Raw genomic sequence first — 72,089 nt, forward strand, 5'->3', positions numbered from 1 at the left:
AGTATACACATAAATCAGTCGATATCAAAAGTTTCTATTTGCATTACAGAACAAGTCGCAATATTTTTTTAATCTCAGATATATAAGGTATTATTATTTGTTGTCAACTATGTAACTTACTTCAGGAACATAGTTTTTTAGGCGGCTAAACTTAAAACTTCTCTATCGTAAAGTTGCTCATTTCACAACATTATTTTCAAAAAATCATATCTCTGTAACTACGCAACCTAGTAGGTTGATCTTTTGTGTTATCGATAGCTTATTTATTGTAGATTACTGGGGTATGCATAACTCCATACCCGCCATAAGGTACCTTTGACCGTGGGACGTCACATATGAATATGAATAATAATAGTGCATAAGTACGTAGGCCTTATTGGGATATGTCCGGTTCTCTTATCTCACGATATTTTACTTCGCCGTAAAGTCACTGCTAAATATGAAATATAATTTCGTAACTAACAGAACCTAGTAAACGAACTTACAAATAAAGAAATATTTTATTAGAAAAAGTTTTATTCAGAACCTAGTAAACGAACTTACAAATAAATAAATATTTTATAAGAAAAAGTTTTATTCTTTGTAATCGAAGTCTGAATTAAAATATTCAATGTCACTTATGTTTGAGCTAGCTTCAGAACAAGCAGGGACACTCATAGAACTATCTTCATCTGAACTGGATTTGCTTGAATCCGGCACGTAGATTACGAATTCTTGCATATCACCTACTTAGCGGTCTTTTATCGTAGGTAGGTAGGTAGGATTACACAATCCTGAAAAAAAAATTTACATATAAATATGCATAAAATGGCAAGTATCAAGACTATTTGTCAGTTATTTTAAAGATCATGAATGACCTGTATATTTATGAAAATTAATATATTTTGAATGAATATACTTACCGATTATGTACTGGAGACAAGTTACTTAGAGGGCTTATTAAATAGGTAATTATTTAATATTAAATACAACATCAATACCCGTGAATAGCGGAAACACGTTCCGCGACTTTTTGCAGGTAGGTAGGTGTAGGTAGTTGGCTTTTAGCAGTTTTCTTCCCGCTGACAAAACCGATCAATGTTAAATATAATTTTCCTTGTGGTTTTATGTACGGTTTTATCGTGTTTTGATAATATTTTATACGTAAAACTTGCGGTTTTTTTAAATCTAAATATACAATGACAGAAGTTTGTTTACTTTTTACAAGACAGGTGTCAAAGGTTTGATTGCCATATATTATAAAATTTAAAATGTTAGTTCCCGTTTCTGCTACGACTCTTCTCTTTCCGCACAGACTCTATGACGTGGTAGCACGCGATCTTGCCAACCAGAGACAAGCAACTAATAAGGACAAATAGTGTCCTATAGTTTTATTTAAACTCTTTGGCTGTATTTTGTTGTAGATTTTTTTTCTTTAAAGTTCTATAAAATTTGGTGCATAGATAGAGTTCCCCATTATGTACAATATAAGCTCAATTTCACTGTAGTATGCCGTAAAAGATCTTCCACAACGGAAAATTACATTAGGTACATTTTTTCGGGACATGTTGTAATTTCGTATTACCTATTCCACCCAGAATAAAGAAGCTCTTCAAGCCAGCCAAATTTTATTGCAATCTAACGGACAGGGTACTATTAAATCAGAGTTTATTAGCCTTTCCAGGTCTGTTTTATCGGTGTCAAACTGACATATAGTCTGTATTAACTTACTTTCTATACAATCTCGTTCGCAGCTCGCACTAATATGCCAGTACGAGCGAGATCGAGATGCATAGGAAGTAAATTACGCTCACGCTAGCGATGTCAGTGTTTAAAGTCGTGGTAGCCGTAAAGTAGTTGCATGTTCAATATAAGTTACGCACATTGTGTATCGATTGCCAGTCTACCCTTTTTGGGGTCTCTGTCCAATGACAATAGATGATATAATGTGATACAATGATATTCAAAATGACGTGAAATCGCATGACAATGCTAATTTAATCATACGAGTCAACTGTCAAGGCTCTTTGATGTTATTTGCAGTACATTGGCGGCATTTTCAAGCTAATAAAGATGGCGACTAAGCGTTATTAGGGTTCCATATTTCGAAAGTAAAAAAACGGGAGCCTTATAATCAATAAAAAACTGTACCTATAGGCATTATTATTTATTATTTGTCTGTCTTTCCATATCTCGGGACCATGGGGTCCCGGACCTTTGGGAGGCGTGCGTGGGGCCGAAGCCAACAGCGCAGAGGCCCTTTAAGACAAATTAATCTAAAGGCAAGGGATACACGTGGCGGATACCATCCCCGAACGCACAATATGATACATCCGGAGATGGTCCCCGCCAGGTGCAAAGACTATTGCAGTGCAGCACTTTTGTGCTGCGATGGGAACTAAGGTCATAGGCTATAGATTTGAATGTTGGATGGACTGGATATCGGGCTATGGGAGGAGACTAGCGGACACCTGCCGTGACAATCAGTCTCAAAATTGTATGAGACAGGTGGTGACTTGCCAACTCATAGAGTGGGCCCCGCAATGGCCGCACGCACAGTGCGACAACAGGGCAACACTTTGGAGTGGCTGTAAGGTTGTCGAGAGGTGAGTCTGCGGTAGCCAGATCCCGGTAATCCGTTCAGCAACCCGCCGGCGTTATGACATTTTACACTTCCAACCTGGAGCATAGGTCCCGCTCTTGCGACTCCACTCTGGCCGGCCAGTCAAGGCAAGCACAGAGGCGAGGGCCAGATGAAAGTGCCCTCTGGAATAGGGGTCCGCGGTGTCGCCACTCACCGTCAGCTCGCCACAAGCTGCCCCCGCGGGTTTATTTATTATTATTATTGGGGTGTTGCGGGCCTTTGAGTGCCACTTCGACCAAGCTGTGATCTATTGTGACGGCCCTTTAAAATTCACTACTAAATGCCCGTTGAATCCAGGAAATTCCAGATTCTTTGGGCCGTAATGCTCTGTACTTCATAGGGTTCCAGTATGTGTCGCCCTAGGTAGGTACTTCTTTTGGACATTAAGTGGTCCGCGGGAACAGAGAATGTGCAAAGCAGTCTCCTCTGACTTCTGGCAGAACCTGCATGTCATGTCGCATCTTGTATTTTCCCTATTTGGAACATGTGTTTGTTCAACTTACCTAGGTATAACCTGCCCACAACATTTCACTTAAGGCGACGGTAGCGGTGGGTAAAATTTCAGATTCTGTCAATTTACCCCATTTCACACACAAGCGCACTTCACGCACACTACCTCACTTTACTGGGACAGGTCAGTGACCCATCATGTTTTTTTTTAGATTGGACTTTTAGTTTAGTATTGACCACTAGCCTCCTTTGAGGGTAAAAGCGTTCCATTGAAAGATGAAAGAGAAACAATGCATTTAATCTTGCTTTCCTTGTCTGTTCATGTCACACGTGACGTACTTACCTATTTAATTAATTTGATTGTTGACTGTTTTACTACCTAATATTGCTTTGTCGAGATACGCGTTTTGTACAATTAAAGCGAATAAAACAAGATGTCAGTCAGATGTAAAATGTTATTTACTGCTCTATACGGTTTTTCATAAGGTGCAAAATCCATTCAATAGGAATTTAAATAAATAAAGTTTCAGCAGGGTGGCAATTCCATTTTGGCGGATAAAGCGAAACAGAATAGTTCTATCGAACCTGCTTACAAATTTTCACGAGAATCAGTTGAGAAATGTGATCTGCAAAGGAGAACATACAAAAGCAGTTTTGCCCAAGCTGAAACGGAGACCTTTGCTAATGCTCGGCCAATGATGGTTTAGGTACACCTATAAAAAATGGTTGTCCCTGCTGTAATTTTAATATCTTTATATTTCAACGGTATAGTTTTGCCTTCAAAAATAATCGGTATCGCTAAACAATAGCGGTACCTTACTACTTATACGTTCACGAAATCGGTATCTGCATAACTTGATTGTTAGTAAACTAACCTGAAAAATAATCTCAAAATCACCGAAACATTTATGTACAGTCACCTGCAATAATATGTTACGTCATTAGCGCCAACTTTGCCTCCAGGGAAACTTTGCCCAAAACGACAATTTTAAACAAATTCGTTAATGTAGAAAAAATTATAATAGTTATGGTCACCCTGCTATTTTTAGTAGAAAATAGGTTATATTTCTGACAAAACTATATACCAAACTTGTGCATAACTTGACTTGGGAATTTAGAGTTTGAGCGAGTTGTCTAATATAGGGTATATTTCGGCGGGCAAAAAATTGATAAATAATGAATGCAAGTAGAAAAAATTGAGAACCCTTTGACAAATATTTCCGGGTTTGAGTTATAACACATGAAGCATAGATTATGTCTATTGAGATTTAAACTAAAAAGGCCTAAATACACAAAAGTTTTAGCGGTGGGCAAAGTAATCCGGTAATTTGGCATCTATACCAACATTGCCCACCACCAAAAACGGATTAGGGTTGTCACTTTCATCTAATTTACCCAACTTCGCAAGTAAAAGAAGGTTATGTTTGTACACTAAAATAAGTTTATAAATATATACTGTATTTAATTTGTCTTACTATCCTTTATTTAGATGTTTTATCCCGTTAACGAATGAAAAACACAACAAAAATCATATTTTTGGCCATTAAACTATTGTAACAGATTTTCTCAAAAGTGACAACCCTAGCCTTTGTAAAATGCTTACGCGAGCCTTATTTGGAAATGGGCAAAAACGGGTAGGCAACATTGCCCAGCAAATTTATTTTAAAGTTTTTACACTTATCGCTAAGTTATTAACAGGGAATAAAAGTTAATAACATGCCCAAAACCTTTAAGTGATCCTTAGACATCATCATCATACGAGCTGTATTTGAATACCAAATTGACGTGGGCAATGTTGGCGAAAACCCCGGATATCTTTGCCCGCCCTCTAAAACGCAAAAAAATGAGTAAAAACACGATAAAAAATATTTTTTCTTTCAAATAAACTGATGCGTTTGATCACAATGGACGTGCTGAGCAAAAAAAGTCATATGATGTGATGTTTTTTGAGAAATTCGTTTTAAAAAATAAGCGGGCAAAGTTGGTGATAATGACGGTACCTACTCTTCGAAGGCCGCAAAAATATGTGACATGGTCTTATGGTTCTACAACATAACACACACACGTTGTGTAACATAAATTGCAGGCGACTGTACATTTGGAATAATTATTTTATTTAGTTTCAACAAAAGTTTCAAGTTTAGTACGAAAATACTTCAGATATGCAATATGCACAAAATGTAGACCTAATCGAAATAAAACATTGCTTTTTATAGGTAATTTATAAAACATTCGATACATAGGTATACATAACAATAACTAGAGCGCTATTGGCCTGTAAGCTTCATCTCGGTCTCCAAAGCCGCAAAAACTCGCTAGTACTTAGTGCTGGTCTAGCCGTTATTTTTTCTTGAAGATTTTCAGAGAACAGCACGTACACGCATTATACATATAGACGGAACGAACCGCATAATCATTATCATTTATTCGTCGCAATCCATGGTATTACAGATCTAGGTACAAGACTTTCAGGTATTACTTATACGAATTACATAACTCTTTCTGTTAATAGGCATTATTTTAAGATAAAAGTTCTATAATATAATACAAGATTACAATTGTCATCAAAATTCATTGACGTACAGAAGTCAAATACGTTTTTAAACTGACGCAAAATGATACCAGCATAATAAAAATTGATCCCAATCAGTAAAGATGAGTCTTTAAACTTTTTTCATTTTAAGCGAGTTTTGAAGGAACATAATACTTAAATTCGACTGTAATCGTATTGTTTTAAGATAGTTTACTGCGGTTTTCAACCATTATAACAGCAAATCAAATTTAAATGAGACGCGAGCTGATATTTATGTACCCTATTTTTTGAAATACAATTTATCTACTGGTATACTTTCTCGTGTGCGTATATGATTTAATGTCAATATAATTGTCAAAAGCAAGAAAATCAAGCTGTCATTTTCATTTGAAGAAGTACACGTGTGCTCCGGTGTAGCCCCAACGGGCATCTGACTTGAAGAAGAATTTTGAGTGATGTCGTCAATGTATGGAAATTGTTCGAAAGTTCACATTTGAGATTGAATTTCTGTGTTGTCTTTGTGAGTAAAAATATAAATCGATAATAAATTGGTAGCTGAATTATCTAGCTTTCAGAATCATATAATAATTCAATTACTGTCAAAGACAAAATTGTTTTGCTTCTGTCTCAAACGGAACTCCATATTTTGATTTTTTGATACTTTTAGTGTCGATTTGTAGAGAATAACAGCAAATTAAAAATACAATGGCATGAAGAGTCGGTACACGGTTTCTTCGTGAACAAATTTACGTGTAATTTAATGCAATTATTAAACATTTATTGAACAAATTATGGTTACAAAGTGAGGTCTAAATCGAAAACGTCATATACCGGCCCCTTAAATCGGTTGAGAAATAAATGGTCGAACAGTCGAATATACCTACGAAAGCATTTTGCCCACCTGAATTGGAGACACTTCGCGCTCTTTCGGTCCACAATAAAAACGGTTAACTTTCCATGGAAATTTCCAGACAAAGTGACCCGTTATAATTGTTCTTGAGAGTCTTGAGTTACGTGAGACTTTAGGTCTGTTTAGCTACAATAAGGTACTGTTAAAGAGAAAACGACAACTGATAATGCGATAACATATTTAACATAATGACTTTGCCTGTACATCACAATCAATCATTGTCTAGGTAAAGTGGTATCCAGACGGGACTGATCCAATCGGTCGATTTGATCAGAAATGAAATTGGCGCCAATCTCCAATTTTAGATTTATGGTGATATTAGAGCTTTCTAAATTGAAAAAAATGCCCCATATAACGAAAATACTGGCCTCGCAAATTGGTATTCATTGCGTCCGCACCTCATTTTATCGGAATATCGGTCATTATCGGCGGTTGAATTCGGCGAGCTAAATTGGTATTTGCGTCCGCACCTCCTGATTCGATCGGGCAATTGAATCAGATTGGGAAAAAATTGACTAATCTGGATACGCCTTATTTGCGCACTAATTTTCTGGTCCACTTCGTAGTTCGTAGTAACGAAGTAATATTATAAGCAGACATCGTAAATTTTATAGCATTTTCGGTGCAGCGGAGTGGTGTTAACGGAATTGGTATAAACCATTTCAACCCTAATGGTCAATTAGCGTTAAATACGTTAATATTAACCCTAATTTGCCATTTCAGTTGGAATTATCTATACCAATTTCGTTAACACCACTCCGCTGCACGCTGCACCAAAAATGCTATAAAATTTACGATGTCTGATTATAATTTAATTTTAATGATTCGGGCAAGATTCGGGAACAATTTTACTATAATGAACATTTAGCCAAGGGCTTGAAAGCCATGAAAAGCGTCTGAAACGGTACAAAAGTAGGGCGAATACATAACTAACTGAAGAACTGGCCATTAAGAACTTTATTTACTGGGTATATGATTCAAATTGTCGTGTACAAACGTATTCGTGTTGAATTCGGTTATTTTTGGATTTCTTTAGTTGGCGCGGTGGCTTCTTTCCGGTTTACTTTTTTCCCTTGACTGTTTTTTCACCTGATGATTTTACAATATTTTTTTATCTGGCTAATATAATAACTATCTGACTGGTTTTGTTTTTGTCACCATCTTATACATACTATTAGGCATTAAACAGTGTTTTGACAAGTTTTCACAATGACATAAATGCAGGCGGTTTGTTTACAGGTGGCCTACCGCGAAACGCGAAAATCGAAAGTTCGGTTTCTGCCTCTCTATCACTCTTACCTTGTCGAAAGACAGAGACGCAGATAACGAAATTTGATCTTTGATTGAGCTTGTGACGCCCTCTACGCAGAGTTTTGCGTAATATTCCCTATTAAACACAGCATCTAATTATGGCCCCAAAGTCAATTTGCAATAAGGTATTATTGTACTCAAATAATTCTTAGCTGCCGAGATCACCTGTTTATCTTGTTAGGGTTATATATAAATTGTGTAAACACTAAACAGTAAACATTGGCCTGAATGTGTCTTTTCAATCTTCTTTGTTTACATACTGATATAGCTACCGTATAGCATAATATTATGACACAGTCTATAAAACAATACAGTCATTCGACGAAGCCGTCTAGACATGGTACGGGGTGCGAGGGGCGAGGTGTGGGTCGCGCGCACCCGAGCTGCATACATCGCCATTGTTAGTAGCTCGGTACTACTTACAGGGCCAACGTGTCTTATAGTAAATCAAGTGTAAGTCTTTGGGCAGTTGTGTAAAAGACTGTGACAACCCTACTGTGTTCTTGTGCGGAGTCGGCATTTACGAAAACATCATAAGGCGTCGGTCCACTGTTACTTTTTACACTGTGAATAATCACAGTGTAAACTGATCATAAGATCAGTATTTTGGCAAAGTCACACCGCCAGTATCCTCGTCGAGAGTAATACATATACCTGTCGGGGCTTAATGTAGGTTTAGGTATTCAGGAATGGCTAGATGCACTAGGTGGTACATCCGTAGGGAGTAGATATTTAACGCGAGTACAAGTACGCGAGGCGTAATGCAGTCTCTATTGCTACTGTCCGACCAGATTGAGATTCAATCCCAGAGTGACGCCAGCCTGCAGCCTGGCGATCCCACTTACTCTAGTCCACAAAAACCATAAGCTAATTAATTATCAAACAGAGCAATTTCCGACAACACATTCAGACGTTACAAAAACCCCTGACGCCTCTAATACGCTCCCATAGCCTCTTGAACAGACATCTTTATTACCCACGTCGCTTACAAGTGTTTTTGATAAATCGTAAGTATGTCATGTAAGCGCCCATTATTTTCAATTTACCAATTACATCACCTGAGCGTCGACACGGCGATCCTGACTGTCACACGTCCTCGTGTGCAATAAGACATTTAATAGTCATTATGACAACTCAGCAAATTTTAATTCAACTTTACCGTTCGGCTATTCTGCCACTAATATCACTACAGATCACTAAGATCCATTCGGCTATTAACATCACTACAGATCACTAAGATCCATTCGGCTATTAATATCACTACAGATCACTAAGATCCATTCGGCTATTAACATCACTACAGGTCACTAAGATCCATTAGGCAATTAATATCGCTACAGATCCGACCTAACTTTCGACGAACGATCGGCGAAGATTCGACCTAACTAACGAAGGTTATTCTGCCACGAATATCGTTAAGAGTACAAACATAAATAATCAATAAAATGCTCGAATCGAATGAACTCTTTTACAAATACAAGCTTCTTCTTCTTTCTCTTTGCCTTATTCCCATTATTTGGGGTCGGCTCTCCTCGTTCTCATGCGCCAGGACCGTCTGTCCTGAGTTGTCTTTGGGGTAAGTTGGGCTCGTTCCAAGTCGCGGGTCATTGTAGACCACCACGTGGCTTTAGGTCTTCCTTGTCTGCTCGCTTCCCTGTTCGGCAATGCCAAGGCTTGCCGAACTACGTGGTCTTCGGGGCGTCTCATCACGTGACCGTACCAGCGAAGCCTGCTTTCCATGACTTTGTTTGTGATGGGTGCAACTTTGTAACTACCTCTGATGTATTCATTTTTCACTTTATCGAGTCTTGTTACTCCTGCCGCCCACCTCAGCATCTTCATCTCTGCCACATGTAATTTTTGTTCATGCGCCTTTTTGATTGCCCAGCATTCAGCACCGTACATCATTGCCGGTCTCACGGCTGTCTTGTACACTTTGCCCTTGACTTTGATAGGCATTCTTGTATCGCAAAGAACACCAGAGAGGGCTCTCCATCTTAGCCAGCCAGCGTTGACTCTGTGAGTGACGTCGGATTCAATGGCACCATCGGCCGTGAGCATCGTTCCGAGATATTTGAATTGGGATACCTTTGGAAGTTGATCTCCTTCGATATAGATCCTGTTGGAGATGGTGGTATCGCTACTAAACTTGCATTCTAAATGCTCGGTCTTACTTCTGCTGATGCGAAGTCCATTTCTTTCCAGGGCCTGCCTCCATTGTTCTAGGGTCGTTTGCAGTTGTTGTGCACTTTTGTCAATGAGTACGATGTCGTCCGCGTATAAGATACACCATGGCAAGGGAGTTTGGATATCTTTGGTGAGATAGTCCATTACTAAGTTGAACAGTAATGGGCTTAACGCTGAACCTTGATGTACGCCAACATTTACTTCAAACGTCTTGCTCACTCCGGCCAGACTTCTCACGTTCGCGCTACATCTATGGTACATGTCCTGGACTAAAGCAACATATGTTTCTTGTATACCTTGCGCTCTCATCGCTTGCCATACCAGATTTCGTGGTACCCGGTCAAACGCCTTCTCAAGGTCTATGAAGACGAGGTGCAAGTCTTCCCGGCTAGACCGATGCTTTTCCATGACGATTCGTACTGCTTGTATAGCATCGATAGTGGATTTGGACGGGGTGAAACCGTACTGGTTTTCAGAGATGACAACGTGATCTAAGAAACGGTTGTGTAATATCTTTTCCCATATTTTGAGGGTGTGAGAAGTGAGTTTTATACCCCTATAATTCCCACAGACGCTGACGTCGCCCTTGTTCTTAAAAAAGGGAACGATAGAACTTTGTCGCCATTGATTTGGGATCTTATTTGAGTTCAGGACCGCGTTGAATAGTTTGGTGAGCCATTCAAGCCCTATGGGTCCTGTTTGTTTCCATATATCAGAGGGTATTTCGTCTGGGCCAGCAGCTCTGTGGTTCTTCATTTTCGAGACAGCAAGTTTAACTTCTGAAATACTTATTTCTAATATTGGTCCCGCCGAAGGTTTTATTAAGGGCAGTGGTTGGCTTGGGAATTCTTCGTTAAGGAGCCTTTCATAGTATTGACGCCATCTCTGGCTTATGTCTTTATTATCTGTTAGAAGCAGGCCGTTTTCATCACGGATGTATTTGTTGACTTTGATATCCAATGTGGACTTATGACGCTGCTTTGCGATTTTGAAGATTTCTGAGTCATTTTTAGCATCTTCCAGTCTGCTATAAAAACATTCCTGAGATTGGGCTCTATTTTGGGCTACCTTCCGTTTCGCTTCTTGTTTGGCCTTTTTGTACTCTATGCGGTCCTCCTCTAGTTGAGTGGTCTGCCATAATTTAAATAGAGTTCTTTTGGCAGCTATAGCTCCTTTAACATCATCATTCCACCATCTTGGGTCCTTGTTATTAGTAAGTATTCCCTTTGAGACTCCTAAGATGCTGGAAGAATGGGTTTTACAAGTGCGTGCAAAATTTGACCACATACATTCGGCGTTGTTGTTATATTCGTTGTTCATGTCATCCTCCAGATACTGTTTGAGAGTAGCAACAAGGTCTTCACCTTTAGGGCTGTAGAGTAGTCCCCACTTGATTTTCGGCGTTTTATCAATGGTTGTCTTAATAGGCCTGGGTAGTTTGAGACATGCTACTAATATTCTATGCTGCGAAGTCAGCGCTTCACCCGGTACCACTTTACAATCCCTAAAGTTTCGAAGTAAGTTCTTATCTGCTAAAATGTAGTCTATTTGTGTACCATGTCTTGAGCTTTTATACGTGATTAGGTGTTCTGGTTTCTTTTGAAAGAAGGTGTTAATGATGGCGAGGTTATGTCTCATCCCAAATTCCAAGATCTCTTCTCCCTGTTTATTTATAGTCCCATAGCCTCGATTTCCATGTACTCCCGGGTATGCATCAGTGGAAACGCCTACATGACCGTTCAGATCTCCGCCGATATATTTCGTTTCTGGGGATGGTATCTGATTGATCAAGTCATCAAAATCTTCCCAGAATTGAGATTTTTCCGCTTCTGAACATCCTACCTGTGGGGCATACGCAGAAATTAGATTTAAAGGCTGTTGTTTATCCATGGCTAACTTTACGGCGATCAGGCGGTCGCTTTTTCTTTCGACCTGGATGATCCTTTCTTTAAGGTGAGAGTCTAGTGCGATGGCTACCCCGTTTCGTGTGGTACAAGTGCCATGATAGATAAGTTGGTAGCCTAGTCCTATGTCCCTCGACTTGGATCCCTTCCACCTAGTCTCTTGAATACAGCATGCATTAATGTTTCTTCTTTCAAGAGTTTTGCTAAGTTCCTGGCTTCTACCATTTAGAGACCCCAGGTTCCATGTAGCAAGTCTGATAGTTGGTTTGTCGGTCCGCGAATGTATATTCTTGTCATTTTGTTCGTCGCTTTGGGGGTACGCCCTAACATTCTTAACTTTCTGGTTATTCGCATGTGCACTCACGTCGCTTACGGGGGACGCCCTAGTATTGACTTGGATTCTTTTAGTTGTATTTATCATGATTTGAACGAGGAGAAAATTTTGGCTATTAGTTTTACGGCCGGTTGCCACCTGACGCCAAGGCTGTCGTCCTCCTTAGGACGTGAGCGCTGCCGTTGGCCCTGTTGGGCTCATCCGCCACCGTCTCTTCTGAATGCTCCAGTCCAAACATCCAGCACTGTTGCCGACCTCGCCTCTGAAGATGTCAAAGAAGCCCGACACAGGGGTTTGTTAACGGAGTAGCCTTCTCCGGCCTGTTGGTCCGCGGGAGCTATTTTATTTCACTCCTACCCTCCTGGAGCTCCAGGCGGGCGTTCCACTATCCGCCGCCTGTGGACGCGTTCTCTAGGGGTGAGGCTCCCCCGAGAACAACTTTTACAAATACAAGCAACAAAGAATAGTTTGAGTACCTATATTTTCTTATAAGAACATCATCAATATCATTTAAATTACATTGATCAAAACAACACCTCGTTGTTACAACATTTATGTGACTTCTCAAATCTCAAATCTCAAAGCACTCTGGCCCGCACCACATCCGGGCACCACCACTGCAAGTCTACAGGCGATAAGGCTTGCGCTAAATGTCACTGTCTCTCATAGTAATTGTCACACGGCACGCCTGCCGTAACCACATGGTCCACCGACCACGTTAGTCACAAAGCTGTCATGTCTCAACCGTTTCAATACCTGTGGCACCACGGCCACAACATATGTGACACACCTTGTCACGTCACAACACGTGTGGTACCTACACCGACCACGTCCATCACAAGTCACAAAGATGTCATGTCTGAACTATCACATATCAACTCTCAACAGTCTTAATACCTGTAGCACACCGGCCACAACACATGCGACATACCTTGTCACATCTCAAAACCTGTGGCACGCCGGCCACAACACGCGTGACTCACATTGTCACATCACAACACATATGGTCCACTGACCACAGCAGCACTCAGACCACTTCCAAAGTGATACACCGATCACTCCAACGGTTCCACACAGGAACCCAAACCATGCTACACAAGGCATCAACACCACCACGGGTGTCATCATCATCCCTAACACTATGTATCATCACCTGTGGTCGCCGCGCAGCCTCCTTTACCAAACACATTTTCACTAAATATGCGTGAGAATATATCTGATTCGGGTATGTGACCTACGATCGACCGACAAGCTAAACACAAAGTGATGCACCTACATAAGTCACTAAAGTCATCAATACTCAAATTACTCTTAGTTGTCACTTTCTAAAATAACTTTGCATTGAAGTCACATAAACCAACTGAATTTCAGTTCCAATATTCAGCCATCCAAATTATTCAAAGAATATACATTCTTATGCGTCGACAACGGCTATAACTGACTATTATTTGTTACTTGGTCTCAGCAAAAAAAAAAAAATAGAGCATTTACTAGCAGCTCAAACCAGGAATCGAACCTGTAATATTCACTTTAGATTAGCATTTTCAATGTCTCGAAAACTTTATTTCCGTACCATTAAAAATGTAACCAGTAAACGCAAAAAGTTCATTCTCACAAAAATAAATAACAGCTAATCATATTATTGGAAAGTGCTGATTTAGAAGTTTTAGAACCTAAACAAAGAAATATCACGGCAATTCATTCGTTATTAAAATTCACAAAGTTTTCAGATTAATTTAATACTTAGGTATTGATTAAATGAGTCATAAACCTATCACGAAAAATGTTTTTGATATTTTTATACTAACAACGTTATTGATTAATGATCTGAAACTAACGATTTTTTTTGTTCATGTTTTTGCTGTCTCTCCAAAAGCGTATCTGCAATATTTTTTTATTGCCAAACAACGTTATCAACAACGTCAAGTGTCGTCATATTTATGACCAAACAAAAAAATCAACCCAAATCTCTCCTTTGTATAACACTTATACAAAGAACACTTGTACAACACCCCACTCACTTTCCACATAATGGTCCTCCCTCTCTTCTAGATTTAATTCTAACGTCTTCCCCGGAAATCGTGGCCTGTCATGGCCAATTTAATGCAGCAGCCTTTTCAAATCACGACCTTATTTTCGCCTCATTCAAAATTCGAGCCCCCAAAAGGCGTCATAAGATAGTTTTGCGCCGAAACCTACATGACGTTGATCTACAGGCTCTCCAAGATGATTTGCGGAATGCTGACTGGTCATCCTTGGAGTTGACAGATGATATTGAAGTTAAGCTGGGGACCTTCAATGACGTTTTGCTCGCGGCTTTTGATAAGCATGCTCCATTGAAACCTACTCGAGTCAAGCACTACCCCGCGCCATGGCTTACACCTGAGATTAAGTCACTCATGGCTAAGCGGAATCGTGCTCGCGTCAAACTCCGTAAAGACCCTACCGATGAAAACCTGCGTGCTTTTACTTCTTTGCGCAACCGGTGCAACAAAGCGTGTCGAAATGCAAGGCGTAATTATATTCACCAGTCCATTAACGATTGTCCTCCCGCAAAGCTGTGGAAATTTCTTAAATCTCTTGGGGTGGGCAAGAGTCATCAAGGTCACACGGGTGTACTCGATTTAGAAGCTATCAATCGGCACTTTAGTTCTTCCCCGGTTGAGCTTGACCCTTCTGTAAAGCAACGTACGTTATCCATTCTAGCCAATACTCCTCGGCCCGATACGTCCTTGTTCCACTTTCGCTCTATCTCACCGCAGGAGGTCCTTGCAATTCTTAAAACAATTAAAACTAATGCCGTTGGTGAAGATGCCCTGGGCTTGGGCATGATTGTGCTCGTGGCGGAAATTATCGCACCCGTTCTGGCCCAAATCATTAATTTCTCTTTCTCGTCTGGCTCCTTCCCCTCTTCTTGGAAACTTGCACATGTAATTCCTTTGCCAAAAGTATCTAATCCTTCATCCCTTTCCCAGTACCGTCCCATTTCTATTCTTCCAATCCTCTCAAAAGTAATCGAACACTTTGTACACAAACTTCTCTCCTCCTTTCTAAATAACTATAACCTCTTGAATCCCCTACAGTCTGGTTTTCGCCCCGGACACAGTACTGTCTCGGCTTTGGTCAAGGTTACCGACGACATTCGGCTCAATATAGAGAAAAAAGAGCTAACGGCTTTGGTTCTTTTAGATTTCAGCAGTGCTTTCAACACCGTGGATTTTGACGTACTTCTAGGTATTTTACGTAATTACAATCTGTCCCCCTTAGCACTTTCTTGGTTCCGCGATTACCTATTTGGAAGGCGCCAGCGGGTCATGGTCGAGGACACTGTTTCTTCGTGGTGTGAATTGACCGCGGGGGTCCCTCAGGGTGGGGTCCTGTCGCCTCTACTTTTTTCTCTATTTATTAACGGGATCACGAAGTCACTTGTTTCTTCCTACCACCTTTATGCAGATGACTTGCAAATTTACTCGGCGGCTAGTATAGATAATTTAGGACCACTAATAAGCCAAATTAACGGGGATCTTGACTCTATTCGCGACTGGGCAACATCTTTTGGCCTCATGGTTAACGCGAAAAAGTCGCAGGCAATTCTCATTGGGAGTCCTCACTTTATCTCTAAGTTGTCTGAAGTGACAATGCCTAAAATTCTCTTCGATGGAACACACATTCCTTTCTCAGCCACTGTAAGAAATTTAGGCATTGTCATGGATCAGACTCTTTCTTGGTCATCCCACGTGACTGAAACCAGTAGGAGGCTTTTTGCTTCCCTGCACTCGCTTCGTCGGCTGCAGAGTTTCCTCCCTGTCCACACGAAAGTCATGCTTGCACGTTCTCTGCTAATTCCCCTTCTTGATTATGCGGACATTGCTGTTCTGGATCTCACGGAGGAACTACTTGACAAGCTTGAACGTTTGCAAAATGTTTGCATCAGATACATTTTTGGCTTACGCAAATTTGATCACATTTCATCTTTCCGCTCCCAACTCAAATGGCTGCCCATTCGGCGTCGTAGAGACATTCATGTACTTTCCCTTCTATTTAACGTCCTTTTCTCTCCCTCTTCTCCCCCTTATCTCTCGGAGAGGTTTAAATTTTTAGCAGACGGCAGCGGGCACCGGCTCCGTTCCAGTGCAGATCTCTCTCTGGCTATCCCGCCACACAAACACCGATCCTATGACAAGTCTTTTACTGTGTACTCTGTCAAATTATGGAATTCCTTACCGTCTTCTCTTCGTAAGTGTCAATCGGTCGCATCGCTAAAGGCGAATTTAAAAAAGTTATGGCTTTCTGACGGAACTTGAAATCTAAAAGATGTATGCGGTTAGGTAGTTTTAGTATATATGTATTGTATCATATACAATGTATTATATGTATTATATATTTTAAATATATATAGTTGTTTACATATTTGTTATATTTCATATCCCATACTTTGTATATAGGTACATAATTATAGTAGGATATAGGTTTACCTATCTTGTAGGATATTAAATATTTTATCTTTATGCCGTTTAGTACAGCTTTTATGTCTACCGTTCTCCAATTTTCCCTCAACTGCTCAAGGGTTAACTGGAAGAGATCCCTGAAAGGGATAAGTTCGCCTTTGTACTAATGATGTGTGTTCTTTCATGTTTTATGTTTCTTTTTGTACAATAAAGTATTTTACTACTACTATTTTACTACTACTACAACACAGCCATAAACAAAAAATCAGCAGGTAGGTACCCATACCCATTATAGCATCGCTACAAAGTTCAACGTTGTATTTCACTGATTCATCGCCAAAATACTTTAGACTCTATTTTAATTGATAATAAGACTTGTATTCTTCACAGAAATGGGCGTACATCTTACGTCTCGTAATTTATCGGTTCTAGTACTTTGACTATACGTCGATAAGTAATGTGTTGTAAGATATACCTAGACCAACATAATCAGATTGAAGGCTTCAATCTCAATTTAGGTACTTACATCTTTAATTGGAAACCAGGTGACTAAGTAGCAGATTATTATTTATAAACTCTCTAGTCGCCATAAAAACAATTACTAATCGAATAACTTCAACCCGTACATTGACATTGCAAGACCTTATTACTCTTGCATCATGCTCATTGATCTTTGCATTCTTTCTAATTTAACGTATTATTCGAGTTTATCAAAACCAAAATACCAGTCAGATAGTAAAAAAATTGACAAAACTATTTTTATCGATCTCAATTCAACTATTAAAATGCAATAACTATGCAAGATATAATGCCCATAAAAATGATGGATGGGTCGACAATCAATTGTTCAGTCAAAACATTCAAATCAAAATTAAACTAGGTAAGCTCTAGTTCCTTTAAAAACAATGTTCAACCAATATCCGTTAATTTAAACAACAACTAAATCATTCTTTAGTTTGCTACGAAATGTCTCTTTACAGCGTAGTAACTACGTATTACTCGCTTAAAATTAAGCATTGCATTATGAATTAACGGATTAAACGAGAAACTAACTTTAATGTTTCTTTTAGTTTTTAAAGTGGGCATATAAAAACGGATTCCACAACAGGCTATAAAAAGCAACAATTTCGTAATTTGAAAATACTCTCTTTTAAATACCGCATTCAAAATGTCTAGTCTAGAAATATTAGTAGGTAATCAGGAATCTCGATAGTGTTAAACCAACTACGAGTTTATAATAAAAACAATAAAAAAGGCTTCATCGTTCACTACAAACAAGTGCGAGTCGGACTCGCGCACGAAGGGTTCCGTACCATAATGCAAAAAAACAAAAACAAAAAAAAGCAAAAAAAAACGGTCACCCATCCAAGTACTGACCACTCCCGACATTGCTTAACTTTGGTCAAAAATCACGTTTGTTGTATGGGAGCCCCATTTAAATCTTTATTTTATTCTGTTTTTAGTATTTGTTGTTATAGCGGCAACAGAAATACATCATCTGTGAAAATTTCAACTGTCTAGCTATCACGGTTCGTGAGATACAGCCTGGTGACAGACGGACGGACGGACGGACGGACGGACGGACGGACAGCGAAGTCTTAGTAATAGGGTCCCGTTTTACCCTTTGGGTACGGAACCCTAAAAATGGTACAGGATCGGGGACAAATAGAAACCGGTAGGTACGTAACAACAGGCGGACTCATCGCCAAACAGCGATCTCCTCCAGGCAAACTTCAGGCAAGGAAATGGCTAACGAAGATTATTACTTATACTCTTCGATCGTTATCTTAAATCTCTATCGCAAATGATTTCAAATTTAATTTCAAGTTCACTCGTATCTTTTCTCCATTAATCACCATAAAAACATCGTCTTATTGTCTTGGAAAATTATTTACAAATTCTCCAAACAGGCTACATACTGTCGGACAAATGCCACAATGTTTTTAAGTAGAGATAAAGTACTCGATTCAATTTCATAATAAATACTCAAGAATAACATCTCCGCTTATACGTAAAACGGAACAATCCACTTTTAAGGATCAACCTCATGCAGGCAAATTAACGATATGAACGATAAATCATCAACGTAACAATCATAAATCATAATGGAACGAACTGACCCGATTTGATGTCCACGACACTCCAAACAGGATTTACAGGAAACCAACAGTTTCACCGCATATTAACTTTACACCTTACGTCTTTGCACAAATTGAAATATTCACTCTTCAGTTCATAATTCCACGATATCACAAATCACAACATACACAATGCATCGAATTTTCTTTAGGTACAAACCCCGCAGTACTTTCGCGTTACGATCCCACGATCTGATGTCGGGGCTTAATGTAGGTTTAGGTATTCAGGAATGGCTAGATGCACTAGGTGGTACATCCGTAGGGAGTAGATATTTAACGCGAGTACAAGTACGCGAGGCGTAATGCAGTCTCTATTGCTACTGTCCGACCAGATTGAGATTCAATCCCAGAGTGACGCCAGCCTGCAGCCTGGCGATCCCACTTACTCTAGTCCACAAAAACCATAAGCTAATTAATTATCAAACAGAGCAATTTCCGACAACACATTCAGACGTTACAAAAACCCCTGACGCCTCTAATACGCTCCCATAGCCTCTTGAACAGACATCTTTATTACCCACGTCGCTTACAAGTGTTTTTGATAAATCGTAAGTATGTCATGTAAGCGCCCATTATTTTCAATTTACCAATTACATCACCTGAGCGTCGACATACCTAATAATTATTGCGCGGGCGATAGAGAAATGACGTGAAATGCCGGTCAATGTACGATATTCTTTGTGCTTACCGTCCTTACTTTAGTTATGTTGTAACATATAAAGACAATGCTGTTTTTTACCGCCCCGCTCTGTTAATAGGGTATTTTCCTACTAGTCAAATCAGTTACTTTTTAGGGTTCCGTACCCAAAGGGTAAAACGGGACCCTATTACTAAGACTTCGCTGTCCGTCCGTCCGTCCGTCCGTCCGTCCGTCCGTCCGTCTGTCACCAGGCTGTATCTCACGAACCGTGATAGCTAGACAGTTGAAATTTTCACAGATGATGTATTTCTGTTGCCGCTATAACAACAAATACTAAAAACAGAATAAAATAAAGATTTAAATGGGGCTCCCATACAACAAACGTGATTTTTGACCAAAGTTAAGCAACGTCGGGAGTGGTCAGTATTTGGATGGGTGACCGTTTTTTTTTTGCTTTTTTTTTTGTTTTTTTTTTTGCATTATGGTACGGAACCCTTCGTGCGCGAGTCCGACTCGCACTTGCCCGGTTTTTAGAACTGTCAAAACGATTTGCTAATATGGAATTTATATGAAACATTACATCGTGACGTCACGGTCAAGTCACCTACTTTTTATATTTCTATCCGATTTATTAAATAGAACTTGTGTTTAAAAATAACTCCTATCTGTGTTTTTCTAATAATTATCTGGTGCTTTATTTCATGCATGGTGTAAAATAATTTATTTTAAATACAGTAAAATACCCTATTGTTGTGTGTTAATTTTATTGCGCGGGCGATAGAGAAATTACGTGAAATGCCGGTCAATGTACGATATTCTTTGTGCTTACCGTCCTTACTTTAGTTATGTTGTAACTAAACAAAGACAATGATGTTTTGTTCACGCCCCGCTCTGTTAATTGTCGTGTATAATGGACATGGCGGCTCCGATACCCGACCGACTCTCGGCTTACTTCCGGGTATCTGGCACAACAATAGGGTGGGTATTTGACTGTATTTAAAATAAATTTTCACTTCTCATGCTCAAAAAGTGCATGCACCTTTATGTCGTGCGTAGACGACATAAAATCGCATTTTATGCTCTAGAGCATAAAGTAAAATCATCTATTACGACCCTTATTGGCTTAGCAATAAAGTCCAAATTCTGCCATACAAACTGCCAGCCCTGCCGGCGCGCCCCCGACCGGCGCTCTCCCGATCGGCGTGCCCCGCGCCTCCGACCGGCCCAAGAACAATTTTCTTTAGTCTTGAATAAATAGGTTAAAATAACCTAAAATATTAGTTTTTTTGTATATTTTCCTCGCAATCGAAGTGAAAAGCAGAGTGTACAACAAGGGCATAAATGTCCATTTTTACCCTCGTCTACTATTTTGGTCTTCGCTTCGCTCAGCCAAAAAATTGCCTCGGGTAAAAATGGGTCACTTTATGCCCTTGTTGTACAATCTACTATATCTTGCACCATGCATGAAATAAAGCACCAGATGATTAATAGAGAAACGTAGACAGCAGTTATTTTTAGATACAATTTCTATTTTAAAACCCGTATAAAACTATGTATAAAGAGTAGTGATTGTGACGTCACATGCTAGTAGTCAAATACCCTATAGGGTAGTAACTGCTTAAGTTAGTCAAATCCGTTTCTTTTTAGGGTTCCGTATCCAAAGGGTAAAAACGGGACCCTATTACCAGGGCTCGGAACCGGTATTGAAATACCTGTTAATATCGTTCCAAAACCGTTATATTATTTCGTTCATTAAAAAACCGGTTAATTGATAGAACGCGAACTAAAAAATTACGTTCTCTCTCCTAACCGGTAAGATGAGGGAACGGAACTTTATGATTCGGAACGATATAATACCGGTTTCTCTTGGCTTTTGGAGACTCTCGGTTAAACTCGTTGTCATACGTGAAAAATATAGCAATACTTACTCGTTCTATCTCGCTTCGATATTTTCAATTTAACCGGTTAATATCGTTCCACAAAAACGGAAAGCGAACGAATTAGGCATAAATCGATACTGATTTATGCCTAATTCGTTCGCTTAATAGAACAGTTCTTTAACCGGTAACCGCAAACGGAAACAAAATCCTTTTCGTTCCCAGGTGAATGAACGAAACCGGTTTGAAAAATAAAACGGTTTCCGAGCCCTGCCTATTACTAAGACTCCACTGCAGGTCTGTCTGTCACCACTGTCACCAGGCTGTATCTCATGAAGCTATCACGGTAGCTAGACAGTTGAAATTTTCACAGATGATGTATTTCTGTTGCCGCTATAACAACATGATGATAGTTGTTAGTTATACTGGGCGTTTTCCCAATTTCCGCAAGTCAACAATGCTATAACAACATGATAACAACAAATACTAAAAAGTACGGAGCCCTCGGTGAGCGAGTCCGACTCGCACTTGTCCGGTTTTTTCGAATTGTCAAAACGATTAGCCGCTATGGAGTTTCTATGAAATACAGAACAATGACGTCACGTTCAAGTTATAGGTAACGTGACCGTGACGTCATCTTCTCTTTATGGTTCTTTCAGATTTATTAAATAGAAATTGTGTCCTGGGAACAATGCCTCAGGCTAATTTAGGTTTAGACTTATGATCAGAATCAGAATCAGAATCATGCATTTTATTTGTGATAAACTTAAAACTAAGATTACATATGATCATAATTTAATATTATTAATGTAATCGTATTTAAGTAATATTCTGATTTTAAAATATAAAAAATCCTTAGAAATTGTGTCTGAAAACAGCTGCGGTCTCTAGGTTTTCTAATATTTTTCTGGTGCTTTATTTCGTGCATTACAACTTTTTCGAACTTCACGCCTTTTTCTACTAACAAAAAGGGTTTGTCAGAGTATAGTATTTTCAACCGTTGGCCGGCAAAAGGCCAACGCCCTTCGCCTTCGGCGCAAAAACTCAAATAAGGAACGTAAACCAGTTTAACCGACCGTGCGAAGATTACGTCAACGGACCCAGGTTTAAATACATAGACAAAAAGCAGTCAAGTGCGAGTCTTCATTATTTATAAAGTTATTTTAGTATTTTTTCGGCTATTTAGGGTTGTCAAAATTCAAGTCATTATTTTATCTGTGGTCGTGAACCCAAGGGACATCAACTTGTTGTTGTGCCAACCTTAATAATTGCTCGGAGCAATGCTGAGCCGAACGGAGCCGAGAATGCCCGAAAGGACGAGTGTCTCCCCACTGGTAAAGTCACATATATATCAATTAAGAGGTAGCAAATAATGTAGCAAAGGGGCTGTCCATAAATTACGTCATCGATTTTTGACGATTTTGGACCCCCCCCCCCCCTATAATCATCCAAAAATCATGCTTCAAATGACCCCATTTCCTCCTACTTCATGCTACCGTCATCCGATGTCCAGACCCCCCCCCCCCTAATTTGAAATGACGTAATTTATGAATAGCCCCAAAGAGAATTTTCCAAAATGGATGAAATGTTCTCGTTGTTTTTTTCTACACGTTTATTGCCAAACCGTGTTACATTCATGTACATTACATACCTACCTGTAATGAATATGTGATACCTTATTGTATTTATGTCAGTGTGAATAATTTCAATTATGCGGTTTGTGATAAGAATAGCGAAAATAATGGTGTATATGACGTTAGGTGTAAATGCCTATAGATAGGTTTTCTTCAAGGCCTATTTAAAAACAAGTAAAAACCTTTCATATTTTTAAACAGACGGTTTTATCTTGACAAATTGAAGCTTTTTTAGGCTGCCTGTCCACTGAAGCGGAGTGAGACGGCGGAGCGGTGAGCGAGTTAAAAAACCACAAATAGCGCAAAGAGGAGCGGAGAGTTTATGCAACTCTATTGGTGGATTGTTATCTCGCTCTGCTCCAGTGGACAGGCAGCCTTAAAGTCTGTTATGTAGCCTATTTCACAAAGAATCTATGTCAACAGTCTCATAAAAACAAAACGAGTTTTAGAGGGTTACTCGCATGTAACACCTCGTTGCAAGCGTCCATAGGCTACGGTACGGTAAACACTTGCTAATGTTAGTGGCACAAAAACGTTGCAAAGGAACCCTAATAGCCCAGCCCACTTTTGATTTTCATTTACATACGATGTGAGTCATTTCTGACTCACAGGTCACAATAGACCCGTAGTGACCAAGAACACAAAAGAAGCCATTACTTAGTTTTTACGGTTCCGCACCCAACGGGTAAAAACGGGACCCTATTACTAAGACTCCACTGTCCGTCTGTCCGTCCGTCTGTCTGTCACCACGCTGTACCTATCTCATGAACAGTTGAAAGTTTCACAGATTATGGATTTCTGTTGCCGCTATAACAACAAATACTAAAAAGCACGGAACCCTCAGTGGGCGAGTCCGACTCGCACTTGTCCGGTTTTTTGTCTATTTTCTTTTTCGTAAATGTGTAGCGCAATTCGATTCGAACTTCAGCCCAATGCTCCCCATACTTCCCCTATAGTATTTACCTATGTATAAAATTAATTGTATGTATGTCACAGGGAATGAACCTGCGGCTGGCGTTTGCCGTAGTGTCGTCCGCCTGCTGGTCGGCCTTCCAACATGGCTACAGTACTGGTGTCCTCAACGCGCCACAGCTGGTAAGTCATTTACTTTAAAGCACATGTTCTGTGCTTTAAAGACACTGCACCTACTTAATCTTCTGGTTTGACCCATTGGTTGACTGGTAGAGAATGCCTTAAGGCGTTAAGTCCGCCATTTGTACACTCATGTATTGTGCAATAAAGATTAACATAAATAAATAAGTCAAGTGAAAATCATATAGGTTATATTGTAATAAAGTACTAAACTAAGGCCAAGCGCGCACCACGACTTTTTGTCGCGCGATAATTTAGTCGCAGAAATGTAACGTATGTGTTTATATGGCAGTGCGCGCATATGCGACAAAAAAATCGCAGCGATTTTAAAATTGTGATTTGTCACATTTTTCCGCGACTGCTCGCGACGCGATTGTCGCAAAGTGAATTGCGGCATACGGAGTTGTATGGCCCCGCGCGCACTGCGATAATAAAATCGCACCCGGACCTCAGTCGGCATATCGCTCTCCAAGCGTCAACATGTCGGAACCTGCTGCTGAAGACGCTAGATGTTGACCATTTAATTATGGAAATAGAAGGAGATCACCTTTGTGGTATAAATACTCAAAGTCATACAGCGATCACATATTAAAGACAACGTTTCATGACAAACGACTGGTACGAAATCCATGTTGAGAATGAACAAACCGCGACTTTTTCATCGCAGTGCGCGCAGTGAATTTTCTGCGATATATTACAGCGCGATTCTAAAATCGTGTCGCAAAAACTAAAATCGTGGTGCGCGCTTAGCCTAAGCCGACTGAGGTCCGGGTGCGATTTTATTATCGCAGTGCGCGCGGGGCCATACAACTCCGTATGCCGCAATTCACTTTGCGACAATCGCGTCGCGAGCAGTCGCGGAAAAATGTGACAAATCACAATTTTAAAATCGCTGCGATTTTTTTGTCGCATATGCGCGCACTGCCATATAAACACATACGTTACATTTCTGCGACTAAATTATCGCGCGACAAAAAGTCGTGGTGCGCGCTTGGCCTTAGGCTAAGTAAACCAAATTTGGATCGTTCGACCGTTAAAGATGTAAAATGACGCAATATCAACCTCAGACACGATTCACGATGAGACGCCGTTCGTCATTGTTAAAGTGTTATTATTCAAAAGATTGGAAATGGAGAGAGAGAGAGAGAGAGAGAGAGAGAGAGATTTTATTTAACACCACAAACATGGCGAAATGATAGGTAACTATAGTTGGTCAAGCAGATCTTGTCAGTAGAAAACGGCGGCAAATTTGAAAATTGTAGGCGCGAAGGGATATCGTCTCATAGAAAATTTGAATTTCGCGCCTTTTTCTACTGACAGACAAGATTTGCTTGACCATCTATATTTCGATTTTGAAAACCCTCGATTAACTTACAAGTGCGCCATCTATTAATATTATCAGGAAACTTTGAGCACGAACACAGAGTTAAGTCACAGAATAAATAATAGTACTACCGTATACAGAAAGGAAACTTCCTACAAAACCGAAGTTTGACAGAGCGGTTCAGGGTCGAATCATGCTGTCCCTTTCTAATGTATGGCACTATCCCTTTCGGCTATTTAGGGTTGTCAAAATTTAAGCCATTATCTTATCTGTAGTCGTGCACGCAATGGGACGTCAAGTTGTGTCAACCCTAATAATTGCTCGGAGCAATGCTGAGCCGAGTTCGGCCGAAGTCAGGAGTTTCGCACCCCTGGTTAAGTAATTCCTTATCAGAAAACTGTACTGTACTTACAGATCAGTTACAGATAATAAAAAAAAAATAAAAGAAAAAATATTAAGGACATTTTTACACAAATTGACTAAGCCCCACGGTAAGCTCAAGAAAGCTTGTGTTGTGGGTACTCAGACAACGATATACATAATATATAAATACTTAAATACATAGAAAACAACCATGACTCAGGAACAAATATCTGTATCATCACACAAATAAATGCCCTTACCAGGATTCGAACTCGGGACCATCGGCTTCATAGGCAGGGTTACTATACCCACTAGGACAGACCGGTCGCCAAAACTAGTTACTTCGTAAACTGTACAGCCTGTACATACCGACTACCGTGGGTAAAAATACGAACGCCTGGACACATTTTTAAGGCAATATTGTCTATTACAAACGTAGCGTAGGATCATGAATCTAGTATTAAAACTGGATCTGGCATGAGGGTGGGGAGAAGTGACCGAACAGGATAGTCTTTTATGTATCTTTCAGTAGGAGTAGCAGAGAAAGCGGTATTATTGCTTGTCCTTGTCACAGTCTCACTTTTTGTTTGTTCCCCACCTTTTTATTAGTATGGATTATGGTGGGCAACAAATGAATTCGACCAATCACAGTGTAGCATGTATGTTTTGTCCCTCACGGAGGCACGCGTATACCACTTCTATACGATCCTACCTTCTATGCCTGCAATAATATGTTACACACTGAAGGCCGCAAAAATATGTGACACGCTCTTATGGCTCTAAAGTAAGATCGTGTCAGATATTTTTGCTGCCTTCGTTGTGTAACATATTATTGCAGGTGACTGTACCTACTGTACTGTACCCACTGTCGACTGTCGTGGGTAAACATACGAACGCCTGTGGGCGCAGCACGGTTCCATTTTTATCGTCTATCACTATGCGCGTCCCTTTCGCACTTACGTACTTGTTAGAACGTGACAGGCATGGTGACAAGGGATAAAAACGCGACCGTGCTAAGCCGCCTGGACACCTTATAAAAGCAATGTTGTCGATTGCAAACGTAGCGTTGGATTGACTTTGCCTATTTCACTCGAAAAATGCCAGAAGATAGCTACGTCTCAGCTTCTGGCATTTTTCGAGTTTAATAGGGTGGTATTCCATCTGTCCAGTATGTAAGTACAATCACCTGCAATAATATGTTACACAAAAAAGGCCGCAAAAATATCTGACACGATCTTATTTGTAAAGCCATAAAAGTGTGTCACATATTTTTGCGGCCTTCGAAGAGTAACATATAAAGAAATTGGCCAGGTGGAATACCACCCTATGATAATCTATATTAAGTGGCGATGTCATGGCCTAACTTTCAAATAGGTAATAACTAGTTTTTGTTGATCTTAAACCATGTTTGACCTTTTTTTTGGTGTATCAAAACATTTTCTTATTTCAGGTGATGTCAAGATGGCTACAATTCGACGCGTTATCAGGCACCAATCTGACCATGGAGGCCACCGAAGAGCCAAAGGTGGCCACCATCTGGTCTGTTGTCGTCTCTGTCTACTGCGTGGGGGGCATGATTGGGGGCATGCTGACTGGTGTCATTGCTGACAGGTAAAGGTTAAGCAATATTTCCATGATTGAATAACTGCTCAATTTTGCAGGCAATGTTTTCACATTGTAAATATGTACCTAGGCTGACAATATTTAGGTATAGGTAGGTACTGCGTTATTTAAATGTTATTGGTGATATTTTTCCACCGTTCAATATTTCTGAAAATCATTGCGAAATAAAATGGTTTCGATTATGCGGGGTGTTTTTTAATTAACCCTTGGTCTTATTTAGTGCTAGGTTAATAACATTGTAAGCATACCTTATTATGCTCACAATGTTATTCTTGTATGGTATTTTGAGCAAAATGTTGAATAAAGATCTTATTGTGTACTTAAATTGCCTACAGATTCGGTCGAAAAGGCGGGCTGCTGCTCAACAACGCGCTTGTATTCGTCTCTGCCGCGTTTCAGGGGACCGCCAAGAAAGCTAATTCTGCGGAACTCCTTATCCTAGGACGGTAAACTTATCCATTCTTTGCATGGACTACTTTAGGTACAAGTACATACATACGTTGATAAGTTGCCAGGCAGAGTGATGGCAGGTGGACCAAAATGTTGACGGATTGGTGGCCGCTTTCGGATGAAAGAAGCGCCTGGCGTCCGTTGGCTCGGTTGGATGACGTTCGAAAAATCGCGGGGCACTTTTGAGAAAATTCTTTTAACTTTACCAAGTCTACAGTAAATACGCTAACAGGTTAAGCATACAATAAAATGTATGGCCCAATTAAATTAGTTAAAACAAACATAATAATGAAGAACAAACCGTTGTGAAATAAAACTTTATTAATACTTAATCGTGTCATTTGATCTATTTTGTTTGATTGCAGATTGGTCATCGGCATCAACAGCGGTCTGAACGCGGGCTTGGCTCCCATGTACTTGGCCGAGATATCGCCAGTGTCGCTTCGAGGATCGGTGAGTGTAAATTTAATATTTAGGATACTTAGTAAACTAACACCCGCGATTGTAGCAAACCGTCCATGAGATAAAAAGGGTGACAAAGTTGACGTTGGATGAATATGGCAATCGATTGACACCAACAAAAATAGTTCTTACCGGGATTCGATCCAGGGACCTCTAGCTTCGTAGGAAAGGTCACTATCGTGAATTATACCCTAGTGGCTATAATTCACGGCAGTGACCCTTCCTACGATGCCTAGCCTATGTAGCCTAGTGGGTAGAGCTGGGCACCGTTAATCAAAAAGTTAACTTCGTTAATCGTTAATCCGTTAAATAAAAAGTTAACTTCGTTAAACGTTAAAACGTTACTTTTCAAAAGTTTTAACGGAAGTTAAAGTTAATCGTTAATCGTTAACTCGAAATCGTAAATATACGCAATAAGAAATAAAACTAGAAGAAATAATCATAAATTTTGATTTTTATTAAAGACTAATCTACTAATTAACATGGTAATCATTACTAATTAATAATAGCATAGCCAATAAAAATATAATTTGCTAGCATATGCCATAAGGTGCATGTTCCCCTTCATGAACATGAGGATATTAAAATTGTCGTCTGATAGCGACGCCCGTTTTGGAGAAAAAATATCTTTTCCCGCCGAAAACAGGCGTTCCACAGCAGCACTCGAAGGTATACTAGTGTTATATTTGAGGCAGCGCGCGGCCTTGGTGTGAGTAGGTACTTAGGTATTAACGATTAACGGACTTAAGAAAAGTTAACGGAAGTTAACAAGTCCGTTACAGGTTTTTAAAGTTAACTTAAAAGTTAATCCGTTACTCGAAAACTTAACTTCGTTAATTAACGATTAACGGATTAACGAGTTAATGCCCAGCTATGCTAGTGGGTACAATACACGCGTCGACAGCTGCTCCATATAAAAATGAACTATATAGGTACTTATAGGAGTCTTAGGAGGACGTTATATTTGGGATAAGAAACACTGAATCCGCGTGTTCTTCTCTTCTTCTACTCATTTCAAATTTAAAAACCTAAGGGCTCATTTAGACTTAGGGCCAGTTGCACCAACCACATTTGACAGACTGATCAACGTCAGCCGGCGCGCCCCGGCGCTTTATTACTATGAAACTTTCCATACATAAAAAAATTGCGAACTCTTTAACGATACGAACAGTTCGGTGCAACCGACCCTTAGACGGCGCGCGAACTCACGTGTGATTTTAGTTACATTGCGGACTGTTGGTTACGTCCAATTCAACCGACCGATCAAAAACCGCAATGTAATGAACTCGCATGCGAGTTCTCGCATAGTCTAAATGAGCCCTAACTCTTACTTCTCAGATCGGCACAGTCTACCAGCTTGTCATCACCATCTCCATCCTTCTCTCCCAAGGGCTGGGGTTACCCTCAGTCCTGGGCACGGAGGAAGGCTGGCCCTGGCTGCTGGCCGTCTGCGCTATACCGGCCGTCATACAGAGCGTCACGCTGCCACTGTGTCCCGAGTCGCCGAAGTATTTGCTGCTGAATAAGGGGAGGGAGCTGCATGCGCAGGAAGGTAATATTCTACTCAGACTGACACAGTTTACCACAGCCATACTCAGCCTGTTTTGTGAGGGCCACAAAGACGGTTTTGCCTTGTAAGTTGTAGCTCCGGGCCGCAAGATTAATTTGCTTAAAGGTGACGTTCGAATGGCAAGGTTAAGTATCTACAGGTACCAGGATCATCTGGTGGCAGGCCACAGGTTGAGTATGGCTGGTCTGCTAGTCATCACCATCTCCATCATCCTCTCCCAAGGCCTGGCACAGTAGAACGACGTCATACTTGTGATTGGACATGATAATTTTCTGTTTTCCGCCGACAACTTTTCATTGTCCTAACAAAAATCTATGATATTTAGTAAGGATCTTAGGAATCTGTTCAGAACAAAACTAACACATTGTTGTTTGTTTCTATGTTTATTTCTTATTTTCAGCTCTGAATTGGCTAAGGGGCGACGTAGCTGTCCACGGTGAAATGGAAGAAATGCACCAGGTCAGTGTTAACGGATTTTACAAGATATTGTATTTAATTCCGAGTATAATTTTATTTATTTAAAATTTATTGCATAGTTAAAATAAATAGGTAAACTTACTTTTATGATTCATTGAAGCTCCAGCATGAAATTAAGAAATATTAGGTGTATTCTTATATACTTTCAGTGGAACATCACAAATTCCCATAACATAATTCGGCAATTTTCCATACCAAGTCATAAAATTAAAATAAATATTGTCGGCAATATTTCCCGCATTCACCTGTTTATTGTCATTCCTAGGAGGCAGAAAAGAACAAAGTCAGCAAGAAGGTGACACTACGCGAACTCTTCGGCAACCGCCAGCTCCGTCAACCGCTGCTCATCGCCATGACAGTGATGGTTGCCCAGCAGTTGTCTGGAATAAACGCCGTCATGTTCTACTCTACTGATATCTTCTCGCAGGCCAGCCTTAAGCCGCCGTATTCGCAGTATGCTACTTTAGGTAGGTTTATTTTCAGAATTGTCGTTTGCACCCCTAACTCATTCAATCAATACATTCGCTGCAGTCGAATAAGCTTTTTCATTTTACTTAATTTTATTTTATTAGCCTTTATAGTGTCCCACTGCTGGGCAAAGGCCTCCGGGGCCCTAGAATTCCAATGCATAGGTCCAGTTGCTGGGAAACATAGACGCATATTCCTTTAATTAAGAAAACATATACAATAGAATTAAATACATAATTATAACTCACTCTATATATATATATACTCGTATGTATCTTCTCTTCTTACAGGCACAGGAGCCATGAACGTTCTGATGACCTTAGTGAGTCTGGTGCTGGTGGAAATAGCCGGCCGGAAGACGTTGCTGCTGGTCGGCTTCAGCGGCATGTTCATCAGCTCCATCTTGTTACTAGCGGCAATGTTGCACGTGGTAAGTCTTGTGGGAAATATTGCTGACATTATTACTGAATGAACCGATGACCTGAGTGAGCTTGGTGCTGGTAGAAATAGCCGGCCGGAAGACGTTGCTGCTGGTCGGCTTCAGCGGCATGTTCATCAGCTCCATCTTGTTACTAGCGGCAATGTTGCACGTGGTAAGTCTTGTGGGAAATATTGGTGACAATATTACTGAACGTCCTGATGACCTTAGTGTGCCTGGTGCTGGTGGAGATAGCCGGCCGGAAGACGTTGCTTCTGGTCGGCTTCAGCGGCATATATATTCATCAGTTCAATCTTGTTACTAGCGGCAATGTTGCATGTGGTAAGTCTTGTGGGAAATATTGCTGACATTATGACTGAAGATGACTTTTATGTACTCGGTACAATAGTGAGAGGTTTGTGGGAAATATTGCTGACAGTAATATTACTGAGTGCTCGACTGATGATCTTAGTGAGCCTGGTGCTGGTAGAAATAGCCGGCCGGAAGACGTTGCTGCTGGTCGGCTTCAGCAGCATGTTCATCAGCTCCATCTTACTACTAGCGGCAATGTTGCACGTTGTAAGTCTTGTGGGAAATATTGCCGACAATATTACTTACTGTCTACGTCTATATAATTTATCTAAATGACGATGTTAGCTTGAAATCGTAATATTTTTTTGTTTATTTTCCAGACCACGATCGCATGGATGCCGTACGCATGCATCGGTCTGGTGATTCTCTTCGTGGTAATGTTTGCAGTGGGGCCTGGATCCATACCCTGGTTCCTTGTTACTGGTGAGTTGTCTGTTTTGTGTCAAGTAGCAGTCAGGGGTAGGTACGTATACGTATGCACTGAACCGTGAAGAGAGATCACACACACACACACACACACACACAGTAGTCGTGTAATGCCAACGTACAATGACAATGTACCTACTGTAAACGCCAAGTAAACTTCACATTCATCATTAGGTTCCATTAAGGATGACTCACGCTAGACCGGGCCGAGGCGTCCGCCATGTCATTTTCTATGACAGCTGATCGGTGATCACGTAGTGCTTTCCATAGAAAACGAAGCCACAAAATTAATAATAGTACAAGGTACAGAAGACTCACTCTCTAACAAAACGCGTCTTTTACGATCAGGACAGATATGGCCGCTAGGTGGCGACAGCACCACGCGCGGCTTATGGCTTTCCATCAAAATTGGGGCGGAACGGATGTACTTTTAGCTACCTGTAGCAAAGCGACGAGATCGCGGAGTGAGCCACGCCTGACGAAGCGCCGGAAGCTCCGGCCCGGTCTAGCGTGAGTCATCCCTTATCTGTCTATATTTCAATACGATAAGACAGTGAAAGGTATTAGAGCTTGTTCACTGTGATTGGTATCGTTTAAAGAAAGGGCTATATCGGCATTGCGTCATTCAATAAAGTCTGAAACGCGCAAAAGCTGAGTACAGACAGAGTGATAGTAGTTTCCGCTGTCTTTGTCACGGGCCAAAAAACGGGAAAAAAAGCGTTAAAATAGGATTTTATCCGCACATTTTCTCGCGCTTTGTTTTTGGTTTACACACTTAATGTGAAGGGGTCTATAGACATCTAACTTGCTAGCATGAGTTGCGTTCTCGCGCGCGACTCCTTAGGTAGGTACCTAGCGCGACTTCAAGTACGGACTCGCGCGCGAGGACGCAACTAAGACTCATTTAGACGGTGCGAGAACTCGCATTTTACATTGCGGTATTTGATTGGTCGGCTGAATGTAATTAAAATCGTATACGAGTTTGCGTGTCGTCTAAATCAACCCTAAGGGTTCATTTAGACGATGCGAGAATTCGCATGCGAGTTTCATTACATTGCGGGTTTTGATCGGTCGGTTGAATTGGACGTAACTAAAGCCCTTGCTACACGGTCGCCGACAAGCCTTCTAACCGTCTGACCTTGGTCAGTTTTGGTCAAATTTTGTTGGAAACAACTGTCTACACGGTCCGGGACGGACCAAGGCCACGCGGTCTGAAGGCTTGTCGGCGACCGTGTAGCAAGGGCTTAACAGTCCGTAATGTAGGTAACTAAAATCCTAAAATCGGATGCGCGTTCGCACGCCGTCTAAATCAGCCCTTACGCTAGACCACCTATTTTACTCGTGTAAGCCTAAGCGCGCACCACGATTTTAGTTTTTGCGACACGATTTTAGAATCGCGCTGTAATATATCGCAGAAAATTCACTGTGCGCACTGCGATGAAAAAGTCGCGGTTTGTTCATTCTCAACATGGATTTCGTACCAGTCGTTTGTCATGAAACGTTGTCTTTAATATGTGATCGCTGTATGACTTTGAGTATTTATACCACAAAGGTGATCACCTTCTATTTCCATAATTAAATGGTCAACATCTAGCGTCTTCAGCAGCAGGTTCCGACATGTTGACGCTTGGAGAGCGAAATGCCGACTGAGGTCCGGGTGAGATTTTATTATCGCAGTGCGCGCGGGGCCATACAACTCCGTATGCCGCAATTCACTTTGCGACAATCGCGTCGCGAGCAGTCGCGGAAAAATGTGACAAATCACAATTTTAAAATCGCTGCGATTTTTTTGTCGCATATGCGCGCACTGCCATATAAACACATACGTTACATTTCTGCGACTAAATTATCGCGCGACAAAAAGTCGTGGTGCGCGCTTGGCCTAAGTCGTGTAAATGGTCCATATTAATGTCGTTGTTTCTAGAACTATTCAACCAGTCTTCGAGGCCGGCGGCGGCGTCAGTGGCGGTCACAGTCAACTGGGCGGCTAACTTCCTCGTCGGACTCACCTTCCTACCACTTCAAGTAAGTACAGGCTGCAGAAATAAAGCAAAGTGCATGCTTCAAGCTCGGATCTAAATCTCTTAACCCTTTTCCAGGCCCCTATTTCAGCAACGTGACAGGTCCGGCAATTGTCGACATCACTGTTACTGACGTCACAGGCCTCCATAGGCTACGGTAACCGCTTACCATCAGACGGGCGGTGTGGTTGTTTGCCACCAACATGTTAATTAAAAAAGAACTCCACTATATCGCCAGTTAATAAGTACTTATTTTGCGAAGCTAATGACAATTATTTTGCCACAAGAAATACGACAATTGTCACGAAATTCCGACACAGAACTCATTTGCTGTCAGGAATTACCGAAAGTTCTTTGAAATCTTGTGACAATTGTCATAATTATCATCATAAACATCGCAAGAGAAATATCTGTTTTTTGCCGATATAGTAAAGTTTTTTTTAAATAATACAATGATGGTGACAAACAGGAACACGGCCCGCCCGATGGTAAGCGATAACCGTAGCCCATGGATGCCTGTGACGTCAGCAACAATGAGACTTGTCGAATTGTCGCACCTGTCACGTTGGTGAAATAGGACGCACGCCGCACTAATCAAGGTCTTCCTAAATCTCTTAACCCTCTCCCAGGCCGCAGCAATCTAGAAGGTCTTCCAAAAACTTAACCCTTCAACCATTTGACATTCCTTTCTAGACATTCGATTTCGAACCGTAATTCTTATAGTAGAGATGCGTTTTTGTTTTAAGTATGATGGCAAGTATGTTGCCGCTGCGGACTAAAGAGTTAATACCTAAAATTGATTTATAATTTTATCAATGTTGACACACTTGTCACCTTTTGAATAAGTAAGTAGAAAGTAAGTAAGTTACACTAGCTTAGAATATAACATAGCAATCATCAACAACGCTAAATAATGTTTAACGGGTTAATAAATAAAACTTCTAATAAAACGACATATTTTCAGCTGGTGATAAAGGCGTACGTGTTCGTGATCTTCGCCATATTCCAGCTGGTGTTCCTCGTTTTCATCAGCATGAAGGTTCCGGAGACGAAGAACAAGACGGTGGAGGAGGTCACCGCCATGTTTAGACAGCAACTATGACTTGACGCTTATGCTCTAGTTGCCTAGGATAGCGGTGCCGTCATATAGCGGCCGTCTCCATACAAATACTACGACATCCATATTTAGCCGTATTATTTAGTATGGGGACGGCCGCTATATGACGCTATCCTTGGAAAACCGATCTTTAAGGCCAAGCCATCCTCCAGACTGAGCATAGTAGCGCTACCCCCTCTGCCACAAATACGGTAGTTTTACTGCATTTTCGAGTCGAAAGTGTCTTTGTGTGACGTCCGTGTCTTTGAACGGACCAATCACGGCACGGGACTCGCTCACCTCGTCCCCCGCAACCCCGTATTTTTGGCAGCATCGGTTTCATGAAATAATTGCTTTAAACTCCGTCTAGAGGATTCCTAGTCTATGGGGCAACCCCTAGCGTCTTCCAGAATATTGCAGTAATACCCCCTATGGGGTCGTCCAGAAATCATGTGATCATATTTGGCCTATTTTTGACCCCCCCTCCGCCTTGGTGATATTGATTTTAACGCAAACCCGGCCCCCTGCGACAAGATCACGTGATAATTACGATACCCTTAGACGCTAAGCAATCAAGGCCATGGCGCCGATGCGAGCTTTTATATGTTTTCAAGTTGGTGCGATGAATGTTTTTATTGGGTAAATACGCATATAAAATAGAGCGGATTATTTGATTTAATTTAATTTTTGAGTAATTTTGTTGTTTTTGGCATTCCCGCTTTGAAAAAAAATATTACACGCGATGTTTTCTCTGACCCCCCCACCCCCATCGTGACCATTCGTGATATTTTTCTTACCCCCACCCTCCCCCCCTCTATCTAAACGATCACACGATTTCTGGACGACCCCTATTGACAAATACTTTGCACTGCTTGATTCGTCGTTGTAGGGATTTCTTTGTTTATACCTAGCTAATAATATTTAAAAAAAAACTCATTTTTACTGTATTCCTAATGTTATTTGTCCGTTTTCTAATTGAAATAGATATGATTTTATGACATTGATCGAATTAATGAATGACTGATTTGAATGGCAGATATGAATGAACAGAGTAACATCACAGAATAAATAATAGTACTAGGTACAGAAGACTCACTCTCTAACAAAACGCGTCTGTTACGATCAGGACAGATATGGCCGCTAGGTGGCAACAGCGCCACGCGCGGCTTATGGCTAGCCACCAAAATTGGTGTGGAACGGATGTACTTGTAGCTATACCTGTTGCAAAGCGACGAAATCGCGGAGTGAGCCACGCCTGGTAACATGAAAGAGACGCTTTCCAGATAGATTGCTTTCAAACTCGCACAGTGACATTGACAACCGGCATTATGTGCGAGACAGCAATATAATTAATGCGCGTGCAAAAGAGATAGCAATAGACGGGTCAATGGACGAAAATCTATCTGGAAAGTGTCTCTGCTTTAGGTACCTATCAAATTTCGCAAAAAGTAGATTTATAACTTTGTTAAGAGATTATCTCCATAATTTAAGCCTGCGGTCGGCAACCTGCGGCCCGCGGGCCGCATGCGGCTCGCGAAACTGTCACTTGCGGCCCGAGAGGCGCCTTGGCTATTTTGTATGTAATAGTGACAAACGACAATGTCTCATAAAGTCATAAATATTAACAAAGTACGGCCCGCGTCACCTCCGTTAACTACTATTGGCCCTTGGCTGCTAAAAGGTTGCCGACCGCTGATTTAAGCGATCAAATATATTAAATAAACTAAGTTATGTATTTATACGTATAGTGTTCAAAGTTAAGGAACAAAATGAAAATTTAACTTTTTGGACGCCTATGAGTCAATGACCGATATATCCGCACCGGAGGTTCAATGCCAAAGACAGATTAATCGGTCACAGCTGGTTACAGACCACAGAGCAGCATAGACCTACGTGCATATGCATAAAGTTCAATTTCAGTTTTGACACTTCGGTGAGGTGGCGTCAGCGTGACAGCTTTTGTGTTTGACACGGCGTCGAAAAGGTTAGTCACTTTCTATGGGAAGTGAGTCCTTTTCATTGCTCGGGAGTGTACACGACTGTATTAAGTTGCTAATTTTCTAGCTTCCACTACAAATGCAAAAGCAAGATGCTGCTATATTTTGTATTGGTACTATCTCTTTCTGTAAGATAGTTGCATCTCGCTCTTGCGTGCTGACAGAGCCGAACTCTCGTAGAACGTAAGCGGTGCTTTACTGAATGTAGTTTTAACAATCTTGTTAAGATATTTTGAATAAATCTTTTATGAAATAATTTTGTTTTATTCAACCCCAGCAAGCTCGGGTCTCCCACAGAATACATAATAGTACTTACTACCGTACAGAAAGGACACTTCCTAAAAAAAGTTTGACAGCGATTCAGGGTCGAATCATGCTATCTCTGTCTAATGTATGGCACTATCCCTTTCGGCTATTTAGGGTTGTCAAAATTCAAGTGATTATCTTATCTGTGGTCGTGCACGCAAAAGGAAGTCAAGTGGTGCCAACCCTAATAATTGCTCGGAGCAATGCTGAGCCGAACGGAGCCGAGTTCGACCGAAGTCAGGAGTGTCTCCCCACTGATACAGACGTAGTTTCACTCTCATTTTAAAACGACTATATTAGCTAGATTGCTCTGAAACTTTATACTTACAATATGATAAGGTATATCTAGTCCTGTAATTACTTTATGTAGCTTCAAATACCATAGTTAAAAAAATACAGCGAATTTAAGTTTTTCATACAAAACATTTTTATTTCTAAAACTATAAAAATCCAAATTATTTGCAACAACAACAGCATCTGAGTGTCAAAATCTTCTCATTTAAGTACCTGTTTAAAACACCTACCTTATTTAGAGAAAAATCTTAATAGCGCGTTTCAGAAAATCTCAGCTTACGGTATAGTGACATCTAGCGGACAATACCGTTACTAAGATTCTAATTAAATTTCATGGATTTTGTAAGAACGCGTTGACAGCAGGTATGTACTGTTTTCTAGACGCACCTAGGTACAGTTGGTTGAAGTAATATGTGTTCGGGTACTGAAGGTCTGTTGCAGTCAGCTGAAGCGATGGCGCGCTCCAGTCTTGAAGAAATTTGGCTAGCTAAAACGAACAACATTTTTTTAACCTTTTGGACGCCAATGACCGATATATACGCACCGCAGGTTCAACGCCAAAGACTGATTAATCGGTCACAGATCACAGAGCAACATAGACCTACGTGCATATGCATAAAGTTCAATTTCAGTTTTGACACTTCGGTGACGTGGCGTCCGCGTGACAGCTTTTGTGTTTGACACGGCGTCGAAAATGTTAACACTCTTAACATAGGAATTCATTTTCACAATCTGTCACTGCAAAGTTCGTGCAGAGTGAAATAGCTATACTTTGTTTTTTTAGCACTAGAAAAATGGTAAACAATCTTGACATGTTTATTGAAAAACGCTTTAAAAAAATAGTTTATTTAAAAAAAAATATTTGGAAAAACTCCCATACAACCATTTCCAGTCGCCGTTACGACGCGGTGTTGACACATCTTGTGTCGACACCGTCTGTTTCGGTCACAATTCCAGTCGCAGAGTCGTCGCCGTGTCGACACAGTTACCAGAAATGGGGAAGGGTCGACACATGACACAAAGTGACATAAAGTGTGGTCGCCGTGTGCACACATTGTTTCGGGTTTGCGACTACTTTATGCCAAAATCATTCGTTCATTTTGTTCCTGTCAAATGGAAACTGTCAGATGAAAAAATACTTAAATAAAAATAAGTGACATTAATACGCCATCTCTAAAACGGATTACAAGACGTAATTATATAATGTTTGCATTTATATTACAATATGACTTAAATTATTATGGGGAATTAAACTGCTCGAGTGATTTGATAAACTAAGTGTAATATAATCAACGCGCCACCACATTGTTTTAGTTTAGCCGGAAATGAAATTGTTTACTTCTCAGTGCCTGTGTTCATAACTATATTATTTGAAGCATATTTAGTACTTCGATGCGTATACTATACTTACTTAAATAACAGAAATAACGCTTTACATACTACGAAACTTGTTAATTATGATGTATAAATATGGTTTAAGGCTGAGAAATATTGCAGTCACAAAGTAGTTGCAATGTTTCGACTTTGTGTCGACTCTGTGTTGACACATGACACGCGCTGTCAAAAGTAATAACAAAGTTACTGGTATGTTACTGGATTTGCAAAATGGCTCCTTGTGTTGATTTGTTTTCAGATATTCTCAAAGTGTAAAAATGCCGTGGTCAGAGATGGGCATTAATCGATTAACTGTTTATTCGACTAATTAATGGAATAAAAAAAGTTAATTCTCAAATTTTAATCGCGATTAGTTTAGTCGACCTAACATAGATTGAAATTGAATTAATCTGAATATTAATCGAATAAATTATCGATTAAATCTCGATTGAAAGTTGACAGGGGGCCATTTTTGTACGTAAAAATAATAGAAATGTCTTGCATGCAGATGGTAGCAAAACACTTTGTCATAAAAGTCGAGATGGGTGTCGATATATAGGTTTTAGGGAGTGCCGATTTCGAAAATAATGACCATTTTGGAATCCGAAATGGCGGCCATGCACTGTGTCATAAAAGTCGTCATGGATGTCGTTTTATACGTTTTAGGGGGCCCCAATTTTGAAAATGATGACCATTTTGGAATCCAAAATGGCGGCCATGCACTATGCCATAAAAGTCGTCATGGGTGTCGTTTTATAGGTTTTAGGGGGCGCAGATTTCGAAAATGATAACCATTTTGGATTCCAAGATGGCGGCCATGCACTATGTCATAAGTCGTCATGTATGTCGTTTTATAGGTTTTAGGGGGCCCCGCTTTCGAAAATGATGACCATTTTGGAATCCAAAATGGCGGCCATGCACTATGTCATAAAATTCGTCATGGGTGTCGTTTTATAGGTTTTGGGGGGCGCAGATTTCGAAAATGATAACATTTTCAATTTAAAAATGGCGGCAATGCACTCTGTCATAAAAGTCGTCATGGATATCGTTTTATAGGTTTTAGGGGGCGCAGATTTCGAAAATGATGACTATTTTGGATTCCAAGATGGCGGCCATGCACTATGTCATAAAAGTCGTCATGGATGTCGTTTTATAGGTTTTAGGGGGCGCAGATTTCGAAAATGATGACTATTTTGGATTCCACTTTTAGGACAAAATACGTAGCCGCCATCTTGGATTATATCATCGTTTTCGAATTCTGCACTCCCTAAAACCTATAAATCGACATCCGTGACGACGCAAGTTATCTTTATTTTCAGATCTAACAAATTAATACAAAGGACAAAAAAGAAGCGAGGAGGTAATGAAACATGCAAAAATACAGATGATTCCTCGATGCAATTGGGTGATTCTTAAATTGTGTCCAGATTTTTTTTGTCATAAAAGTTTATATTTTTCACATATTACTCTCACAAGTTCCGTGACATTTCGACCTTGTAATTTTTTAAGTAAATGTTTTTGTTTATCTATGAGGATCTCACTAGAATAGTATAATCAAGGTATGTTTATATTTGATGAATGAAATAGTAACGCAAAAAAAAAATATATTTGTGTCTTATATTCCTGCCGAAGACTTTTATTTTACCTTTTCCTTCTACACAAGTTTGGCCAAGTAATAAGAATTTAGGGCTCTCAATTTTATTTTGACTTCTACAACAGTAAAGCTACGAGGCCATGTTTGGTATCGTTTTCGTATAAATTCGCAGTACCAAATTTAGTTAAGGTATCACATTGACACCATTCCGAAGTAAAAACATATAAACTTATTAAAATACTTTCTTTTAAACTCCTCTTCACGCTTAAACTGTTGAACAGTTTTAATTTAAATTTGGTACACATATATTTTGAGTCCCGAGACAGGATATAATAAGTTATCTCAAAAATCATCCTTTAAAGGTGTGAAATGAGGTGTAGGGGGGAATTCAGAATTGACTTCTTGAATTAATACTGTTTAAGTTTAGGTTTGAAGTCATGTTTTTTCATCATTTTTAACTAAATCAAAGATGTAGACCATCCCAAATTTCATATAAATCGGTTCAGCGGTTATTGATTTCCCGTACAAATTTCCACGCCACTTTTCACACCTTCAAAAGATGATTTTGGTTATAAGATCTATCCTATGTCCTGTTCCGGGACGCAAACTATTTCTATACCAAATTTCAACGAAATCGGTTCAGCGGTTAAGCGTCAAGAAGGGTTTCAAAAAAACCGGCCAAGTGCGAGTCGGACTCGCGTATTAAGGGTTCCGTACATTAAGTCCGACTCGCGCTTGACTGCACATTTCTAATAGGTTTTCCTGTCATCTATAGGTAAAGAACTATTTTGTGTATTCAGACGGACATACATACAGACGCACGAGTGATCCTATAAGGGTTCCGTTTTTTCCTTTTGAGGTACGGAACCCTAAAAAGATTTATTTTTATTTTGTGGAATGGTGTCAATGTAATATCTTAAATGGATTCAGCACCCCAGATTTATACGAAAACGATACCAAACACGGCCTAGCACCTTCACTGATATAGATATATCAAGATAAAATTGAGAGCCCTAAATAAACTTTCAAGAGCGGATATCTCAAAAACTATTCAACATATCGAAAAAATTGACTGAATAAACTTGTAACAAATTAAATTAACTTTCATTTTGTATAAGAGAGATATAATCGAAAAACGGGAAAATGGGACCTTCAAAGCCCCCTCTCTCCCCCCCGCTCAAGGGCTACGGCCGGGGACTTTTGATATGTTCACCTCCTAACTTGTCAAACCGAGTTACGGAGTCAAAAATTGTGTTCCGAGCATTTCCCTCTACAACTTTTGGAGCATTCGTTGCCTGACCTTAGTAGCTTATTGAATTTCTTTAAAAACTTTTCTGTAAAAGGTTGACGGGTGTTGGGTGTTTATATGGTTTCGGTCGATTATTATCATTTGCATTGCCCATGATTAGGGCTACCAGACCCAAATTTGGAATTTCTTGACAAAATTCCTGATTTGCAATTTTTTTTCCTGACGCTCATATCGGCGAGAGGGGGGGATCTAGCTATAAGCGATTCTATGTATGGTTGATATATACATTGTTTAAATTTGATTTGTTTTTGATTTATGTACCTAAGTAAATTTGAATAATGTAACTTTCTAGGCACATAATAAAAAAAGTCTGTTAATTCACAAAAAATCCTGACATTTTCGTATTCCGGCCGCATTCCTGACAAACGGCGAAAATTCCTGACATGCCAGGAAAATTCCTGACGTCTGGTAACCCTACCCATGATGACTTACTAGAATTACGAGCACACGAGACACTAATAGTAGTTTGACAAACATTGGTTTTCAAGAGGTATTTTATATTGACATTTGCTGTCACAAATTTGCTGTCAGATTTAGTCGCAAACCGCACGCAAAGTGCACACAAATGTGTCGACACCTTGTTACGGAAAAGTGTAGACACGGCGACGACACTTTGTTTCGAAACAATTCTAGACACATTGTGTGGACTCTGTTACGACACATCTGACATTTAGTTACCACTTTGTGATTCTGCGACTGGAATGGTTATATGGGCTATTAATTATGAAACCAAAATAATGTAAATAGGTATACATCCTTGCTATACAATAATTGTTACATATTTGCGTAATTTATTTTTCAAAAGTGTTTTTCAATAAAAATGTCTTGTTTGTTTACCTGACGTGTTTACCACACGTCAAGATTGTTTACCTTTTTTCTAATGCTAAAAAACGAGGTATATGCCCGACTTTTATTTTAAAATACTCACTTTCGCAGTTTTATCAGACTCGCTCCCGCATATAGCGGCGTCTCGTTTCAATCCGGTCTGCAGGCTCATTCCTAATAGGAGTGCGAGGGAACACCCGCTTGATTTTAGGGCTTCGGAGACTGCTGTTAGGGCTTCTGGCTTCGATAGGAATTCCTGCGGGAATTAATGTTTCACGTAAAAAAAACTTATTGAAGACCCTTAATTATAGTACCTACTTAGTCATAATAACGCAGGGCCGCTTGTGACGAGCTGCTGGGGAGTAGCCACCTCACATATCTGTAATCGTGGCTGTTTTTCGACCCACCAACGGAGCGGCAGCTGACGTTCACTATGGTTCATTATATTGCCTCATTTAGACGGTGCGAGAACTCTCATGCGAGTTTCATGCATTACATTGCGTTATTTGATTGGTCGGCTGCATTGATGTAACCTCAATGGTCCGCAATTAGGGCTTGCAATTCGAATATTCGAATATGTCGAATATTCGACCTGTTTTGATATTCGAATATTCGGCCGCTCAGGTTTCGAATATTCGAATATTTTTATTACTAGAAAAAATCTATTTTCATCCGCTATAGTTACAGTTTCTGTGTGTTTTGCCGGGTATTTACAGTGAATGAGTAACGGTAGGTACCCAAATGGGAAGGGAATAATGTTTTTACTGTATTCCTCTCGATAGGCTTCGTGAATACAGTTAAACCTAACTCAATTTCAAAGAAAACGAAATCAAAAAGTATGTTTTATTACGGTGCGGCTAATGCTTTTTCTAGGTACAAGCAACGTTACGTAAGTTTTAAGATAAAGGGTCATTGCCCTTTATCGCAATTCGCAAATTTGATCATACCAAACCTACCGAACTTGGTAATCTAACCATGCACCTTTAACTAACGAATAATCCACCCAGTAGTCAGCCAACTTTTTCCCTTAAATATTCCAATACCAATTATATAACTTATATACTGCCCTCCTAAGCCGAATAGCGGCATCTCAAAAACAAATGACGTTGAAAATTGAATTTTCAGATAAAGAATGTAAGGTATATGTTTGCATTAAATTTTTATTTAAGAAGCCGCTACTTGGCTTAGCAGGGCAGTATAATAGCCGACCATTAGGAATCAAAACTAAACTTGCCAAGACAAATAAAGTCAATAAAGATTCAAAATACAATGGAATTAAAGGGCATTTTACAGGCCTCTTAACGACTAGAAGTTAATTTAAATCAGAAAATGATTAGTGATTACCTACTAAAATGTTTTCTCTCTTACATACGTGTTTAGATGGTTAAAGTTATATTAATTCACGTAACGACGCATTTATAATAAAAAGTTTTATCTAGAAATATTGAAAACGTCTAATTTTTGCGTTATACTTAATTGCTTTTATAAACGTGGGCATCTCAGAATAGGATGATAAAATGTAGTCAATTAAGTGGATTTCTGCAAAATATCATTAATTTTAGCAATATGTGAAAAAAGATTTTGAATAAAACGATAATAAACCGATTTTTCATTCCTTTTCTTATTTTAAAAAAATATTCGAATATCTCGTCAGAAAAAGTCGAATATTCGAATACCTGAAAGTTTCGAATATTTGCAATCCCTATCCGCAATGTAACTAAAATAGTGTGCGAGTTCGCGCGCCGTCTAAATGAGCCCTACATCTCCCTTCACCACTGTATGAGTTATCGCCCGGGACCCTATTGGTCATGTACGTAAATCGTTTGCTGGCCGCGGTCTATACTATGTAACTGAACGAAAAGCAATTACTCAAACCCGTTAATGTTTAGGTCATACTACGCAATTTTTACTATGGGACTAACCTGCTAACCTTTAACATATTTAACGATAGACCTGCACAGTTTAAAAGGAAGGTGACGAAATATGTTGGCTCACTGAATATCCCAAAGTAATTATAGCCACAGATTCACAGATGTCTTAATAATACTTTATAAAATATTTATAGATAATATTTGTATATAATTATGTATGTAGTTAATAATTGTTATCGACAATTTAACATCACCCTAGTTGTCAAGTTATGTAATGTTAGTTAATGTAATGTACTGGTACCTATTAATTCATTTACCCATAAGTTTACCGCATGTTAAATATTGCTCACAGATACAAGACACTTATATAAGTTGTGGTTACCTATAATTAGATAAGCATCAGTCATGATTGTTATATAGATTTAAGAGCATGTAAGATGTATTATCTGTTGGTAATCCTAAATAAAGAAAATGCGACCCCACGTAGGTGGGATAAGGGAAGGAGGAAGAAGAAGAATCCTAAATAAAGAAAATAAAATAAACAAACCTCGAGATCGCGGAAAAAGAATTTACTCTCCCATAGGAAATTTCAACATCAGACCAGCAAAATTTATGAAACATCCAAATGTTTTTCCGTGTTCTCGGGGTTGGTCCCATAGTAAAAATTGCTCAGTATGACCTAAACATTAACGGGTTTGAGTAATTGATTTTTGTTCAGTTACATACAGTATATTCACTACTCCTCACATCCTAGGATGCGCAAACTCGGATTACGCGCATTAACCTGCAATAACATGTTACTCTCCGAAGGCCGCAAAAATATGTGACGCGCTTTTATGGCCAGTGGCGGATTTGCAGTCTTTGCCGCCCTAGGCGCCAGGCCCTGTAGCCGCCCCTTTCTCAGCACCCATAATATTGACTACATTTTGAGTTATTTCTTGTTATCATCAGCGAATTTTTTGTCACAATTTGCCGCCCCCAAAAACTTGCCGCCCTAGGCCCGGGCCTACTTGGCCTTAGGGCAAATCCGCCACTGCTTATGGCTCTATAAGTAAGATCGTGTCAGATTTTATTGCGGCCTTCGTTGTGTAACATATTATTGCAGGTGACTGACCAAATGAAGGTATTAAAACGATCCCAGCTTGCTGGGCATTAGTTTTTCGAAAAAATCTAATTTGATTGACTTATTAGCTTAGTTTTTCACCTTTTCCTCCTAAAACCCACGGTTTTCACAATCATATTATTTTATTCAATATAGACACTTTTTGTCAAAAATTGTAGAGAAATAAAATTATTTACATATAATAAACAAGTCTATTAAAATTAAACTTATATGCCACTCCTGACTGTAGATAAGGTATCCAACCATATGTGTTTGTCAGTTAAATAATCGTCTACTCTAAAGCCTTTCTTTATCAAAGTATTTTTTATTTTATTTATATTTTTATAATATTACCTCCACTAATATAGGGAAACTAGGCACGTACACCTCTTTGACAATCTTGACGTCTTTCTTGAGGAGCTGAGCGGCTGTAAGACGGGACACGTTGGTTCGGGCCTCTAGCAAACGTGCCAGTTTGCTTTCTCTGCCAAAAATAAAACATTGTGAAAGAAATAACAGTGAACCTGGATAAGCAAAATCTCAAGGGACCGGCAGTTTTGTTCAATAGGGTTGTTGACACATGTTGAATTTTAAATAAATCCAGTTAAATAGATAGAAAATGAGCAATTTATCACAATACATTGGAGACTTATAAAATATATGGGACTAAGAAAAAAAATAAAGGATCTTAAATTAAAAAAAAAAACACACAGCAACAATATACATGAACGCAATATTTCACCGACAAAATCGCAATTTCCTTGTTTTCCATACATCGAAACGGCTTCTAACGTTACATGGTGACGTCACGATGTATTGCCATTTTGTTTCGTCAGTAAATTGCGGATGCCAGACTTTGACCATCATTTGTGACTTTTATATTGCTTTAAGACAATGGATCCCATTTGATCCTCAAAACAAACCTGATCGACTAATTGTCAAATACCCTATTGGTTAGAATTGTATTAAATATACACGTACCTCTCAGCCTCCGGATTTTCTATTTTCATAATCCCTTCTAGAAACGTCACTATTTCCAAATCGTGTGGCGTGCCTTTTTTCACTTCTTTGGAGAAGTTCACTGTGTCGAGAATAATTGTTGCTGAAACAGAAATTACAGTACAATTCTTGCTGCAAATGCTATGGTTTTATTCCACCTGCATATCATAAAGCCATTGCCTTAACCTCCTCAGTCCCCCTTGTCACTATTGCAGTTTTGAAATTGGAACCTTCTTGTATTCCATTTTAATTGAAAATGCGATTTGGATTAAATCCTTTATAAAGCCCTCAGGGACTCAGGAGGTTATATCTTCGAGCAACACCGGGAAGGGAGTCGGCATTCGCACTATCTCCCCTCTGCCGAAGCACATGCCCAACTGGGCATGCACACAACTAGCGCGGTGCGTGTTGTGACTCATCCGTACATAAAGAGATCGAGGTGTGCAAGATTTGTCTTTGCCGTGTGTCATTTTCTATGTATTTGTGTCGTCATTACAGATTGGATTTTGTATGTAGTGTGTGAGAAGTGAGACTGTGCATGTTTCCCCCCGCAAAAAATGGCAGAACGATTTGTACGGTAAGATATCGCTTGGGCTCCTTTCGACGTGTCGGAAGCCGGTGTCGCCCGAAGCATAAAGCCATTGTCTTATATAGCAACAATGTTAATAATATAAATACCTACTTACAGTGTAGTAGCTGTGTGCATAGCGGATGCGTTTCGAAGAATTCGATCTTTTTTGCCATCACCGCTGACATGTCTATAATTCTTTGAGCTACCAACGTACAGCACGAACCAACTGTTTCTATAGTAGACCTGCAAAACAAGTTACCGCGCATGGTTGCGCTGATGAGAGCGCTGGTGGCCTAGCGGTAAGAGCGTGCGACTTTCAGGCCAAGCCACACCGGATGCGTATGCGTAGACGTGCACGTGCACGTACGCGTCCCGATGCGTTGTATAATACGAAAACTCATACGAGAGGACACACCGCTTGCGTGACGTGCGCGTACGCGTGACTTGCACGCAACGCAGCTCCGACGAGACAAACCGGCTGCGTGCTGCGTGCACGCGTCCACGCACCGGAGCGGCAACGTCGCTTCGTTGCGTGCAGTGATGACGTTGTGTTTAACTGCGTTCCCTATGAGAGGGCGAACCGAGCAGGTTCGGACACGCACAGCTCGGTGCTGCATAGGTGCTGTGCGTGTACACGCGCAGCTCGCTTGTATTTATTTACAACTCGGCCGGTGCGCGTGCTGGTTTTTAATATGGATTCAGTGATATAAAAGAAAAACTAATTCATATACTGGGTCAAGCAGATCTTGTCAGTAGAAAAAGGCGCGAAATTCAAATTTTCTATGGGAAAATATCCTTTCGCGCCTACATTTTTCAAATTTGCCGCCTTTTTCTACTGACAAGATCTGCTTGACCCAGTATATATTCGTCAATACGAATGTATATTTACAACATATAGCACAAAGATTCCAAAAAAATACGTCTTATAAAAATTTGGCCTGTGGGAACAAATCGATGTTAGGTACTAATAATACTATTGGAAAACAAGGTTGTTGTATTGTGAACTTAATAATAATATTATGTACTCTGAATTATCTCGATTCAAATATGAGACATTTTTTTCCTCTAACTGCAATGTCGGCATTCTGTGAGCTGCTTCCATTTGCAACAGGAGTATAATAGAATAGAATACCATTTATTTCAGTATAAGTAACAGTATAATAACATGATGTACTGTCGCAGGAGTGTATTTTATTTTACTGCACGCATGACCGAGCTGCAGCGTGCGCTTGCGTGACGTGTACAGCACACTGCGTGGCGTGCGCTGCATGACGTGCGCGTCACCCGGTGTGACAGGGGTGCTGCGCACGTCTACGCTTACGTCGACGCACACGTGCTGCACACGCAGCCGGTGTGGCTCGGCCTTTCAATGAGTTTTTCGGAACTTATGTACGAAACATCATTTGATATTTACCAGTCGCTTTTCGGTGAAGGAAAACATCGTGAGGAAACAGGACTAATCCCAATAAGGTCTAGTTAACCTCTGGGTTGGTAAGGTCAGATGGAAGTCGCTTTCGTAAAAACTAGTGCCTACGCCAATTCTTGGGATTAGTTGCCAAGTGGACCCCAGACTCCCATTAGCCGTGGCAAAAATGCCGGGATAACGCGAGGAAGATGATGATTGTCTTATGAATAAGGAGCTAAAATTACCTTGTATCATCTCTGTAGGTCCACTCCGTCTTGTCTATAGGTCTATGGTCTATGATCTCAGTAACATAAGGAGCCAAGAACTTGTCTTTGATGGCTAAAGTATGATGGTCTACCAACACTACATTAGTTTTCGTTTTTGTTACTAGTTCTTGGAGATCGTAGTCATTTCTGAAAAAAGAAAAGATTATTTTATATCTTATGCCGGCTGTACACACTCGTTGAGAGGCTCTCGCTGAATCGGCATAAAACCGACCCAATCGGGAAAGGGCAAGACGAGAAGGGAGCAGTATGTACACACTCGTTCTCGGCCTTTCTCGGGGTTTCTCGATATGGCATGGGGCCAGTGGCGTATTGTGAACTAATCTAGCCGTGGGCGAAGTCGCGATCTGCGAGGCCCGTTTCTGTCACTGTGCCCGAAGGGGCTTCGCGCGAGGCCCCCTTTGGGGCGCGAGGCCGTGGGCGACGGCCCACTTCGCCCACGCCTAGCTACGCCACTGCTGCATGGGGTTTCTCGGGGGCATTACCTCGAGTATAGGTAGGTTTGGGGTAAACAGATAAGAGCTGCCGTGAGATTTGCATTGAACTGGCGCTAGGTTTCCTAAGGCGTGTAAACAAAATGGAAGGAATGGAAAGATTCGCACGCTTCTACATGGTTAGCTTCGGTACCTCAGCTGGTTAAGAGCGATCAGACCAAAAGGTCCCAAGTTCGTCAGTTTTCCTTTATTATAAGAAAATCGGTCAAGTGCGAGTCGGACACGCGTTCCAAGGGTTTCGTACATTACCCAATTTTGAACAATGTATTTTTTTAAGTGGAACGTGACTTAAATGTCTTCAAAAAACCCGTAGGGGTCGGATCAGAAACTAAGTAATTAAGTCCGACTCACACTTGACTGCACATTTCTAATAGGGTTTCCTGTCATCTATAGGTACAGAACTATGTATTTTATTCAATATTTTAGACCCAATAGTTTCGGAGATAAGGGGGGGGGGGGGGGGGCATGGTCGAACAGACAGACAGACGCACGAGTGATCCTCGTATAAGGTTTCCGTTTTTTTCCTTTTGAGGTACGGAACCCTAAAAATGTGTTACTCTTATTATTTGCAATTTTACTACCTACTCACCTAAATACCAACATTTCCTTACTAACTCCACTCTCTCTCAAACAAAATTCCACCTCCGTTTTAAGCTCAAAGTCCTCCCTATCCACATTAAGGACCGCCGCACACAACAAATCTTTAGCCCCCGGAGTAGGCCGTGTACACACAGTACATTTAATCTGGCTGTGTCGCCAGTTCAAAAAACTGGCATAGACAAGAGCGGACACCGCCGAGTCTAGGTCGCAACTCTCGTTGCCTATGACTAGGTTTAGGGCGGCATAGTTTACTGATTTCTGAAAAATTGTAAAAAAATGTTATGAAGGGTTTGGAACTTAGTGTCTCTAGCCTGTGGTTTTTTGCACTGGCAACCAGCAATAAAGATAAAGCAAAAAAACGCCTATTTCCATGAACTTAGCAAAGTTTCATAATTATAATGTATCAAAAAGGGATAAGGTGGCCTTTTTAATGTTCAGTTCAATGCCAGCTGACAGGCTTTCCATCGTGATACAACTGGCTGCCGTTTTTTATTTATTAATTCACAATAACACCAAATAAAAAATAAAATAATATAAATATTATCTGATAAAGCCCCGATTTAAGGCACTGACAAATTTTTTTACGTGTTTAGGTGGCTGTAGTTCATCAACCCACCAACGGAGCGGTAGCTGACGTCCACGAGGGATCATTACACATCACCCTTAACTAATTTACGAGATTTCGCCCGAGATGACATTGGTCATGGTCATTTGGGGGTTGTGATATTTTTAAATATTTAACTAAAGTTTTTACATGTCAATATATAATAAGAATAAATAAAACACGGGCATAGGTGGTTATCACACTGTGCTTCACTCCGATGTGCGAGCGGGATGGCGCTATATACGCGTATAGCGTTATTTGTCTCGCTCAAACATAGGAGCAACGTGCAAATTGCATCCAGTGTGATAACCCCCAGTAGCCTGCACTAAAACATTTTATCACACTCACCGAAATATTAACATTTCTTTACTAATTCCATATTCATTTAAATAGTATTCCACTTCCGTTTTCAATTCAAACTCTTCCCTACGCACATTCAGTACCGGTACAAAAATATGGTCCTTAAATCCGATTTTATCAGCTTTTTTACATATACCACACTTCAATTGACTCAGTTGCCAGTGCAAAAACTTGGAATAGACTAAAGAGGAGACAGCGGAGTCTAAGTTGCTGGTTTCATTGCCTATGGTTAGGTTTAACGTGGAATAGTAGGCGGATCTCTGAAAGTATAACTACCAAATTAAAATCTATACAAAGTGAGTGATTTTATAAGAATATTTTGGTCCAATTTACAAGAGTTCAATTTCTTCATTATTCATTCTTTTAAAACTTTAAAAATAACAACTTTCTTAAAGGGGTCAACAACAGTGAATGAAAGATGATGCAACTATAAGATAATCTGCCTACGTCCAATCCCAATTCAATTAGAGAACACAAATGTCTTGTAAAATTCTATAAGACGAAGTGTTGATATGCTGGCTCCATCTCACGTCCGGCGCTCTGCCAGGAAGCCAGAAACGGCAACAGACGTCGCACAAATTGCCAACTGTCGCTAATATACATTTTTGAAAACGAATTATGTATTTGCGGCACTTTCGGTCCTTGGTCGTCAAGACACCAAAAAAATAGTAAAAGAAATTTCTACCAAACTAGTCTGGGTGTCTGGCGACCTACGAGCATGCGAATTTTTTGCGCAAAAACTCAGCCTCACTGTGCAGATGCAGAGGGGGAATGCAGCCAGTATGCTGGGAACAATGCCTCAGGCTAATTTAGGTTTAGACTTATGAACATTTCTATTCTTATATGTCAGATAAATAAATAAATAATAGCAGACAAGGCGACTAACATACATTTAGACACCTCTTTAATATGGAATATTGCACATAATTTATAACAATCTAAGTCTTCAAAGTTTATAACATAAACAATCTTGTTTATAAATGATAGTCCATGATATTATAATATTTCGTTAAATAATGATTAGATATTTACCAGATTCGAAACAGTCGTCGATAGGTAATCTTCCATCTTGATGGTCCACTATTAAAAACAACAATCTGTTTTATTTAGGATTAAAAAGAACCAAAATTGTGTATAAATAAAAACGTGAATCCAAACAAAATACTTAGCTTACAGCTGAGTTTGACATTGACAGGTGTCAGCGTCAGTAGAGCAATCTGAAAGCTGCAACAGACGGGCGTACCAGACCGCGACCTTGGTCCGGTCTAAATATCTCTTTCTCGCTCTCACTTAATAGCTGCGTCCACAAACTACTCTGCGTCCATAAAAGCCATAATAGACTACCGCACCGCACTGTGACCTTAGTGCGCCGCACCCAAAGATATCTCTTTCTGGCTCTCACTCATCCTGGGTGCGGTGTAACAAGGTCGTGGTTTAGTGCGGAAGGCTGTTACGGCTTTAACGGACGTCTGGCGTACCACCTTCCACACGATCGAACAGGCTTCGGAGCGAAACAAGGTCGCGGTCCAGCACGCCCGTCTGTTAGGCCACGAGAGAGCAAATAATGCCGGCTACACACGTAACTACAAATCGTAGCGATTAAACTGTGCAGTCCGACTGTGCAGATAAATCGAACGTTCCTAGTGCCTCCACACGCCTCCGATATCGGCGTCGATCGTCAGTTCTCCGCAGAAGCTCACGCAAGAAACATGTTATCCATGTCATCAAAGTTAACATGGTAGTTAAGTTTTCTTAAATTTTCTAATGTTCCGCGCAACTTTCTTATTTTTTTTCTGTCATAAGAAACTTTTCCTGACAATAACTAACATATAGACAGTCAAGCAAATCTTGTCAGTAGAAAAAGGCGCGAAATTCAAATTTTCTATGAGACGAAGTCCCTTCGCGCCTACATTTTTCAAATTTGTCGCCTTTTTCTACTGACAAGATCTGCTTGACAAACTTTAAGACAAAAAGAATTAGCGAAATTGGTCCAGCCATTCACGCGTGATGCCGTGACCAAGAGAAATATGGATTCATTTTTATATTTTTCATTACATTTTTCATTATTTACTTGAGGAACGAACGTGCGCACACAAGCAAGCTACGTGAAGTACTGCCGAAATGACCGATCGCCATCCACACGCAACGATAAAACTGTGCAAATGCATCGACAACGATTTTTCTAATATAATTTGCAACTGCCAACTCGGAGTAATTAACAATGGAGCCGCCATTAACAGGCGTTCCCCTCTGTCGAAAATAGGCGGCCAATGGTCAACCACATGTCAACCATATGTATGGACTGACGTTTATCTGACATGACGTACCTATACATTTGATGTGCCCCTCCCCCGCAAAAAACGGCAGACTATTTTGTACCGAAAATTTTAGACATGGCGTCTCCGTTGGTTATATCCTCTAAGACTGCCAACGATCAACGATAATCGACAACGATTTGTCATACACACGGCAGATAAAACTGCGCAAATCGGACTGCACAGTTTAATCGCTACGGTTTATCGTTACGTATGTAGCCAGCATAACACCGATTGTAAAGGCCGTAACGCACCGCACCGATAAGTAAGAGCGAGAAAGAGATATCGCTTTCTCGCTCTTACTTATGGGTGCGTCGCACAATGACCTTGGTGCGGTGCGATAGTGTGTTACCACTTTAATAGTTCAGCATATGACACCAGTTTTCTTTTTGTGTAATAGTTTGCTCTCGTTCTAACTATCGCTTCACCTCACTCTTTTGGGTCGATATATCGCAAAAGTTTGGAGAGGCCGTAAGGGTCCTACTATAGAGTCTGGCTACTGAAATATTACACAAATTTTTGGCGGGAAATTCAAAAAATCTTGGGCTGGTCACACTTTGTGTAGTAGGAATTATAGTTTTGACACTAGAAAATATTTTTGATTTTCTGGGCACACATAAGGTACCTAAGGAAATAAGTATACGTAAACAAACAAACAAACAAAACAAAAATTTATTCGCAGAAAAAGGGTAAAGATTACGTGTTAGTGTAAAAATAAAATATGTTTCACCTTTTTCAACTGTTTTAAACAGTATGCAAATATTATAGAGGATATTAATTAGCATTACATACAACACGTTTTGACGGCATATCAAGTCTATGTAACATCAACACTCTTCTTCTTCCTCGCGTTATCCCGGCATTTTTGCCACGGCTCATGGGAGCCTGGGGTCCGCTTGGCAACTAATCCCGAGAATTGGCGTAGGCACTAGTTTTTACGAAAGCGACTGCCATCTGACCTTTAAACCCAGAGGGTAAACTAGGCCATATTGGGATTAGTCCGGTTTCCTCACGATGTTTTCCTTCACCGAAAAGCGACTAGTAAATATCAAATGATATTTCGTACATAAGTTCCGAAAAACTCATTGGTACGAGCCGGGGTTCGAACCCGCAACCTGCGGATTGAAAGTCGCACGCTCTTACCGCTAGGCCACCAGCGCTTGTAACATCAACACTAAGGTATGGAATTATATTTTGGGCAAACTCAGTTGACAGAGAAGTAGCGTTTAAAGCGCAAAAAAGATGCATTAGATCGTTGTGTGGAATTCAGCAACTGGGTTCATGTAAACCATATTTGAAAAAATTAGGAGTATTAACTCTACCTTGTTTGTATATTTTCGAAATTGTAATTTTTGTTAAAAGTAATCCCCACTTATTTCAACAGTTTAAGAGTATACGTCTTAGGAACAGAATAAATTCAATGCCTTCCAAAACAGCGTTATATAGGAAAAGTATATTTGGAATGGCTCCACAAATTTTGAATAAAATACCGAATGAATTAAGAAATTTAGAGGATATGACAAGTTTTAAAAGTAAAGTATTTAAATATTTAGTTGACAAAACATATTATAGTGTAAGCGAATTTTTGATAGACTATAATTAATGGTAACTTGTGCACAGCATGTAGTCACAGTCCATTAATGACAAAAAAAAAAATTGTACGCCTTACGGCACAACATAGTGATACAACAGTAATACTATAAGATCTGTACTTATGTACTATTCATACCTATATTGGACAAATAAACGATTTTGTATTTGTATTTTGTATTTGTAACATAAATTAATCCGACAAATGGTAACTTAACATCAGTAAAAAAGAGTCAGTAATATAAAAACAGTTGATTCGGATTTGAATTAGAAGACACTGAAATGGTTGTAATATAACACATCACTCCGTATGATTCATAAAATCCTTTACAGTATAAAAACAGCGTTCCATGAGCCAAAATCTCAGATTTTGAGTAAATTTCTTGTCCTCGAGTGCTTTTATGTGGACGGGTAATTTATTGTATATTATAATACTCGCATTGTAAGCGTTTCTTCTGTAAATGTTGGTCATGCAGCGCGGTTGGTTTAGAATGTTTTTGTATTGTGGTCTAGGGTTACTTGAACAATATATATCAGAACGTTTAACATAGTATTTTGGAAATCTTTTAACAAAATTACAAATTTTTAGAATGTAAATACATGCTAAAGGTAATATATTGAGTTTTTTAAACAATGGTCTACAGCTACTACCAGTTTGAGCATTAGAAATTGAGAATTTTTTTTTGTAATTTAAATGCCCTTTCCACATCCACAGAGTTACCCCATAAGATGAGACCATAGTTAAGAATAGATGAGACGTGGCCGTGGTAAGATGTAAGGGCTGCTTCATAGGGCACACACTGACGTAGCTTTCTTAGGGCGAAAATGAAACGGTCTTTTTTTTTACACACTGAACTAATATGTTCTCTCCAGTTTAGTGAGGAGTCTATATTTAAACCTAAAAATTTAATGGTATTACTTTTCTGTAAGGGAATGTTGTCTATATTAATATTAATTAGTAGCGGCGTTGTTCTGGAAGAATGAAATTGCATGTACTGCGTTTTATTCAGATTTATTAGAAGATTATTATCAAGTATCCAATCATTCATGTCTGTCAAGGCATCATTGATATCAGACTCATATGTGTGTTGGTTTTGACTCCTGAATACGATGGTTGTATCATCTGCAAAAAGTATGGTTTTAGGCTTTGTGGCTTTAGGAAGATCATTGATAAAGAGTAAAAATAAAAGGGGCCCTAAGTTACTTCCTTGAGGTACTCCTGAAACAACAGTACGTAAAGGTGATCTGTATACTAATTTATGCAAATTATTTTCAATTTTAACAAATTTTGATATTTCAGTACTTTGCTGTCTATTAGCACAGTATAATAAATAGTATTAACGTACAGTATGGACACTCCCTGCCTCCCGTTGAAAGTGCCGCCCACCCGCACTCGGTTACCTCTCAGTTACCGGCTGGCAAGGACGCGACGACGACGACGCGGTGTGCAGAGCGGAGGCCACGTAAAATATTCAAATATTAAACAAATATTTACAAATCCTTTTGTAATGGGTGTGTGTTGTGCTGTGTACGGTTGTTTAAGCTCTATAAACGACAAAACTAAAAGAAAGTTCCACAGATTCCCATTGTATGAATCAAGGCAAGTACATAGGTACCCAGTTATTTTTAAAGTGTTTTATGTTTTAGTAGAATACCAACTTACAATAGGTACTTATGTTTAGTATTTCTTTTACCCTATCTGTTTTAGACCTAAACCTATCAGATCACACTGAAAACAACACAATATCTATATGAACAAAAAATCATGTTTTCAACTTACGTAATATTTTGGTGGCCTGAATTTCCTTACAAAAATTTTGTTACTTCGTTTATACTGATTCAAAATAGGAAACTATTGTATAAATCGAGCTTAGATACCCACCTTACAGCATAATAATTATGATTCTTATATTTCTTCCTAATTCGCGCAATGAGTTTTGGGTCATTGAGGTCATCGAACTTGTCAACAAAATGGCGGGAACCCTAGCACGTCTTATCTCACTCACACAAGCATGGTACGCGTTCACCTACACGAGCTTAGACTGTGTGCGTAGGAACGCGTTTGTTTCATACATTTGATCGCCAGTGTCCGGGTCCGGGGTGTGCTATTAGTTAAATTAGATCTAAGCCAGTCATTTGTTTGACCTCTAATTCCGTAATTGTCTAATTTTTTAAGCAGCTTTGAATGATCTACAAGGTCAAACGCTTTTGTCATATCAAGGAATATGGACATAACAGGTGATTTATTATTGATAGATTCAGTTATATATTTAATAAATTCAAAACATGCCAGTTCTGTGTTAAGACCTTTTCGGAAGCCGTATTGATCAGGATGTAGGATGTTATGTTTTGTTAAAAAGCTATCTAATCTGACACAAAAGGCTTTTTCCACTATTTTAGACAGTATCGGGACAATTGTTATTGGTCTATAATTTCCGAGATCGTTACGTTCTCCTTGTTTATATATCGGTTTTATAATAGATGTCTTTAACTGCTCAGGAAAATAGCCATGACTAAAAGACAAATTGATTGTGTGTGCCAGAGGGCCACTTAAAAACGATGCGGTTAATTTTACTAGTTCAGTTGATATAGTAAGAAAGGTAAGTAATAAAAAACAATGGTATTCAATAATGTTTCCGTCGTTTTACTTTTAAGCGTTCCACAACATCATCCACAGCATCATCGGACTTCTTCAAACTGTAATGTCGTCCGTTTACTTTCAGATTCTTGTTAATTATTATCGTCCCTTCCCCGGAATCCTCGCTAAGTTTACCGAATCTTTCAACGAAGTAGTCGCTGTCCTCTGAGGAGAAATCTGGAACAGTGTTCCATTTATAAATAATAAATAAATAAATATTAGGGGACATCTTACACAGATCAACCTAGCCCCAAACTAAGCAACGATGACGACGACGACGATATACCTACTTATATAGATAAATACATACTTAATATATACATAGAAAACACCCATGACTCAATAACTAATATTAGTGATCATATCACAAATAAATGCCCTTACTGCGATTCGAACCCAGGACCATCGGCTTCGCAAGCAGGGTCACTATCCACTAGGCCAGACCAGGGGGCCGATTTTTCAATTTCGAGCGCACGATTTCGTCACTCTAAAATCGGTGGAAAACAGAGAAATGCTAATTTTTGAAATACGAGCGATACAAATTGGGAATCGAGTGGTATTGACCACTCGTTTTCAATTCTATTAGTAGAATTTTAATGCCGGGTACTGGAGATATTATTGAACGAAATACACGAAATCGACCGGTCGAAATTCAAAAATCGCCCCCCTGTCGTCAATTTAGTTTATTTACATTGAGATAGAAGTGCGAAAAGTAGGAAATTCGCAACGAGTGGCGATAAACTAAAACACGGCCGAAGGGTGTTTAAAACGACACGAGTTGCGAATGACCTTTTCGCACGTGTATTGTACCTATAACGTTTTACAGTACATATTGCCCTTTAAATTTTCGACATGTCTGTGAGTTGGCTAGAGACTTAATGACTGAAAAATAATGACTCGCGTTAGACCGGGCCGTGTCTGGGCCCGAGCTTACGGCGCTTTCCATAGAAAACGATGCACCGGAAGTTCCGGCCCGGTCTAACGTGAGTCATCCTTTACACATGACAATATTGCCTTGTGGTACCTATAAATAGAACACAGAATAAATCACATCATAAAAACACATAAAAACACTTCCTACAAAACCGAAGTATGACAGCGATTCAGGGACGAATCATGCTATCCCTTTCTAATGTATGTCAGTATCTTTTTCGGCTATTTAGGGTTGTCAAAATTCAAGTGATTATCTTATTTGTGGTCGTGCACGCAAAAGGACGTCAAGTGGTGCCAACCCTAATAATTGCTCGGAGCAATGCTGAGCCGAACGGAGCCGAGTTTGCCCGAAGTCAGGAGCGTCTCCCCACTGCTTGAACATCCTCTATGCTCAACGTCAAATTTCTATTGACTCTCTTTATAGAGAGAGGGGGAATTTACTACAGAACTGGTATGGGATATGGATGTCCAGGCGAAATCGCGGGCAAATGCTAGTGTAACTTAAACTTAGGTTTATTTATCTATTCCCTGTATTCACCCATCAGCTTCGTAAGTTGGTCGTCATCCGGGTGGTATGGATTTGGATAGTTTTTTCTTAGATTTCTATGCCTCTGCTTCAGCGAGTTGACCAAAGAAAAACATATTGAGCCGCCGACGACTGAAAAAAGTTAAGGCGAATGATAACCTAAGGGTCACCCCAGATATATCGACGCGCATTCGGCAAAATCCGATAGGAAGAAGCTTTATGTCCACGCATATATTGCGCATCTTCCTAGCGCATACTTAAAGCTTTTTCCTATCAGATTTTGCCGAATCCGCGTCGACATATGTGGGGGAACCCTAATAGTACACTGTGTATTAAGTGCGGCAAACAAGAAAATACGAACGAGTGTGAATTGAAGTCCGAAGCCGAAAGCGAGGGCTTCATTAACACGGGTTCGTAATTCCTGTACCGCCCGTGGCGCACATAATGTTTTTCATCACACTTGCTCGGAAAAGATGTATTTACACGTAGGGCTTGCGGGCGGGAAATTGAAATTTTCGCCCTAGGGCGGAAAAAATCTTTTCCGAGCAAGTGTGATGAAAAACACTTATTTACACGTAGGGCTTGCGGGCGGGAAATTGAAATTTTCGCCCTAGGGCGGAAAAGTGTTTTATACAGAAGTTTGTTTTTATTAATTCTCCTTTTTTTCCTTACAAGTGTGATGAAAAACATTGTGTGTGCCACGGGCGGTAAAGAAATTCCGAACTCGTGAACATTTTAAGCCCTCGCTTCGCGTCGGGCTTAAAATTGACACTCGTTCGTAATTTCTTATTTCCCGCCCTTAATACACAATGTACTATTTCATCATATTTATGAGGAAAAAAGGGAAATAAATAAAACTTCTGCCTAATTTCGTACGTACCTATATTACAGCCCTAGGTCGAAATTGAGGATTTACGGACCGCATCGCCTACGTGTAGGTAATACACCTGTTACGAGCAAGCGTGATGAAAAGACTTTACACAACGCCTCATGAAGTTGATTCCTTATACCTTCCCTCCAAATTATGCGCTTCAACGGCTTCAACAGTTACTAGCTACAGTAGCTTCTGTTAGAATGAAAATATTATAACTTACTTAGTAATAGGAACGTAGTCCGTGCCATAACTATTAAATTAAAAAGATCGTTAAACATTTCTATGGTTTGGAACGAAATACAATAAGACATCACTACACCTTATATAACAAAGTTCCCCGACTTGTCTGTCTGTTTGTGTGTAAGTATGTATGTTCGCGATAAACTCGAATACATAATACTTACTGAACGGATTGTGATGCGGTTTTCACATATCAATGAGTGATTCTTGAGGAAGGTTTAGGTGTATAATTTGTTAAGGTTTGTGTAACCCGTGCGAAGCCGGGGCGGGTCGCTAGTAGGCAATAATATTTACTTCGTTTCTAAAATCTTAGATTTTAACGATACCAAAATGTGAAATGTGATGATGATGATGATGCTCTCCTGACCGATTTCGGCCCCAGCGATTGTGTGCTCTGGAGTAGGCAATTTTTAGCTCGTGTTATTAGAGTGTAGGATGACCCACGCTAGAGTTAGACCAAAAAAAGTCTGCAGCGATTTTGATAGCCCACGCAATGCAAGTGTTATTTTAGACGTCAAACTTATATGAAATTATGACGTAAAAAGTAACACTTGCACTGCGTGGGCTATCAAAATCGCTGCAGACTTTTCTTGGTTTAACTATAGAACGGTTCGGGCATGGGACGAGGTTTTCGACACTTCTTTTTCTATGACAGGCCGGTGTTTTACAGGGGCGTCGTAGCGTGAGTCCAGAGTCATCCTTAAATAAACGTGGAATGTGGGTCATTTGAATGTTAGTATCCATATTCTAGTAAGTAGAGCCTTAGCAGTGTCAAACTGACATATTAACTAACGTCACAAGGCGGACACAAAGAGCATAATTATAATCACTATATTCACACGCCATGCCATACATCAATAAGGGCCAGTTGCACCAACCATAGTTAACAGACTGATCAACGTCACCCAGCAGAGATCTATGAAACTTCCCATACAATAAAATTTGGCGAACGCTTTAACGGTGACAGACGGTATGGTGCAACCGACCCTAATTATTTGCGTTTTATATGTGTGCGCGGCACGTCTGTACACGCGTCATTGTGTATGTGTGGGTTAAGTCGCTTTACTGAGGGAACGCCAGAAGTCCGCCAGATTCATATATGTCGCGGCCAGTCGCGGGGCGAGGTAATGCGAGTCGGTGCGGGGCGGTGCGTGGCCGTTCTGTATGATTGTTACTTATTCTGTGCTACCGTCTGCGTAACTTATTTTGTATACATCTCGCTCGCACGAATATGTGTACGTACGTACACGCTAGCGAATATGTTAGTGTCAAACTGTTGGTACAGATGTAGTGCATACCTAATTTGTTTCCATCGTATTTTCTCGGAAACGTTCGTATTTGTCATGTTACTTCAGTCAACCTCAGTACTTACTTTTTGTACCGAGACTAACTGAAATAACAAGACACGTTCGTACGTTTCTGTGAAAATACGATGGAAAATAATTATGCACTAGCTACATCTGTCGTCTGTACACTTGTACAGGTCAATATTTTTCATAGATATGGATGATGACAGCCAAGATCCGTCCTGTTTGGGACCACCCAAGGAGGCAAAAAGGGCGTAGTAATGTTATTACTTGATTCACAGATCTTGCAGTTGTCCATCAGTGGAGGCCGGAAGGGCAGGCTAGCAAAGAGACGTTTTAATAAAGAAAAGTAGAACCAAGGTGACTTCAGTATAAAGGCGTATCCAGATTATAGTCAATTTTTCGCCAATCTGATTCAATTGCATTGCCCGATCGAATCAGGAGGTGCGGACGCAAATACCAATTTGGCTCGCCGAATTCAACCGCCGATAATGACCGATATTACCGATAAAATGAGGTGCGGACGCAAGAATACCAATTTGTGAGGCCAGTATTTTCGTTCTGGGGCATTTTTTCAATTTAGAGGGCTCTAATATCACCATAAAACTAAAATTAGAGATTGACGCTGCGGCGACGCTGGAGAAGCGCTGGTAGCCTAGCGTTAAGAGCGTGCGACTTTCAATCCGAAGGTCGCGGGTTCAAACCCCGGCTCGTACCAATGAGTTTTTCGGAACTTATGTAGTGAAATATCATTTGATATTTACCAGTCGCTTTTCGGTGAAGGAAAACATCGTGAGGAAACCGGACTAATCCCAACAAGGCCTAGTTTACCCTCTGGGTTGGAAGGTCAGATGGCAGACGCTTTCGTAAAAACTAGTGCCTACGCCAATTCTCGGGATTGGTTGTCAAGCGGACCCCAGGCTCCCATGAGCCGTGGCAAAATGAAATGGAGATTGACGCCAATTTCATCTGGATCAATCTGGCAATCCCGTCTGGATACCACTTTAACAACGAACACCAGCGGGTTTTCTAACATCGGTCTAAAGTTTATAAACACATATATTGACTGAAATTATAGTCAGTAATATGTAAACTTGGATTCTTATTCTCAAAACACGTGGTTAGAGCTAAACGTTCACAGGCAAGGGCATTCATTCGTTCCTTAATGAAGATTTGAGATAATTACCTACGAAATATATTATTAATTTACATATTGCTTGAAATGCAAGAAATGAATAAATACTACCACTAGGTTATGGACCTTCATTATAAATTTGATACTAGGAAAGACGGTGGCAGCCTCGAATAGTAGATTGTACAACAAGGGCATAAAGTGACCCATTTTTACCCGAGGCAATTTTTTGGTCTGAGCGAAGCGAAGACCAAAATAGTAGACGAGGGTAAAAATGGACATTTATGCCCTTGTTGTACACTCTGCTTTTCACTTCGATTGCGAGGAAAATATACAAAAAATCAAATATTTTAGGTTATTTTAACGTATTTATTCAAGACTAAAGAAAATTGTTCTTGGGCCGGTCGGAGGCGCGGGGCACGCCGATCGGGAGAGCGCCGGTCGGGGGTAGGGTTGCCAACCGTACTATATTATATAGTATTGTACTATATTTTGGCTCTCTGTACTATATACTTTTGGAAAAATATATAGTACGCTAAAATACTATATTTCCGACTAAACGTATATTACACTCATGTTTAGTATTTTATCTGAAAGTACTATATTTTTTTGGAATGTACTATATTTTTATTCCTTATTCTGGAAAATACTATATTCCACCAAAAAAAAGTTGGCAACCCTAGTCGGGGGCGCGCCGGCAGGGCTGGCAGTTTGTATGGCAGAATTTGGACTTTATTGCTAAGTCAATAAGGGTCGTAATAGATGATTTTACTTTATGCTCTAGAGCATAAAATGCGATTTTATGTCGTCTACGCACGACATAAAGGTGCACTTTTTGAGCATGAGAAGTGAAAAAGCTTTTTGTGACCGGCAAAGTGGATGGGAAAAGGCCTGGGGGGCGATTTTTGAACTTCGATCGCTCGATTTCGTCACTCGAAAATCGGTGGAAAACAGCGAAATGCTAATTTTTTAAATACGACTGATAGTAATTGGGATACGAGTGGTATTGACCACTCGTTTTCAATTCTATTAGTAGAATTTAAATGCCTAGAGTCTGGCTAGCCAAAAATTGTTGACAGATATTTCGTTGTTGTATCACCAATTGTCTATGATTTTAAAAAAAGCTAAAAGACAGTAGTCAATTTATGTCATTCATTCAAATTGTTTGCGGTTTATAAGGGGTTTATTTTAAATAATATTAATAATATCTATACCGAGTGAGGTTCGCAAACTATTATTTAAGCTCGTAAATAATTACGACAATGTGCGAAGTCGACGTGTAGCGTATAACGAAAAACTGCAATGTTTAGAACTCCTAAACAAATGTAAACAAATTAGGAGGTTGGTGCTCTATAAATATTTTGATACTTAGCATTTAGCATATTTGGCATAGGACTTATGTATTTTTTTTGGTGATAGATTAATATTACGGTATTATAGAGCTAGGTCTTATTTACACTACATTTCATTTTTCGCCTTGTTACAATGGTATATGGTTAATATGGTGAGAAAGTGTTAACATATGTGTTTATGGTTGACTGTACTTTATATAGTGGTAGAAATTATGTGAGCTGACTTTGAGTGCACGTCAACGTATATTTAACTTATATCCTGCCAGCGATACTCGAGCCGACCGGTATGGCCCGGGACGATGGCAAGAGACCGGATGGTATGTCGCTGATTCCGTGGAGGATGGGACGAGTGTTAGTGTGGGACGCGACCTGTGTGGACACACTGGCACCGTCTCACCTTCACGGTACCACAAAGAAAGCGGGTGCCGCTGCGGACGCTGCCGAGTCCCTCAAAAGGCGTAAATACGGGGGTCTCGACGATAATTACAAATTTATCCCTTTCGGTGTCGAGACCCTCGGTCCGTGGGGATCGGGAGCTCAGAGTCTTTTTACAGATTTGTCGAAACGGCTTGTTGAGGTCTCTGGGGACAAAAGAGCTGGCAGCTTCCTCGCTCAACGCATAAGCGTTGCGATCCAGCGAGGAAATGCTGCCAGCATTCTTGGCACTATGCCCCAGGGGCCCTCTCTAGATATAGATTTTTAGGTTTTTTTTTTTTAGGTTTAGTTTTAGTTTTGTAGGTAGTTCTATATTTTTTTAGGTATTAGTTTTAGTTTTGTAGGTAGTTTTAATTTTAGGTTACTTATATCCTTAGGTACCTTACTTGTGCACAGAAAAGCAAAAATATAAAAAATATTTCTAGTATCAAAACTATAATTCCTACTACACAAAGTGTGAGCAGCCCAAGATTTTTTGAATTTCTCGTCATACATTTGCTAATATTTCAGTAGCCAGACTCTAGTAGTGAAGATATTAATTAACGAAATACACGAAATCGAGTGGTCGAAATTCAAAAATTGGCCACCTGGACGTGCAGAACCAGATGGAGACAGAAGGTGATTCAGAAGGGAGGTCACGGCCCTCATTACTGAAGATTACGACGCAAGGAGGATAAATTTGTTACTAACCAAGCTAAAATGGTATAATATATGCAACATACGAGTATATGGAATGTAAAAGTTCGGAAAATTATTGAAATTAAATTAAATTTTATTGGTTTATTTATTAGATACAAACGTCAAACTCGGTATACTTGAAAAGAAAAATAATACACAACTGGCCAAGCGTGATTCGAATTTGCGGGAAAAAAATGACAGTACCTCAGATGGATACAACTGACAAAACGTTCCACTGTACGGTCATCTTTATAGAGCGCTAGGATTTCGTGTCTTACAGTTTATACATTGCTTTCAATACTCAGATTCAAGTGTGAATTTGCTACAATAGCACGTAAATACAAAAATCATTCAAATTATAAAATTACAAAAAACTTTATTACATTTACCTTTTAACGGACCAGATTAAAAACATACTCGATTCGTCAAGCCTCTTCCAAAATATTCCAACAAAATTGCGCATAAGCAAAAACTACAAATAAATGATGTTATAGGGTGGTCGTTTTTGGCATATAATATATAAGTGTGCCCTTTAAATAATGGTATAGTCGTAGTCTTAAAATGAAAAGTTTTATCAAGTATTTTTCGGTTTTTATTGTATGCTCTGCTCTTTCGTATTTGAATCGATTGTATGTGGGTGTGGGGACGCTGATATCGCCTGAAAGTATGACAGAACACCAGAACACTGTTTATATGTACTACGGGAAGCGAAAGGTAATTATATATTCGTTTTCACCACACCAGACGGTCTAGCATGAGTTGCGTTCTCGCGCGCGACTCCATACATCAAGCGCGACTTCAAGTATGGACTCGCGCGCGAGAACGCAACTTAAAGGCTTTCTTGATTGTTCAAAAAGTAATGAGAAAGATGCATTTTATCAACATGTGTGGAAAAGTAAAAATGCAAATGTTGTGTTGTTGGCTGGTATAATTCACTTTTGAATTAATATTTAAGAACATGCATTTTGAATTGATTAGGTTTGATTTTGTTTGACTACACTTCGTTCCGTTGGTGTGGTAAAATTTATTCACTCAGTGGCAAAATTTGGGGCATTGTCTATGAAAAGGGACCTTATTGTCGATGGCGCTTACGCCGCACAGCGTCGCGTGGCATTGTATTTATATGGGAGCATCGTTAATAATGGTCCCTTTTCATAGATAACATCACATTTGTTTATCCTTCGTGCCTTGATACCCTCGTAGGTAACGATCAAGATTCTACTTTTCGAATTTTCTAAAAATGCAGGCGCGATGGATTTTTTTTACCTTGGAAAATTTGAAATTCGCTTTTGTTTTCTGGTGACAAAGTGGGTAAAGTGGTATCCAGACGGGCCTGATCAAATCGGTCGATTTGATAAGGAAAATAATTGGCGCCAATCTCATCTAGCGTCCACACGTACACAATTTTAGAACCATAAACAAACGCATTCCATAGCATAGCATTCCATAGATATTAGCTTCGAAAATTGGTAATTTTGCGGTCGCACCTCTTGATTCGATCGGGCAATTTAATCAGATTGTGAAAAATGGACTAATCTGGATACGCCTTAAAGTTTACTAAACCTCGTTATCAATTCTTTGAGTATTAGGGTTGGCAAAACTGTAAAGTAAAATAAAAATGTATTTGTGAAACACTGGTGATACAGGTCTTATATATAAAATAATAATTAGAGCTCTTTGTTTCGCCTATTGACGTACAAATATTAAAACTTAAAAATAATGGTGACACATTATGTTAATAAAAAAATATTACAGTTAAACAAGTATACATTGCCTATTTGTAATATTACGGCATTAAACAACACAACAAACAGAACAATGTATTGTTTAACATACAAATAAAAATTATAAAATTTCACAAATCACATAATAACATCAATTACTTATATCAAATGGATAAATTATAATTGTTTCAGGGTTTTGCAAGAAAGTCACTTATAGTTCGTTTTTTTAGTATTAGAAATAAGGTAAACAATATCTTTTTATTGAATATTGAAAAAAACGTTTTAAAAATAAATCACGGCCAATATGCAATAATTATGAATCTAATACGATCATTTATATTTTTCTGCTTTCATAAGTAATAGTTACTGATTTATAAAAAGCGTTGTTCAATTAAAAGACATGTCGAGATCGTTTACCTTCTTCGAACGAGCGAGCGAAGCGAACGAAGTTCTTCGAACGAGCGAGCGAAGCGAACGAAGTTTTTACATTCGACTTGGGACACGCGGCTGGCTAGGGGCACGTCCCGGCATTTCGATGTTTTTAAGCTGAACTAGCAGAGGATAGTGTGATACTCAAGAACTTAAGTAAATTTGTTCTATTTTAAATGCAATTGGGTAAACGTGTAGTTGAGGGCATTATATTTTAGTCATTAAATTATGAGCAGGCTCGATCAATGGGTTATTGAGCTAGAAGAGCTTAAAAGGCTAAAAAGCTATTTGTGAGGGGTCTTGCTATTATGGTCATCTTTTTGCAAGAAAATATGGTCGAGTTTGGTATCAAATGAAAGTGTTCGGCTTGCACTTTTATAATATCGTTTTTTGATTCGGTTAAGTTGTGTTCTAATGTATGGGGAAGACAAACAAATTATAGCCAGCCTTTTATGAATGTAGTATGATACCTTTGGGCATGGTGCTTTACCCACGCTAGCGTCCCCTTCCCTCCCCCTGCCGCAACCTCCCTTTTTTGCATGAAATATGTCCCGGTTGACGGTTTTTATTAATTTTTGAGAAAAGTATTAGAATTAGGAATAAAGTGTCAAGGTAAGAAATAATCCTTAATAAATTCTAAACAAAAAAGGTTATATGCAACTTTTTGGTAAGACTCACCATATTCATTTATTTATTTAATCGTATGGCTTATACAAAAATAGGCAGTAATATAAATGTCACAGAATAAAAAATACATTACAATTAAAAATTAAATTAAATGTCAATATTCAGTGCGTTCAGCCATATTCATGTATTAAGGCCATAAACCACTATCGCACCGCACCAAGGTCAATGTGCGACGCACCGATAAGTAAGAGCGAGAAAGAGATATCGCTTTCTCGCTCTTACTTATGGGTGCGTCACACAATGATCTTGGTGCGGTGCGATAGTCTGTTACCACTTTTAACTTGTTGAAGTTCAATATAACATAGTACGTGATAGTACCTACTGAAAGAAATCTTAAGCCCCCCCATTCACACTCCTACCTTGTAGTCCGCCTCGTAGTCCGCCTCGTTGGGTAGGATTGTGTATGGGGGTTGCGGACTACGAGCCGTCCTACAAACGGCTAAACGGTAGGACGGCTCGTAGTCCGCAACCCCCATACACAATCCTACCCAACGAGGCGGACTACGAGGCGGACTACAAGGTAGGAGTGTGAATGGGGGGCTTTATACGGAGAATAAACTTGCAAGGTTATTCTCCGTGTAGGATTTCTTTCAGTACTATTACGTACTATGTTATATTGAACTTCAACAAGTTTTTCAACGGTTAAATTTTGTCGAAGTACATCTAGCCATAACATGAATATGGTGCGTCATATCAAAAAAATGAATATAACCTTTTTTGTTGAGAATTTAATAGGGATTATTTCTTTCATTGACACTTTATTCCTATATTGTATACTTTCCCCAAAAAATGAAAAAAACTGTGAACCGGGACATATTTCATGCAAAAAGGGGGGGTTGCGGCAGGGGGAGGGAAGAGGACGCAAGCGTGCGTAAAGCACCATACCCAAAGGTATCAGACTACATTCATAAAAGGCTGGCTATAATTAGTTTTTCAAAAAACACAATTTGACCGCATCATTTACCATTTTGAAATAATTAGCAAGATAAAAAATAAACAAAATATAGGTATTTGACATTTGACAGGAAATATTTCCATAATATTTCGGCTTACCACAGATACAGTATCAGTTAAGGGCTCCACAGATCCACGCGATTTTTGATCCATTGCCGCCTATAGTGCGACATAAAATAAAAATTAAACAACTGTACCGATATTCGAAACCTAAGAATAATATTGAGAATGGCAACATTGTGTTGTCGGTCGTATTGTCCTTTTCTAGCATATACGTCCCTCTCTCTCTCTCACATTCCCACCACAGAGCAGTTGGTTTTGACAGGTGTTTGACAGTTACCGCCAAAACAAATTTCCAAGTCATTGGCTTGCTGTTTTTCCATCTGGAAGGTCGTGAAGCTAAACTGCTGGTGAGTTTTTGAATTTGTACCCCAGTTTAGCTGACTATATTGAAAAACAGTTTCTAACGGCTTTTGCCGTTCGAAATAAATATTTAAATTTAGTTGTCCGTTAAACTATCTAGCAAATAAAAACGATCCGGAATAGTGATGTGCAAGTGTTTTCAAAGGCTGCCTGCGCGCACCGTGGCTATGCCAATGAAAATACTAAAACACATGTTAGAAAACACATCGAGCTGGTAAAGCGTGCACGTGTCACCATTATAATTTAATTTTATACCTACATTGTCTCTTCAGAGTCTTGTTAGTTTAAATATTTGTGTGTGTGTATAATAACGGTTGAAATTATAATACTTAAATGGTGATCTGTGGAGGCATACCCTTCAGTTTTCAAGTGATTTGTGTTTTCGAATACGAAAGGATCGGATAGTTAATACGTGTTACGTAGAACCTACGTATGAAGGTAGAAGCTTATAGACGTGTAGGTTTTATCTGTCCAAGTATCTATCAGCAATTTGTCTTTTTATCCCGTTCCGGGTTAATATAATATTTATTGCAAAATTTATTTTTTGGTAATAAACTTGCTGATAAATAATGTGTACCCGCTTAGGAGTCGACGAAGCTCCGCTTCGCGGAGCTTCTATTTCCGCTCTGAGGGACACAAGGTAACGAACAAACCTACATCGCAAACATTGCATTTATTTTTGTGGAAACTGAGTACTTCGGCAGTACATAAACTTAAATCTGACTAGACATAGAGAGAGATTAGCATGGCTCTGCGCAAGAATGACATGCGAAATCGTGAAGTATTTCACTCTTTATCTACCAACTTATATCTCTCCAACTAGATCTTTGATAAAAAAAAAAAAAAAAGATGGTTAAAATGTAGGTAGGTACCTACTTAAATAAATAACTTAGCAGGTACTTACAGCCTAAAAAGGTTAAGGAAAGAACTCTTGCATGTAGTTGCTATATGTGCTTGTGTTATTTTGGATTTGAATAATTTGATTATTAATTATATACGTAACTACATACAAGAGGGTCAATTCTTAAGCCTACCTACCTACCTACATAAATAATACACTTGTAAACGTTTCAAATAAAATCGGAAGCCTGTGATTTGGAAAGGCATTAACGATACGGGAATCTTTAGATTGATTCATTGACGAAGACGCATGGTTTGGTTCATATTGTCAAATTATATTAGTTAACTGTAGAGTTAAAGTTTAGTTTTGGCAAATCTGCGCGTCACCGTGAATGACACTCTCTAAAAGGGCCTGTTAAAGCCTGCTTAAAGCCTTTCACCTTGTCGAGCAAGGAACCCGCAACTAAGGGAATATTACCCACAGGGTATTTGATTTGAATGTTATTCTTAAACCTACGTCTGTTATGGTTCCACCTGCGTGAGGTGTGCCTAAGAGAATCTTTTATTCGTTCACAAACTAACGTCATGTTATTTGTGATAAAACCAATATATTATGTACCTATCTAAGCCTGCGCAAGGCTGCCATGTTTCCACCTGCGTAAGGTGTGCCAAAGAATCTTTGATTCGTTCACAAACTGACGTCAAGTTATTGATGATGATATTATAACCTATGTAAGCCTGCGCAAGGCATGTCAGACATATAAATGATATGGTTATAACACAAGCGAGCGAGTAGGCCACAATCAGAAAAATATTACAAAGATGAATTTGTAAATATCTCCTCTTAGAGAAAGTAAAAAGGGTTTAAAATAATGTTTTGGGTAAAAATCAGTCGAAATAGGCAAGGCTTCGTTATTAGAGTTTTCATTTCTGTTTACCAATCTATTCTAAGGGTCCCGAACACCCTGTTGGCTAAACCCAAAATTGGGCTAATTAACTGTGGTAAAAGTGAAAACTACTTACTATTTACAATAACATTTCTAAAATCATAAAAGGTAAAAAATAACCTAAGATTCCAGGCCTATTTCGACTCATTTTTATTTTAAAGATGATAAAATCTTTGCAACCTAATATATAAATAAAATTGTGGTCTGGAGACGCTAAGCCTCATAACTTGGGCGGCATAGATAATACTAAGAAATTTAGTCGCTGAATTTCGACTATAAGCCCAGGCAGAATATTGATAATTAGAATAAGGAGTGGTCAATCCTCCAAGGTCCAGATAATCTGTGGACTCTAATTAAATCAGGCTCGGTAAGCTCACGACACACAGAGCTTACGATTCCATTCTGAAATAAGCTATGTTTACAATATATATTACTCATAGTGTGAAACAAACAGCCTGCTCAAGGTGTACAAAAGGTCCGTTTAATGGCCCTATGAATATCTAAAAACCTTTGAAGTCTAGGCCTGCTAAGGCAGACTAGAAATAAATACATATGATCCCAATGTAAGAGCAGCTTACAGTTGCATAAATTATATTTGCCTCGAGAGCACTAGTCTTTCAGTTAACATGTTTACGAGTACCTACCTATGTACACGATATGACCAAGGTTACCTACCTATTTAATTATTATATCCCTGACTGCCATGGTATGGGAAATTATTATGTGCTGGCGGTGCTGCACAAACATGTTTGAAATAAAATATACAAAACTGGCCTAACGGGCGTCTATGAATTATGTATTTTACACCCTTATGTCTGTATTGTGACCCTGGAAGTTTTAAACCAGTAAGTGCTCCCATGCACGGATTAAGTTTATTATAAACTACTCATGCCCTAACCTCAAGGGCAAGTGCTTCTATGCACGG

At 39.6% G+C, this 72,089-nt stretch overlaps 2 protein-coding genes, 1 long non-coding RNA gene and 1 other non-coding gene across 5 annotated transcripts; 2 read left to right on the forward strand and 2 right to left on the reverse strand.

Moving 5' to 3' along the window:
- Positions 1–23,976: 23,976 nt before the first annotated feature.
- LOC134802495 (solute carrier family 2, facilitated glucose transporter member 3-like) lies at positions 23,977–36,745 on the forward strand. Its single transcript, XM_063775173.1, has 11 exons — positions 23,977–24,084; positions 27,219–27,379; positions 27,727–27,837; positions 28,207–28,294; positions 29,642–29,855; positions 30,274–30,332; positions 30,616–30,817; positions 31,109–31,245; positions 31,929–32,031; positions 33,959–34,059; positions 35,020–36,745. Exons 1-11 carry the CDS (start codon positions 23,977–23,979, stop codon positions 35,155–35,157), a joined length of 1,422 nt encoding a protein of 473 aa, XP_063631243.1. The 3' UTR covers positions 35,158–36,745.
- Positions 36,746–37,738: 993 nt separating this feature from the next.
- On the reverse strand, positions 37,739–52,297 carry LOC134802400 (exopolyphosphatase PRUNE1). Of its 2 annotated transcripts, none has more exons than XM_063775047.1 (8): positions 52,173–52,297; positions 51,129–51,400; positions 49,044–49,211; positions 47,509–47,636; positions 46,805–46,925; positions 46,178–46,307; positions 42,954–43,106; positions 37,739–38,235 (listed from the first exon to the last, which is right to left on the reverse strand). In XM_063775047.1, exons 1-8 carry the CDS (start codon positions 52,206–52,208, stop codon positions 38,080–38,082), a joined length of 1,164 nt encoding a protein of 387 aa, XP_063631117.1. In that variant the 5' UTR covers positions 52,209–52,297; the 3' UTR covers positions 37,739–38,079. The 2 variants fall into 2 exon arrangements, with proteins under 2 accessions (XP_063631117.1, XP_063631119.1); XM_063775049.1 differs by lacking the exon at positions 51,129–51,400 and adding an exon at positions 50,166–50,434 and having other exon boundaries at positions 37,743–38,235.
- Positions 52,298–56,665: 4,368 nt separating this feature from the next.
- On the reverse strand, positions 56,666–60,181 carry LOC134802238 (uncharacterized). Its single transcript, XR_010145816.1, has 3 exons — positions 60,023–60,181; positions 59,155–59,274; positions 56,666–57,860 (listed from the first exon to the last, which is right to left on the reverse strand). It is a non-coding gene; the product is annotated as an uncharacterized LOC134802238 (long non-coding RNA).
- Positions 60,182–70,069: 9,888 nt separating this feature from the next.
- On the forward strand, positions 70,070–70,173 carry LOC134802561 (U6 spliceosomal RNA). Its single transcript, XR_010145870.1, has one exon. It is a non-coding gene; the product is annotated as a U6 spliceosomal RNA (small nuclear RNA).
- The last annotated feature ends 1,916 nt before the right edge of the window (positions 70,174–72,089 follow it).

Source organism: Cydia splendana, chromosome 24 (genome assembly GCF_910591565.1).
Source record: "Cydia splendana chromosome 24, ilCydSple1.2, whole genome shotgun sequence".
Classification (NCBI taxonomy): domain Eukaryota; kingdom Metazoa; phylum Arthropoda; class Insecta; order Lepidoptera; family Tortricidae; genus Cydia; species Cydia splendana.

What these genes read in the sequence shown, in the direction of transcription:
- LOC134802495 (XM_063775173.1), top strand. Translation starts at nt 23,977, where the DNA reads ATGTCACAGGGAATGAACCTGCGGCTGGCGTTTGCCGTAGTGTCGTCC. An exon ending in GGAGCTGCATGCGCAGGAAG is followed by an intron (nt 29,856 to 30,273) that starts GTAATATTCTAC and finishes TCTTATTTTCAG; the next exon opens with CTCTGAATTGGCTAAGGGGC. An exon ending in TTCGCAGTATGCTACTTTAG is followed by an intron (nt 30,818 to 31,108) that starts GTAGGTTTATTT and finishes CTCTTCTTACAG; the next exon opens with GCACAGGAGCCATGAACGTT.
- LOC134802400 (XM_063775047.1), bottom strand. Translation starts at nt 52,208, where the DNA reads ATGGAAGATTACCTATCGACGACTGTTTCGAATCTG. An exon ending in ACCTACAGAGATGATACAAG is followed by an intron (nt 47,637 to 49,043) that starts GTAATTTTAGCT and finishes CTTGTTTTGCAG; the next exon opens with GTCTACTATAGAAACAGTTG. An exon ending in GTTTCCCTATATTAGTGGAG is followed by an intron (nt 43,107 to 46,177) that starts GTAATATTATAA and finishes TAATTCCCGCAG; the next exon opens with GAATTCCTATCGAAGCCAGA.